The sequence below is a fragment of the Lepisma saccharinum genome, chromosome 20 (genome assembly GCF_977018435.1).
Source record: "Lepisma saccharinum chromosome 20, izLepSacc3.1, whole genome shotgun sequence".
NCBI classification, from domain to species: Eukaryota; Metazoa; Arthropoda; class Insecta; order Zygentoma; family Lepismatidae; genus Lepisma; species Lepisma saccharinum.
The window spans coordinates 42,983,736-43,055,824 of record NC_139248.1 but is presented as its reverse complement, the minus strand read 5'-3'; the positions used below and the strand labels follow the sequence as shown (position 1 = coordinate 43,055,824).

General features: G+C 37.7%; 1 protein-coding gene across 1 annotated transcript; it reads right to left on the bottom strand.

The window, feature by feature from the left end:
• Positions 1-11,791: 11,791 nt before the first annotated feature.
• On the bottom strand, positions 11,792-41,738 carry LOC146003248 (non-selective voltage-gated ion channel VDAC2-like). Its single transcript, XM_083141428.1, has 7 exons — positions 41,652-41,738; positions 34,592-34,793; positions 31,226-31,346; positions 28,141-28,259; positions 26,564-26,672; positions 22,793-23,001; positions 11,792-12,743 (listed from the first exon to the last, which is right to left on the bottom strand). Exons 2-7 carry the CDS (start codon positions 34,788-34,790, stop codon positions 12,652-12,654), a joined length of 849 nt encoding a protein of 282 aa, XP_082997554.1. The 5' UTR covers positions 34,791-34,793; positions 41,652-41,738; the 3' UTR covers positions 11,792-12,651.
• Between the last annotated feature and the right edge of the window lie 30,351 nt (positions 41,739-72,089).

Genomic DNA, 72,089 nt, shown 5'->3' with positions numbered 1-72,089 from the left:
GGAAGTTGATGGACGCCATATTGAAAAATGTTATTTCTTAAGACAGAGGAGTGAAATTCGGTTTGATGGTAGATTATGGGAATTACAGCATTACAAATCAACATGATTGTGGAAAACCGGAAGTTGGTGGACGGCATATTGAAAAACGTTACTTCTTAAGACAGAGGAGTGAAATTCGGCTTGATGGTAGCTTATAGGAATTAGACCATAACAAATCAAAATGGTTTCGGAAAACCAGAAGTTGATGGACACCATATTGGAAAATATTATTTCTTAATATAAGCCAGTGAAATTCGGCATGCTGGTAGCATGGGAATTAGAGCATGGCAAATCAACATGATTTTTGAAAACCAAAGGTTGATGGTCGGCATATTGAAAAACATTGGTTCCTAAGGTATAGGAGTGAGATTCGGTTTGATGGTAGAATTAGAGCATGGCAAATCAACATGATCTCGGAGAACAAAAAGTTGATCGGCGCCATATTGAAAAATGTTATTTCTTAAGATAGAGGAGTGAAATTCGGTTTGATGGTAGTTTATGGCAAATCAACATGATTCTGAAAAACCTGAGGTTGATGGAATTCATATTTAATTATTAATAAAGAAAACTAAATCGATACGAAAAAGTATTTCTTTTTCAACATGGTGTCTATCAACTTCCAGTTTTACAGCAGCATATGCATTGTCCATGTTCGAATTAGCAAGCGCAATAATCTAACTGAATTTCACTTCTTCATCTTAATAAAATGCATTTTTCATTATGCCGTCCATCGACTTTCGGTTTTATAATATCATATAAATTGACCATGTTCTAATTAACATAAGCAATCACCAAAGGAAAGAGGAATATTAAAGTAAATTTTTTTCGTTGACGTCCAGTTTTCCATAATCATGTTGATTTCCAATGCAGTAATATTCATAATATCACCAAACCGAATTTCAGTCCTCTATCTGAAGAAATAACATTTTTAAATGACATCCATCAACCTCTGGTTTTCAAGAATCATGTTGATTTGCCATGCTCTAATTCCCACAAGCTACCATCAAACCGAATTTCACTCCCTTATATTAAGAAATAAAATTTTTCAATATGGCGACCATCAACTTCCGGTTCTCCAGAATTATGGTTATTTGTCATGCTCTAATTCCCATAAGCTACCATCAAACCGAATTTCACTCGTATATATTAAGAAATAACATTTTTCAATATGGCGTCCATGAACTTCAGGTTTTCCGGAATAACGTTACTTTGCCATGCTCTAATTCCCATAAGCTACCATCAAGCCGAATTTCACTTCTCTATCTTAAGAACTAATGTTTTTCAATATGGTGTCCGCAAACTTCCGGTTTTCCACAATCATGTTGATTTGCCATGCTTTAGTTAGCATAAGCTACTGTCAAACAGAGTTTGAATTCTCTATCTTAAGAATTAACGTTTTTCAATATGGCGACCAGCAACCTCCGGTTTTCAAGAATCATATTATTTGCCATGCTCTAATTTCCATAAGCTACCATCAAACCGAATTTCACTCCCTTATATTAAGAAATAACATTTTTCAATATGGCGTCCATGAACTACCGGTTTTCCGGAATCACGTTGATTTGCCATGTTCTAATTCCCATAAGCTACCACCAAGCCGAGTTTCACTTCTCTATCTTAAGAAGTAACACTTTTCAATATAGCGTCCATCAACTTCTGGTTTTCCACAATCATGTTGATTTTTCGTGCTCTAATTAGCATAAGCTACCATCAAACTCAATTTCACTTCTCTACCTATTTTAAAAGTAATGGGGCCTACTGCGCATGCCTCCTAGTAACAGGTTGCCTGAAGGACGAATATCGACCTTCTGCGCAGGTCCTTGTAATTAGTATATTATACATGAGCTTGTTAAAACTAATTGTATCTATTGTTAATAGTTTGCCAGAGTGACGTCTTTGAAATTTTTGCATAGCTGATACCATTATTAACAAATGAATGAAAGATAAACTAGATAGTATTTATACATATTTTTCGGATAAATAATTATCCAGAAAGATCACGCATTAGTTTTTTCTAAAGTTATTATAATAATTTTTTAAACAACGAAGTGTATATTTATCGGTATTCCATTTGCTGCTGTGGAATTTTGATTGACAGTAAACTTAATTCGGATACCCTCAGTATGTTATGATACGTACTGTAAGTTACTGTTACAAATGTTATCCGCTTCATCCATTTCTATCCACATACCTGTATTTTAATAACAAGCGCTGGTCATAGTTCTTCAGTACCGGTTACCAACATGTGGTTACATTTCGTACCCGGTAGCTACCGTTCTGGTACAGTATGTGTGGGTACGATCGTGCTCGTTCCATCCGAAACCCGTTCCACTCAGTACCTGAAGCGAATGAGTCGTTGAGTAACGGTACACCTAATTTACCGAGGTTGTAGGTAGGTCCAATCTGTCTGGTATTGTGTGGAACACCAATGCCATTGTAACGCATATCGATAGTTCCGTTCGTAACTTGACAGCATTACAAGTTGGGTTACGTTATCCTGCCTAATAGTTTATTAACATTTGTTTCATATTTTACTATCCTCCTCCTTTAAATTTGACATGAGGCAGAAACACGTGAAAGTTGTTTCAAGTCAATTTTATGCTGTCTCCAATTGGGATGACAATGACATTACCACTATGGGCATTATGTATCTTGGCTGCTACAAAATTTAAATAGTTGCAAAATATGGCAGTACAAACCCACAAGTTCACAACTGTAACTGCAAAGTGAATTAGGCAAGCTTGAATTGGCAATAATAAAAGCAGCTTTTATTTGGGGGAAAAACTAGCTATGAGCTCAAACCTGGCAATCTTTAGGCAACCAGGCCAATTGCTTAACACTTTCTTGGTTGCATAGGCTGTTAAAAATTTTGTCTTTCCCAACTTGATTAACCTATCTGCTCTTTCCCACTGCTTTGCAAGTTGGAATAGAGTTTGAGGTCTGCAACTCATAATTCTCACTTTGTCCATTCCAAGTGATCTCCCCTGTATAGTAAATTTGATCTTTCCCGAGCATTAGTTCTCAAATTGACCACAGCCACTTTGAATTTTGTTCCTGCCAGTGCATATTTTAGTAAACACTTATAGCAGCATGAAAGTATTGCAAATACAAGGATAAAAGTGAATACAGTCTGCAGACATTCCTCACAATTATTATTTCAGAATTAGAGCACCTGGATTATGAAAATGACACATCTAAAGATATGGCAGGCAATAAATATTTTTTTTTAAAATGCATTTTTGGGTACACCCAATTTGTCAAGTTTGCTTTTAAGCCCACTTTATGCACAGAACGGCTATTCAAGGAGGATCTAAACCACTAGTTGCTTCCGCTGAGTATCTAACCTGGAACCCCCATTAATTTCAAAGTGACTACCTTACCACCTAGCCAGCTTCTCATAAAATTAAACAACATTGACAGAAGGGAGGGTACGCATGTTGCTGACTGACTGAGAATATGTGAAGCCCTACCTCCCATTACTTTCAGTTAATATTACTCAAGGTAAAATTTAATATTTTGGAAATTCATAATGTTGTGTTATGAATTATGCCCGGCTGTTGGCACCTCTTATCACCAAATGTTCTGGTGGGAAGAAGTCTTCCTCTAATGTCTTGTGAAAAAGTTAGCAATTCAAATATTTGATTTATTTATTTATTTTAAATTTCTAATCGCAAAGATGTGGATTAGTGATGAATATCAAGAAGGGACACACGAACAACATCCATGTCCAAACCAGGCATCATAACATGATGTGTTAACCACTCTGCCAGGAAGGCTGACTTGAATATTTAAATTCATAGCACACCACCACAGATAAAACTCCTCACAAAAAGAAAATCAGCATTCCTTGCAATATTGGGGATAGGGAATTTCAGAAAATTTAGGAAAGCAGATGTATCCTGCCACTAATCGAAAATGATGATCCCATCTAATAGTACGAACATTAGGGTGGTCCAAATTATTGTAGCAAAAACTGAAGTAGCTCAAAATGTTTCTCCACATACCTTATTTTTGTTCTCTAGTACTGACTTACTTGTGTGTAAAATTTTAATTTGATTGATGCATATTTGGAAGTTTGCCCAATTTTACACATTTTTCTTCCCTCTCAGGATAGATTCCCAAACTATTGTGGGAAAAATCGAAGTAATTCAAAACATTTTCCACATAGGATTTTTTGTCCTCTAGTCCCAACTTACTTGTATGCGAAATTTTGACTTAATTGATGGATTCTTGAAGCTCGCACTATTACAAACATGCTTATTTTTTGAGGATCCATTATGTCATCATCTCCTGCGAGACCAACACCAGCTAAATGCATTTGATGTTCAGAGTGAAAGTAAATTATATGCCACACGCTCTTGATGTTCTGCTCCTCACCGTTTTGTTTCTTGGAGGAAAAAGTGGAAATGGGTTGTTTCGAGTTCCTGGTGTAGCTCGCCATGCTCTGGCGAAGGTATCCAAGTGCTGCAGATATTCCTATTTCGGCACTCATCCCAGTTGGCCCATGAGAAATCAGGAAATAACTGACTTAGCTTTGTGAGCTTGGTCTACATCAAATAGTGGAATGAAGCTCCTCTTGGAATTCGAGCCCCCTTGAATGGTATATCATATCTGACTTATACGGATCGGATTGTTGCTACGAAGTTTTGCAAAGCATTTTGCAGATATCTGTGGTTTCTTTCGGAGAACCTGGTTCTACTTGTCTCTTTGACGATAGTGTGACATGGAAACAAATGAGAAAATTTCAGAATTTAAAATGTCCAAGATCTTCCATCCCAGGATAATGTTTGCAGATCACACATGAAGTGGACAATCTAAAGTTAGCAAATCTTGTGACGGAAAGAACCTCTTTATTCTTTAATATATTTATGGAGGAAGCTAAACAAAATCTGAAATCTTTCTGCAAAATATATCAAAAGGAATGGACAGAGAATATGTGAAGCCATTTTCACTGTAGGATCTCACAGATAAAAGTAGTGAATGACACTGCAAAACCAGTCATCAGCCTAATCCAAAATTACAATGAAACTCTGATAATATATGAAGAACTAAAACAGCTCTTCTTTGTAAAATAACAAATCACAAAAACAAGTTTCCAATTCCATTAAAAGCAAATTTAATGTTGTAGGTTTCTAAATGTACAGCTCTTAAATGAGAGATACAAGCAACTTAGATAACTTAAGAGTAAATATAACCCATAAATATTGTTTGTTTGGAGTGCTTTTTTTGTTACATGTCAAGGAATAAAAATAAAATAAAAATATCCTTGTGGAGAATGGAAACTCATACATCTGGATTTGTGGGCCACCCTAATGGACATGTAATTGTAAGTTTCACCTCAACCTTCAATAATAAGGTGCCAACTGTAGAAAAGAGAGAATTAGAAAAAAATTCCCAAAATTTTTGCATCTTCCCCAAAAATTACATTTTATGGTATTTTTCCTTCACAATGTGGGGGGCACGAGACTGCATGGTTATTACCTGCAAATTTCAACCTATTGGTATCCATAGGGCCAATACTAGAACAGAATTTTTGGAATTTATCGCATCAGCATTATTTATTCCAATTACAAGAAAATGTTTTCTCATTGATGGCTCTTTATTATTAAAGAGAAGTGGGTGAAAATTAGTGGATTGTTGTTACAATTTTAAAAGATTAGACCATTATTATGGGGCCACCTTTTTTGTGAATAAAATATAAAAATTTCGGTGAGGGCACATTTTGGGTTCAAAGCTATATATAAGACAACATTTCAGTGTTAAGTGGTGAATATAACTACATTTGATTTAAAAACCACACTTATTACACAAAATAAACATTTCCCTTCTAAGAGTAAATTTGTGTAGCTATCAGTGTGTTAAGTTTATTCCTGTGCAAACGGAGTCCATTTTTAGCTTCTCAAATATTTACAGCAGAATTAATTTTGTGATTTGTATAACTCTCAGGAAAATTCACACTCCACATCCAGAAAGTGCAATGTTGGTAAATAAACTATTTTTTTTTTTTTTGCATCATTTCATGACAAAACATATTAGGAAAATGTACCTCACAGCATTCAAAAGATGAAAAATAAATATCATAGTGTGTTATTTCACAAAAAACCAAATGTGCATGCCTCTACTGATAAGTGGCAATTAGGGGATCAGTGAGACATGACCACACACTGAAATTTCTGTATTTTTTTTCCTGCAAAAAAATGTTCCTAGTGACAACTGACATGTTGTCGAAGAGTGGTCTTTCATGGAGATTACCTGCAATTTCAAGTGATTTGCATCCATGGGGTTGGTGCTACAACAGAATTTTCACACTAGTATTGACACGTTACTTCTTTTTAGGGGAATTACAGAGATGCCAATCTCTCAAGAGATCTGTTAGTAATGAATTTTCTGGCAGAAATGGGGGAGGGGGGCAAATTAATTTCAATATACAAGGGTCGTTCAAAGTTGATCAAGACTTTTATTTCTAGACAGGAAATACCAAACTATGTCAGTTTTTCAAAGTGTTCCCCCTGAACAGATTGACATGTTTTGACAACATTCCAGGTGTTTTCTTCCGAACGGCCCCACGTACAGCACCATGAAGCAGTGTTGAGTTGTGGCACCCTTCTCAAAAAAATCTACATGGACAACACCTTTCATCTTACCGGAAGATGGCAGCACTGAATTTTTTTGGTGAAGGGGAACCTTTATGCTGCCACTCCATGCTGCTTAGTTTGGTCTCTGGGGTGAAGTAATGCAACCATGTTTCATCATACGTGATGATGGACTTTAGAAATGCATCTCCATTGTTTCGAAACCGATTCAGGTGCTGTTCACAGATCAACCTGCCTTCTGATCGAATGTCGGGGCACACATCTTGCACAAACCTTACGGAACATTAAATGCTTGTGAATGATTGTCTCCACACTGCCAACACTGATATTGCACTATGCGCTATGTTACGAACTGTTACTCGCCGGTCTTCAAGGATAACTTGCTCAACATACGTGACATTCACCGGAGTGACTGCAGTTGGGCAAACGTGTCCATGCGGTTCATTTGCTACCAACTCCTGCCCTTCACTGAACTGTTGACACCATTTGTACACTCATGCCCATGACGATTGCAGTGTACGTAAAAGTTCAGCAGGTTTCTCCTTCTTTACGAGAAATTTCATTATACAAGGAATCGTGGTCTGTACTGTTGAAGTAATCCAGCGCTACATTGATTCATTAATATTTTATGCACGAAAGTCTTGGTCAACCTTGAATGACCTTTGTATATCTAGTTTCTCACAAGTCTATATGCATATACAGTGGAACCCCAATTTTATATATTCCCCTCCATTACATTACATTCGATCCCCGGCCGGTTCCAATCCGTGAACTTTTCTAACGTTGGAAGCGGCCCCGGCGTCCACCCAGCGTCGAATAACATGGTACCTGGGGGAAACCCAGGGGGGGGGGGGGGGTAAAGGTGGTCAGGGGCATGATGCTGATCACATCATCCCCAGGATCAAGAAAGTGTGGGGCGTTACCCCTATACACCTTCATGGCGTGGTGCTATGCACAGGGGAGCACTTTACCTTTACCTTTTTTACCCATTACATACTCAATCTTGATGGTCCAAACAGAAAATGTTATAAAATTTGCTCGATTTTACATTTTCCGCCATTTTAAGTTTTTCAGCTTGGTTCCCTGAAAACATACAATCGAGGTTCCACTCTTTTTATTATTAATGTATAAAAGTAGTCCAAGCATTTCAAAATAATTCAACATACATACCTTGCATCACTGGTCCCATGCGACAGAGAGAGAAAGAGAGTGAGAGAGAGGGAAAGAAAGAGAGATCTCTCTCACCAGAGATCCTAGTTGCATGTTTGCAGAATCCAACTCTTTTGCAGTCAAGTTTCTTCTAAAGCAAAATTCTCCGTTACAGATCCCATAACTTTTTGTCCTGTGGCATTTGTTAAATTTGCGGCTCGGGAGTAAAACTTGATAACAAACACTCCGATCAAAATTGAGTTAAGATTGGATGCAGTTGCTGTACAATAGTGAATGAAGTTCCTTCAGTAACAACTGATAAGACAGAAACACAGGGAAACAACTAGGTACCCCATAAGCCACAATGTAATAGGCCAACTTTCTCTTGCATTTTTCTAGATTTCATACTTGTGTGGGTTGTCACTACTCATATTACCTATATCATGCCACGTTCTATCCATTCTAGGAGCAACATCATTTATTTCATCAAAACATTCAAAATGATACACTGCAAATTCTGAATCTACTTGGTTAGCTTCATCTGGAGCAAGACGAATTTAAAACGAAGACAGAATAAACTCAATGGATGAAAATGAAATGATTTTTCTCACTGACAAATAACCTACCTCTGCATGCTTGAGAAATTAATTGTTCAAAGGAAATTGCTTATCTGTTAGTCCATATTCATTTGTATCCTTTATGTATGCTCTTGCCTTGGCTCCTATAACTACATATGCCTATCATCTTTGTTTTCTTCTTCTCAAAAACCTACTTGTTATTGAAGATGAATTTGCTGAGCAGTACAAACTTAAGTGACAAATTAATCAGAAGTTCTACAAGTTTCCTGCACAAAAGGTGTACAACAGGTGTTTTTCTGAAGAAATCAATTAACAGAAGTGAACACAGGAAAAATGCTACCGAGGAACAACAAATACAATTTACAAAGAGGATCCTCGATTTGAGCCCCTTTGGATGGTGTTTGATGATTCTTCATAACTAAGACTAATGCTTATCATTCGGGAACTCTCAATTTTATGACGTTTGCTGCCACAAACTGTTTGGCATGATTTGAAAGTTTCTTTTTTTAGTTTGGAATTCTTTTCCAAAAAAAAACTCCACTAGAAAATGTCAACATTAACCTCCTTTATCTCTGAAGTAGTTTTTTGGGCAATCAAGTGAATCAAATGTCAAAAACAACCACGAGTAATAAGTTTTGGAGGCTGTAGTTTCCTGATGAATGCAACCACACCTTTCAAATGCCCTATCATTGTCGATGCATTTTCATGTGGAAGGCACACACTAGTACTACGAGGGATAATCGAAAAAAAAAAGGTTACAAAGCCTATTATGGCGTATGTGTTAGACATAGCTGGAAGATCAACACACCTGATGATGGAGGGCACTCAACACTAGTCCTCGATGTTATCACCTTTTTGTTCAAGCACTTGTCACAACTGTAGATGAGGTTTTACATACCGGTTACACAGAAATCTGCGTCAAGTTCTCGTAGCCACCATGAGGCAGCTCTTTTGACATCTTCACATGTCAGATAATGGTGGCCAGCCAACCAAATGGTAGTCTAGCTCTGCTGATATTGAGCGTAATATTCTTCTTCTGTCCTCACGAATACACTCATCCACAAGAGCACAGTTTACGTCAGTGGCTGAGGTACTGGGTCTACCGCTGTGTCGAGGATTGTCATTAACAATACGGGTCCGTCCTTATTTGAAGGCACGACACCACAACGCTACATGTTGCCTTGAAATTGCCCCTCCCCATACACCTCCACAATCTGCCTAGAATGTCAGCGGATGTAGTGTTTTTGGTCCACAGGAACCGCACCACGGCCCTCACTTCTACTCTTGACCAATTTTCTAGACGAGTCACCATTTTAAATGTCTGTTTCTCGGGTATACATGGTCAGAATCCGAAGTCCTCAAACCCGCAACAATACAAACATGTTATTAATTTACACAAATTTTCGTTACGTTACAGTGAATAAAACAAAAGTTATATGCTTTGTAACCTTTTTTTCCAATCATCCCTCGTACATGAATTTCCCTTTCTATTGAATTCAGAATATCATATATTTAGATTCCCTATCTCACTTATCTTTGGACTCCAATTTCATCAAGTATGAAACCACTACAGGATACAATGTAATGTCATTGAGTCCAAACTACAGTCAGTTGCTAGTAAAAATGGCCCTCCCTGTAAACCAGCAACTTTTGTCATTCTCAACTGTCATGACCACAATTTTCAACAATACTGTAGTTTTTGCCTCAGCACAACAGACAATAATATGCAGAAAATAATGTTCACCTAAAGTTGCAACTATGTATGCAACTTACTATTTACATCAAATGTTTTTTTTTCTTTTTTTTTTTTTTCAACAATTAGTCTCACTTATACAGTGGAACCCAGATTTTACATTTTCCCACATTATACATTCAGTCTTGATGGTCTTAACATAGCAAAATGCTATAAAATTTTCGTACATTTTATATTTTTCTGTGTTTTTTTACGTTTTTCCAGCTTAGTCCCCTGAAAAATGTAAAATCGAAGTTCCACTATATTTGCAAACTTAATAACACCTGAATACACATTTGCAAATGCAATGACTGTAAGCAAAAAGACACACAAAAAAGTATGATTTTTGCCAACATGTACTACATACCATGCGCTGGCCAAAGAAAGCTATCTGCCTAACACTTAGCCACCATGGCAATGAAATGCTACTTTTATGCCAGGGCCTCACATATGAAATGAATAGCATTACATGAAATTAAAAACATACAAATAGGCCTCGAAGAACGAATGAAATTAGCATTTCAGTAGCATAGTGTTAACTATCTGGCCTTTTAGCATTATCTGCATATGCTGTGCACAAGAAGTTGGGTACACAGTTGCCAGATCTTGCTACAAATCATGCAAGTCGAACTTCGAAAGCGATAATTTCAATGTATTGAAGGAAAGCTTCCGCTTTGTTCTAAACATCAACAAACAATTACTTTACACAATTCCCATCGTCATAACTCCATAATCTTGACAGGAAAATAATAATTATGGATAATCTGCAAATGTTGGCATCACTGGAATTATACATACATTTTTATTATTTTTTCCTGAGATTTTCAATTATTTTTAACCCAACTTTGCATGATTGTAGTACACTACTACATACTAGGGATGACAACAAAATCTGGATTTCAAATTATCTGATATCAGTTTTGGATGAAACTGATAATCCAGATATCTGGATAATCAGGACATCTGAATATCTGGCTAATTTGGATATCTGGATAGTACAAATCTGATGAAGGATTTGTTGAAAACTCATAGTGAATTTTCCTGCATTTTAAGTTTTTTACAGCTTGGTCCCCTGAAAAATGTAAAATCAAGGTTTCACTGTATTTGCAAACTTAATAACACCAGAAATACAAACATGACAAATAAAAGAATATGAGGATTGCTCGTAAAACGGACAAATGATAAAACTGTCCGGATAAACACATCGAATATCCAGACATTTCAGATAATCCAGATAATCTGGACAATTTGGAAATAAGAATATTTATCCTATACCTGGACAGAAAATTATCCAATATCCAGATAAAATTTTATCCAGGTTTGGGCATCCCTACTACATACAATGTCTTTCATTCACTTTATTGGTGCTTATAATTACTTGCTAAATATTTCTTTGGTAAAATTTTGAATTTCTTCTTCTATATTTCAATACTGGGAGGGAATATGAATAAAATTGTGGCTGTTTGAAAAGCATGCACCTGGAAAGCCCAGTCCTCAAAACATGAAGAAGAGTGTGGGAAATTTGTTACAAGTAAACATAATATGTTCTCATGCTTCGTTAAAAATAGATAATGACAATCAGATAAGATGCAGTTGCCTCATTAGGCATCCATATTCTTGGAGGTTAGTGATGATGTTTACCTCGAGGACAATTACACATCAAAGTACATGGGAATGATCATTTAAAACAAACACGCAGATTAAGCAGAAACAATATATTGCTGCCATAAATTAACCTTAGTCACACTTTATTTAGATTTTGTTTTCAAGGACTAGCTGACATTCTGTACAATAAACAGTTCTAATTGATTTACTAACAACGCTAGATAAAGTACGGTAACAAAAGGATTTCCACCAACAGCAACACCTTCCAAAATGATTTGCAACTGGATATATATATATATTTATATGTATATATGAGGAATGATAGGGGATGAGGGATATTACTTCAACAATTGGACATGTCTTTTTAAGAAAAAAAAAAGTGCATTTTTAGGTTCGCAAGTTCCTTCCCCTACATAAAAAAGATACCAATGTTTGCAAAGTTTACTTCGAATACTGTATTTTTAATTATTCCTTGTTCTTCATGCAGAACAGAAGCTCAAAGAAGGAATAATTTTCTTCATTACATCAAGCTAATAATTGCATGCTGCACATGTGATCTATAGATGTATTATTTAACATTATCCACCAGGTCTCTCTATTTACAGTTACACCACAAGAGCCTGGTTAACAGAAAAAAGTTGACTTTTAAGTGAAACAAAAGAAACAACCCTCTAAATGACAGGATACCCAAGCAGTAACATCTGGAATCCCATCAGAGGAACTCTTGCACACTTCCTAGCCCAAAGTGAGTGGCTACTACTTACACTGATCAGTAAACCTGACTCTAGAATGGAAACACTGCAATAGTATTCAAGTGCACTAGAAGTGGCACCAAGTATGCACTCTTTTAGAAAAAGTCACCGTATTGATAGCCTATACATCCTGTGCCTCCAGAAACACACGTAGACATTCCTTCCCCAAGCTTCACTGCAATTCACTCACATTATCCTTCTGTTTAAGCTTCTAGGTCAAGAGCTATACCAATCTTGTGACCACCCTGGTCAAAGTTTTTGCCATCAATCAATGCTGAAAGCGTCAATGTTACACCTGAAAATAAAAATTACAATTAGCCAAGGATTCAGCATCACCTTATACTTTGGAAGAATTTACACTGAAGCGACATGTCTTGAGGATTTCACCAATCGTACACAAGCTTGTGCAGTCTGTCATGCAGTTATCATGTGAAATGCTACTGATTGGCCCATTCCCATGGAACGTGTGCTGCTTGTCGCTTCAGTGTGAATTCTCCCTTAAATATATTCTTAGTTTCCTCTTAAAAGTGGACATAGCAATCTTACTTCCAAAGAAAACTAAATTGTCTTCCCATCATTGAAGAAACTTAAAATCTGATTTCACACCAAAAAGGTGGAAGTCATTCAGTGCCAGGACTGGGGTGTTGTCACGTGCCCGAATGGTGAGAACAGTTAGCAGATGTTTGATATAATGGCCGACAGATGGCAGCACGTGACAAATTCATTAGGAACATTGATTATTGAAACCATGAGCATGGGAACGGAATGGAAGTGCTTGTAAATATTGGAATTGATTATGTTTATCTTAATTTATGAACCGAGAATAATAATGAACTAGGTTTAAGGTTAGAAAAACAAATGATCGTCACATATAGCCTATATGATAATATGCAGAACTTAAAGAAGTCTTCAAGTGATTACGAGTTTGACTATCTCTACCGTTCGAGCAGGAATGAGATTTCTTGCAGGGCTTTTTGGTTGTTTCCCCGGTGTGGCCAAGTCATAGGCAGCCCCCAAGCACTTCCATGTAGGCTCACTTATTCCTGACCCCGATCAAGGTGAGTGCGGGATAGGTGGCACCCCTTGATTACCCCATTTCTCTGCTCATATTAGGCAGTGGCGCTGCAAACTAGGTAGCTGCCCTATGGAAGGCATATAGCTGTTTGAGGTAGTAACATGCAAACAAATGGTTGTAACCCAAGAATACATGTATGCAGATGAAGGGTTGTAATCCCAGAAGAATAAATGTATGCAGATAAAGGGTTGTAATCCCTGAAGAATAAATGTATGCAGATAAAGGGTTGTAATCCCAGAAGAATTAATGTATGCAGATAAAGGGTTGTAATCCCAGAAGAATAAATGTATGCAAATAAAGGGTTGTAATCCCAGAAGAATAAATGTATGCAAATAAAGGGTTGTAATCCCAAAAGTATATGCAGACAAAGGGTTGTAATCTGAGAAGAATACACGCATGCAGATGTAAGCAGAAAATTAACCGAAGAAGAAGCCAGTAGTCCAGAGAAGAAAAAACTCAAGAAGAAGAAGACTAGTAGTCCATAGAAGTAGGAGCTTGGGAATTCCGTACGAAAGAGGAAGCCGAGAAGTCCATAGAAGAAGACGCTGATTAATCCATAGAAGAAGAAGCCTGTGGAAATATATATATATATATATAAAATATATAAAAAACATGTTAACCTACATAAGAATTCCATAGAAAAAGAAAGTGGAAGAATGTTTAAAAGGCAAACATTTTAATCTGAAATTGTATAAAGAAAATTAATCCAGTATCTGAAATGTATTATGTCAAAGTTCATACCTTCTGTAGTGGGTTAAACGAGTTGTTTCCTTTACTTCCTTGTTATCATTCAGTTTTAGTTGCCCTGAGTATCTCATGCTTTACCCTGGCCTAAGCCAGACTGGTTCTACCCTCTCCGGGACTTGGTAGTGCAGTGATCAAACACTTCCCAGTTGAATCGTTGAAGAAGGTCCTGGGTTGACCCAGGAACATGCAGTCGGGCATTGTCATGAAGCAAGACAATGCCCGAAGACAGTATGCCTCTCAGTTTGTCTGGATGGCTCTGCGTAGTCTGCGCAATGTCTCACAGTATGCAACCGCACTGATTGTGGTTGCAGGCTTCATAAAATCAAGCAGTAACACACCTCGCACTTTGCAGGAGAGTCAACTGTAGCAGACATCTCTATGTGCCCGTCGCTCAGCTTCAACTGAAGCGTTGGCCTTGGCAGTGGTGGTGATAGTGGCAGGGGGGGATGCCAATCGCGCTGCGCGACATCCTGCTTCCTAGTGCTTCACGGGCCACCTGGCGGAGTCATCGGAGGTTAAAAAAAAAAAAAAAAACAGCCCTCATAGTATGAAGCTCTGTTACAACCATTCACAGTTACGTTGAGAATGGATTACTTCTTGGGGGGGGGATTATGTATAAGACAAGCAGTGCTGCCAGTTTACAGGAAAAAAAACATTCTGGCAAATCACTTCTAGTGTCTGTGAATATATTGCTTTCTGATTTAAGTGTATCATAACTTCATAACCTTCATAACAGTCACTTACAAGCTACTGCGAAGGCCTCCCCCCCCTCTCCATCTGCCTGCGAACTGAGGCCATTGTCAAACTTTCTACTCCATTAGTAAACTTGTTTGTGTAGTATGAATGCACAGATATTGATTTTTCATTTGCCCAGAAATATCTGTAAATTTTAGGCTGACAGAGGGCAAAAAACCCACTCCTCTAAACTGGTACAAGTGTATCTTTAAAATGACAAAAATGACGTTTTGAAGCTCACTTGATTAGTGTTCCAGCCTAGAAGTCGTTTTCTAAATAACAGTTGATACCTCATGTAAATTTGAGCTGCATGCAGTCTGTCCAATTTTTATTGGACTTTTAAGGTTTTCATTTGACTCCTAATATTTGTATAAATGAACCAAGAAGCCAGAAGTGAAATTGTATCTGTAGTTTCCAAAAATAATGATGTGTTAATTGCTGCCACATGGCGGTGGTAAACCACTTATCCTCTACAGGTTAATACAAAAATGTATTTAACTTATCTGGATTTCTTTTTCTTTATCAGAGACAAATACATTTTAATCCTGTCTTCATTGATGATGCAAGAGAAAAAAAAATAGACTACAGTGGAACCTCGATTTTATGTTTTTCAGGGGACCAAACTGTACACACTTAAAATGCGGGGAAAATGTAAAATCGGGGTAAATTTTACAACATTTTGCTATGTTGGGACCGTCAAGCTTGAATGTATAATGCGGGGAAAATGTAAAATCCGGGTTTCACTGTACTAGCTTAAGCAGCGGAACCCTAAATTTTTGTTCCTAGCTTTTAGTTTTCTGCTACATAAATTTAACTTTTCTTGTTGCAATGAAGCAAAAATTCTTCGTTACACACAGCTACAAAAAACAACGTACAATTGAGATTCCACTGTACATGGAGAAAATTTACAAGTTAATTATTTAAAGAACCTCTTGCCTACGTGACCTTTCTTTGTGAATTAATTAAGGCCATTATGCCAGTGTTCGTGTAGGACTTGACCGACATGACATCACCACAGATTATAGGGTTCATGCCACTGACATAAATCCTGAATAATATTGCCCTCAATGTTATCTGACAGTCATATAAAACTGACAGCGTAATCAAGGGCAGAACCTATTTTGATTCTAATGTTTATTGTCTGGCCACAATTCTGTGATTGATTAAAACGAAGATATTTTGAGAGGATGGTTTTCAGACAGTTTCTCATTCTCGCACATTATAATGGTACACTCACTTTCAACAACTCTGTTTATAGTAGGGCTGTCGATTTAATAACCAATTAACCAATGAACTTTAAATTTTGTATAAACAATGAAATGTGTTTAACTGATAACTGATTCTATTAAAATGTAACATGAGGACGAGGGAACAGAATTGCTCTGTGAAACTTGTGTAGGGAAATATCTCCATAGCATTTGATGAAATAGGCTCTTAAGCTCTGAATGACAAGTCATTACATAGCATGCCTTCTTGCATAACACAGCATGATTTGTAGTGATATAAATTACACAATTTATAACAAAATTTACTACGTTATCTTAAAAAAAATATATTATGTTAGCAGTTTTACTCGAACTTATAAACACTGTATAAAATTCAAATTAATTATATGCATCTGGTTAATCAATTTAAATTTTTACTCGATCAACAATGCTACTGTAGTTTAACAATGTCTTAACCAGTTATTAAGTCTACACAATCTCAGCCAGAACTATACCACTTTGCATGGTGATGCAGAACATTCCAATTCAAGGTGAAATGCCATGGAAAACATCCATTTACGTGAGTTTTACTATCGCTCAGAATTATTCCATGTATAACATGCACTATAGTTTCATTTGCAATATTTATTTTAGAAACGTGAATATTATACAGATCTAAACATGGTACATTTTATTTTTAAACATAAAACACAAGTTCGTTGGATTTTCATGGTACTTTTAGTTTAAACACAAATGTGTTGAAATTCACGAAAAAGGCCACAAGTTGCATTTAGTGTCAAATTGCATTATTTTACAATTTTGAATGCATGAATACACATTCATAAACACTTTTTTGCAACCTTTTTATAGGTGTTATTTTGTTTGTGAAATATGAAAATCCCTACTTGATGGTCGACACAAGGCTACAAATTGTAACCTTCCAAAAAAAACTTATTTCTTCCATAAAAGACAACACCAGTCTCAGTTGGTATTGCAGGAAACAAAAATTGGGGAGGAATACGAAAACTGTACAAATTACACTTCTGGTGATTGAGAACCATTGGTCACATGTAAAATCAATAGAAACAATTCCTTACTAACGATCCTTGTGTGATCGTTGTGAATTAATTAAGGTCACTGAAAGTGTGCATGCAGGACCACACAAAAGGTTCATGTCACTGACATAAATCCAGAATTATATTACCCTTGATGTTACCTGACAGTCGAACAAGCTGCCAGGGTAATCAAGGGCAGAAATGCTTTTGCTTCTCAATATTTATTGTTTAGCCACAGTTCAAGTTTGAGATATATTACATTTAACGGAGGATCCACAAAAATGATGATGTTTTAAGGGGTTGGTCTTCAGACCATTTCTCTTGCACATGTGATGGTACACTCACTGCCAACAATTCTGACAGCATTTGAAGCAGGTTGTCACATTATGAAATGTTCGATTGATTTCCTTTATTTTACTTTGCATTTTGTGCAACTCTTGGCTAATTTGTGAAGATGGGTTGAGTGATGACATGATGAAATTGATGAATGGACACTCACAATCCATGTCCAAGGACCCCTGGCATCGTAGCGCAATGTGCTAACACACTCCACCTTGGGGGGCGCCAAATTATAAGATGTGTTTTAACTAATTCGATTAAAATATATGAGGGGGAAGCAACATAATTGCTCTGTGAATCATATTTAACATTTATTCAGCATGGTGCAATTTCTTGACCTACTTGTTGATTTCCTTACTCTCTTCGTTGATAGACACTCTGTACATGTTCTGTGAATTAATGAAGGCCATTATGTTCGTGTAGGACTTGACCGACATGACATCACCACATAAAAGGTTCATGCCACTGACACAAATCCAGAATTATTTTGCCCTCAATGCTACCCGAAAGTCACGTAAAACTGCCAGGGTAATCAAGGGCAAAAACTCTCTTTTGTTTCTAAATATTTATTGTTTGGCCATATTTATAGTCATTTAAAGACAATCACATTGTAACAATTAAGTTTGGGATATGCATGGAGACCTTGATTTTTCACAAACTAGGTTAACACCGAAAAATGTTAATTGTTGCATAAAAGTGTTTATATGTGGGCAGTAACATGCTTTAAAAGCATTTTTCATCCATTCAAAATCACAAAATAACACGAATTGGAATGCAACTAAAAATTGAGGCCTTTCTTGTGAATATCAACACATTTGTAATTAAAAAACAAAATCTAGCATTCTCGAATTTTAGGTTTAAAAAATGAAGGGTATCATATTTATGCATATATATCATTCACATTTTCCATAATTTTATCCAAAAGAAATGTAAGATGCATGTTATACATGGACTATTTCAGAAAGCTAGAACCACATGTATGTGGAGGTTTCCAATGATTTTTCACCTTCTACTGGGACAATTTGCATCATCGAAGAAAGTGGGAGGGTAATTTTCCATTTAATGGCATGCAGTTATGTGGTAAGCGAACAATATTCTGGCTACTCAGGATGACGTTGGTACAGCAAGAAACTGCTACTGCTTGGTGGTGATGTTGGAAATCGAAAATTAAGGTACTCACGTTTTTCACGAAGCTGTTTTACATTATTTTCTATTAATGTTGTTTTTTCCTAAATCGCCGCTAGGTGTGCTGCTGTCGCCTGTATGTCTGCGTATAAGTTGTCTGCTGTTCACGTTAATTGCTGCAGTAATGGAAACCAGGCGTGGTGTGCCTGAGCACTATCTATGTTCAGTTCATGGTTGTAGTGCATGATGGCGTGTGTTTCTTTGATTTTTGTGTCTATGAGAGTGCGTGCTTTGTATTTGACATGTACTTTCTCAATTTTATGGTTGTGGAATTTTATATGCTTGGCAAGTCCGGTGGTGGGTTGTGCAGTTTTTGCATTTGATAGGTGCTGCTGAATTCTCCCACTGATGGGCCTCCATATACAGTCAAATCTCGATACGACCTTTCAGTTCCAAGGAAAAGGGTAGTTACTTCGAAGAGGTCGTTATTGGAATTTGCACCAATATTCAGCTTAAACGGACACAAAGATGCCTAGGAGATGGTAACACCATTTATCCTGGTAGTTATACAACCTGTTTTGCACCGACGTGTGTTGTGAGAAGGAAAATAGAACATGAAAACGTTTTAACAAAAAAAGGATTTAAAATAATGTTACTTTCTTTTAATTGAGCAGTCGTTGCTCTTTCTTACAATTCTAGTTCATGAGAAACCCATTTGCACTGAGACCTATGTTAAGGAAAACAATCTCTCGCTTATTGCACTTGACACCAGTCATACTGGCGCCAGCAAAAGTCGGGAGATAATCGGACAGAATGAATGTTGGATTTTATTTTTGCTTCAACCAACTTCATAGTCACCCCCTTCCCCATTCAAGGGAACAGTCCAAACTCCTTCCTCGACTTGCATTGTAATCCAGCATGAAAAAGGGAACAACTTGCGATCTGTTTTCAAGCAATGCGTATTGTAGGACACGTCATTAAACAGTGTCGCAGTCGATAATAATTCGGGTTTGGAATTGGATTTCACTTTAAACTGTATATGTAGTCCCGATTAGCCCATCAGCATAAAATGAACTCAAAACAAGCTTTATGAAACCAGCGCATTTTTAGATATCAAAATGGGAGATCGTTATTTACTCTCAGGTTAATCGACGATTTAATGTTGGATTTAGGAGTATTCTCGATGTCAACATCCTCTCCTCCAAACGTTTTCCCCTTGAATAATGTTTCTTTAAATCTGACTCAGTGTCCATTAATACGTTGAGCACTTTTTTTCTCCCACATGAATGGTTCTGAAGAAAAGCTACAATTATATTGAGTGCATTTCCTCCCAACACGCTCCGAGTGTTGAGGAAGTTTATTCTTGTCAGATGCAAAATAAAATTTACAGTTTTGCTTATCAGAAGGTGCAGAATATGAAGTTGTTTTAACTGATGTTTTTCTTCCCTGGAGATCGAATTTCCTTATCTTCAAATCAAAACAGCTTTGCCAGATTCAAAACAATGGCTTTTTGCTTCGCGCTGGATGAGTCATTGCTGTTATCGGCAAGGGACAGCTTTCAGACGATAGGCAAAAAACAATGGCGCCAGTTGCAGCATAAAAACAAGGAGACCAGCTGGAAGTTCGAGCAACAGGTGGTCGAAGAGAAAATCCTCAGCATTTTAAGATAATGCAACTGTCGAAGACGGAACTTTTATCAGCAGTGTGAAGAAGAAAGAAATGACCCTTGCTTTACGTTTTACTATGAAACAGCATTTACGGGCAATATTTCCTATGCAGTAAATAGCATTAAAAAAAATAGGACCTGAATTCGGCAATTATCACATTGCCGTGCACACCGGTGGCGAAGAATAAGCTGGGAGGGTGGGTGTTTTTTATTATTATTATTAAGAATGTATCCAGAACTGGTTGCCCTATTTTAGATTTCAAAGGAAAGGAAGAGCAGTCCACTTCCACCCTCGCCTGAAATCACCCCATGTGCACACACGAACAAGAAAATCGTGGCTGAAACAATCATTCATCGCTGTCCCCCTCCCCCTACACGTTTGCTGAGAGGAAGAAAGAGAGAAGTCACTCGGCCAACGGAACACTTTTTTGGCAAATATTACGACATTGGCACAGTTAGGAAAACGTATTAAGTGGGACACAGGAGTTATGATGCACGTAAGATCGAAGTAAACTTTTGCGGGCTTGGATGACAAATCATTAAGCGGGTTGACGATCTTTACTTGGCCTATGGGGCTTTGATTATCTCTGTTACGCTTTTTTATGAAGTTTTAAAGAACGCGTTTCGAATGAAAGTGGTTACTGGAAGTTGTCTGCTACAAGGCCAAGAGTTGCTCACTCACGGGGACCTGCTGAAATCTAGGTCAGATCTGGACAGACAGTCCAGACTTCCAGGCACCACGCATCTGTGAAGGTTGATTTAAAGTAACATTCAAGCACATTCAATCTTCTCTTCTCGCGTATCCAAGAGCAAGCGAAATCAGAATGGCAAAACAAGCCTAGCGTGTTGGGTAGAGGATGTCGGGTGCAGGCTAACATTGGCACGCTTGCGGGAGGGTAAGGTAGAGGTCAACTGCTATTGGACATCACTAAAGCTTGGTGTAGTGGTGTCTAATTTTAGATCAGACCCACTTGCGAGCGGTAGAGCGCCTGTGAAGGTAATGGGTGCGAATAAAACGAGTGCAAGAAATTTACTTTTCGGTCGATTTCCTTCAATTTTTCAACTTTTTTATGGTTCCCGGTAAAAGGGTTGTTACTTGAAGAGGGTCGTTATATCCGGGGTCGTAGAATTGAGAGTTGACTGTGTGTATATATATATTATTATTTGGCCAGTCATACATTTTAATCATTGTTTTCTTTTTCCTTATGCTTTCTTTCATCCAAAGCACCATAGAAATCAGAACATTAGTGTCGTTACCTTGAATGGAATACTGTTGCCATATTCACAAACTGCAGATTTAAGCTTTTCAATGACATATAACATGATAGGGTTCCGTAAACATGAAAAATCAATGCAAGTGTCACAAAATCATGGAATCATCCTGTACAGTTTCATGTTGGCTGTCTGAATTATTCCATGCATAATACATGCGGGCAAATATTTTGGAAAAAGTGTGCATTATACATGAGTAAATACGGTATTATTGTTATCATCCTACACATGCAATCAAGATGTAAATAAACCTTAACAATGGACATACTCCATTGTGGGGTCACCTCTTTGTGGTGAAGAGAACACGAAAATTGATATAAAAACTGAGCACATATAAAATGGTACTTTCGTGTTAAAACACATTACTAAATTTCACCTACGTGAAAAACTAGGAAGTAGGGATAGGCCAATACCGATAAAGTACAGATATAAAGTTTCAAATGCTCCGTGAAGAACATGAGTGCTTCATTGACGTCCTTAATAAACATGAGTTTCCAAGGATTGCAATGCAAAAAAAAAAAAGTTGCACACTTAGACATTTACTTTTTTAAAAATGTAGGGCATGGAGATTATTCATAAAAATTATAACAAAATGACAGAATTTTGCACTAAATAATTATATATTTATAGATATATTGGATCGATAAAATAATCGATAATTTTACCGATATACCTACATTGGCAGATACTGATAAATCTGTCCCATCCCTAATAGAAAGTAACAAACTAAGACAACACAGTGGAACATTGATTTTAAGTTTCTCGGAGGACCAAGGTCAAAAATCTTCAAATGCAGCAAAATTTAAAATCCAGGAAAATTATATAGTATTTAGCTCTATCATAACCATGAAGATTGAATGTATAATGCGGGACAATGTAAAATCCAGGACTGTAAAGTCATGGTTTCACTCTCTGGCTTCAACACTAAAGAAAGCTTCTGGTTTTAACCTGCTGGGAATGCTGTCAGTACATTTACCACCTCCAGGTGGCAGCAATTTATGTGCCACTTTTAAAAAACAATTGTTCGAAATGTTTAAGAGCACAGCAGCATGAAATACAAATTCCAATAATTGTAATAAGCTTGAATAGTCACTATGTAAAAATGTAAAAATTTAAATTACATACCTTCACGTAGTTTCTGTTCATATCCAAGCCCAACCTGGCTCGAGTTATTCACTTTGGCTCGAACATTTGCTGTATCATCTAATTGATATTTGCAACCAATTCCGAACCTAGTAGCACCAGGACCAGCACTCCATGCCAGCTGGATGCTTGTTTCTAACTCTGGATTCACTCGCTGGTAAATGGAACCTCCAAATTCTTGGCCATCATTACTGGAACACAAATAAAAACACATCAGCTTATTTGAGCAAAACATGGACATAACAACAAAGCACTGCTGTGAAATTTCTTGAGTAGAAATAGTTAAAATTTGCTAGTACAAGACCAAAAAATCATGAAAACAAGGCTAAAATTCCCAAGTACTAGAAATAAAAGAAAGTCTTATACGTTGGATAGATGTGAAATAATAATTTATTTGTATGAAAAACAGCACAAACCATATATATTCAGCTAAAAAACATATTACACACACAACAATGGCAATTAAGATCCAACATCCTAATGCACTGTGTCAAAAGCACGTGAAGAAAAATAAAATGTGCTAACTTATCCAACTACCATTTTATTAAATTAGATTAATTTCGATGACCACTGTCATCATCCACATCGGAACTTGTAGTAGTCTGTAGTGATGGGTTGTTTGTGAACGATCACCGTAATTCATTATTATTTAATAAACAGATACAGCAGTGAGCTCACGAGAAAATCCCCAAACAAGGGGAGATAGGGTGCAGGGGTAAAGGAAAGGACCGGTCAATTTGAAGATTTTATAGGTAGCAGAAAGTCTTCCGCTGAAGTCTAGTGTCCTCTTGGAAGTGCGTAGGGGTTAATTCGTCAATCACACAGAGTGTGTGTCTGCAGCAACAGCTTGCTGCCTATTTCCCCTTCAGTGTCCAGATTATTTTCGTATTGCTTGTCCTGTGCATTATATAGACTGTATTTCAAAGAATTTAAAAAATAATATACAGCAACGACTTTAGGGTTACCAGATGACAAACTTTAAAAAAAAAGAGGACATTTTTCGATTGCAAAAAGTTAACTTTCGACGAAGATGCTGCACTTCGAACACACGTTTTGTGCTTACTGGTGTTTTGGTGAGCTTATAGATCACACACCCCTGTAAAACAATTTTACACCATTTCCGCATTAACTAATAATAGGCATCATTGTAGGCAGTTGTCTGAATATAATATTTATTCACTATGCCCGTAATATTATAGTTTGAAACTTGATCTCTTACTTTAAAAGAAAAACATAAATTGACATTTTGACTGAGTTGTTTCTTCCAGGCCTAAATTCAGGAAACAGTTTTTTTAAGTCATCACTAAAAACACAAATGCACCACTCCACTTCCGTTGGGGATCATCTCCTGAGAGGTGAGCTGTATGCAGGTATATTAGCATGCTTCATATGTACAGTGGAACCTCGATTTTCCAAGCTGAAAAAATTTAAAATGCGGAAAAATGTAAAATCGAAGAAAATTTTATAACACATTGCTGTGTTGAGACCATCAAGATTGAATGTATAATATGAGAAAATCTAAAATCCAGAAACGTAAAATCGGGGTTCCACTATATATCAATATATCACTCCATTATAGAGCCAAAAGATTGATGTATCGATTTCGTTAACACACACAAAGTTTCTTGTTTAAGCTTTACAGGTAAGCTGGAGGTTTGATATCTGCTGCCACTGACCTTACGCAAACACATTGTACACTCCTGCTTGCATAAAGTGGCACATTTTATAAGGTTGGTAAGTTAAATTGTGTGACACTTCATCTGGACAGGACTGCACAAGTAAAAAATTCCTTTCTCCCTTTGTAAGCTTCAAAAGGAAATTTGTCACTGATTAAATCATTTGATTGGCTGTGAATGAACCAATGAAAATAGAGCTTTAAAATTTTCTGCAAACATTCCACTATAGTCAGCCAGGTATGTCGGCACTGGCTTAGAAAGAGACCTGCATAAATATTGTTCTCCTGCAAAAAAATCGGGCAAAAGCATGGCATTCCTTTCTAGGGTTCAATTGAACAACACGGACAATTGAAAAACATTTTACAGAGTACACAAAGGATAGAAAGGCAGGGGAAAATGGATGGGGAGAAAAAGGAGTGTATAGAATTAGTTGTGAATGCAATAAGGAAAATATTGGACAAACAAGAAGAAGTATGGAGATAAGATTGGGGAAACATGATAAGGACATTAGGGAGGGAGTTCCAAGAATGGGGTTGTCAGAACACATTATCGAAGAGCAACATAAAATTAAGAAAAGGGAGGTAGTTAGGCATGAAAGCAAACACAAATAAACAGAAAAGTACATGAGGCTGCAAATATATGCAAAAGTAGGAACAATAAATTAAATAGAGATGATGGAAACTTCGATGAAATGTGGAGTAGGATGTTCAAAAGGTAAGTGAATATAAAAAAAATAGGTTTTTATGTCACAATAGGCGTAATCCGCGCAGTTCAGGAGACTCGTGATTTTGAGTATGAAATGAAGTAATGCGGGGGGAGGAGGGGAGACTGGTGGGCGGAGTTTGGAATCTGGAAACTTCCTGCATTCTGCAAGGAAGCAAACCAGATACCTCACAGGCGAGCTTGGCATGTGTGCATTTTTTAATGTTTCACGTTTTAAAGCTTTTTATCTTTGACTTTCTACTCGTTTGGAGCTTTACAAAGAAAGGAATGTGGGCATGGGAGTTTTATCAGGAATGGTCAAGTTGTTAGGAAACCTTTTCTATCACAGTAACACCTATTACCTTACTCCTTGTTTCACTTCTATTTGATGCGGCTATGAAGCAATTTTGCTAGCCAAGGAGATAACCTGAGGAAGGGAGCAGTTTACTCCTGAAATGTAGTTTGGCATACTGTACATACTCACAAACCGTAAGCAAGCTATATTTTGGTATTTTTAAATACTTAATATTGGGTTCAAAAACATTTGCTTTACAGCAGACAGACTTCATTTGCTACCTCATTTATTGTTTTCAGCATGTCTCCTCTTCAATGCTTCATTATGCCCTTCGCTGTTAATATGTTATTAAACAAAGTACGATGATTCCCTTGAAATTGGTTTGTTACAAGATTTCACCATTCCATGATTGTTTTGTTCTTTCACCTAGAGTTAATTCTGAAGGCATTTCTTTCTTCCTCTAAAACAAAGTGTGTGTCGGATCACTTCAAATCTTGCACATGCCAGGAATAATGCACATATCATGTGCACACGTTTCTTAATTCCACGTGCATATGAACAAGAGCATGGAATAAATCAGTAGTTTGCATTCAAACAGTAAGTTGGCAATCAAACTACATGTGCTGCCATCTACAGGAAATGACTGAACTACATTCATTTGATGGGTAAGATGGCAGAAAATGCAAGAACATTTTCCTGGTGAATTTTTTTATGCCACATCGATCATTTTATTCCAAATTTGAGATTCATTTTCATGATAACCTTTAATTGTGAGTTGTTCCCAAAATTCTTGATTAGCATTAAAATGACAATTCTGAGAGTATTTTCCAGGCTAAAAATTATATTTCTTCACTGTTTCACCAGTGTCACAACTATTCCTTATATTACCTGTATTTGAACTTTTCACGAATTTGATAGTGACTTTTGAACTAGTGTGTATATGTATATTTAACAAGTCTTCATGCAATCAATAACAGTATTACATAACTTGTACATAAAACTTCCATGAACTCACACTTGGACAACTTTAAATATAAACACATGGCATTAAACTAAGAAAATTACCATTAAAAAACTTACACATTTGTGTGCAAAACAAAGTCCTCTGATTTATAGCCTACAGCAAAATTATTCTTTGTTATCTTTGAGCTTGCTGTGTCAAATGACATCTGGTAACCTGCTAACCAGCCTATAAGGGAAAGAAAAGATTAGCCTAAGACTTAAAACAAACGACATTAAGCAGATGAAGAAAGCATGGATGAAAATTTATCTCTGCAATTTATATAGCTACTTTATTTAACATGAATTATTGTATTATGAAGCTAAATAACTTATTTCTCTTACATCACTATGAATGTAAAAAACTACTTATTCAGAAGATTTCTCCCAAAAGCTATTGAAAATGTATTATGTTGCTTAACTGATACTGCATGTCTAGGATACAAGCGAAATACTCTAACCAATATGTGCTTATAATTAAAGAGGCTTAGCCTTTCTTGACAATTAATTTTGATGACGTTTCATAGGACAGATAGTGTGCTTTAGTATTTTCCTATAGATTTTCTGTAATTGTAGATATGTCACAATATGGTCGAAGGCCGGGAGCGCACAAACACAAGGCTGCATGCGCTTGTGGTTAAAAATTTATACCACGAGCACACAAAACCATGGTGATGTTCCCATGTTGATCAACTGGGCTGGGTCCTTATAAGTTGACATATTATGTGAATGGCTATATTCATAACACCCAATTCCATTTAAATAAAGTCAGTATCTCAAAGATTTTGGCCTCGTAAGATGGGCAATGTATCGCTGCAGAAGGAGGGAGACACCATCAGAACCCAGAGACATAATCGAGGCTAACCTAACCTAGCCATTACACATTAATAGATGTGGCAACGCAGCATTGGATGTTGTTCGCTCCTGAAACCTTTCATATACCACGAGCGCACACTTTCACATTTTTATGCGCTAGTGGACTGCACCCCTCAATATACAGTGGAACCAGAATTTTACATTCCTGGATTTCACATTTCCTCGTATTACACATTTAATCTTGATGGTCCGTACATAAAAAAAATGTTATAAAATTTTCCTCAATTACATTTTCTCCAAATTTTAAGATTTTTCACTTTGTTCCCATGAAAAGAGTAAAATCGAGGTTCAACTGTACTTGAATATACTCCATATAACTAAAATAATTTTGTATCTAATGGCAGCTTCACAAATTCAGATTCTCTGCTAACCCTCTGCCCTTCTTTGAATGGTCACATTTGCAGAGGATGTAATGAGTATGCTGCAGATGGCATATGGTATTTAAGCAGATTTTGATGTTAAATATTTCATACATATTTCACACATTGATAAAGTTTTGGCAAGTTTAATGACATATAGTGTTGGACAATTCTCATGTAAGAAAAACCTAATATGTTGGGAGCTGTTTTCTAATGATTTCAAATCTGATAACTTTATTAGATCTTGTAAATACGAAAACTTTATGCATTTTCTCTTAATCAAGCAAATTATAAGCATATTGAGATAAGAAGAAAAAAATATTGGCTGGTGCAGACACTTGTGGGTTGTAATGATCTTATTAACTTTCAATGGAGTTGTTACAACACAGAAGTGTCTGCTGCATCGCATCAACCCATGCTTACCATTGTAACCAAATACAGTAGAACCATTAATAACAGGACCACCACTCTCCAAATCAACATCAAGATTTATAGCTACTGCATCATGTGCAAAGGCAGACTTGATGCGACCTGACTTCTTCCTGAAAAGTTCAAAATGTCATTATAGCATTTTGATAAGAGCACAGTTTCCACTAATTATATAGGGAATTTTGATTTACAAAAAAAAAAAAAAACACTTTAATGTGATTATCAATTCCACACAATAATTACTTTCTTTACTATGCAGGAAGATGTAATGGAGAATAGTACATAAGGATTGATTGATTGAATTGCTTTATTTAATTTTACTTTGCTTTTTGTGCTACTTTTGGCTAATTTGCGGAGGTGAGGATGAGTGATGATATGATGAATGGACACTCACAAACATCCATGCCCAGGCCAGGATTCGAACCTGGGACCCCTGGTGTTGTAGTGCAATGTGCTAACTACTCTGCCACGGGGCCGAAAGGGAGAGTTCATGGAAAAAGAGCAATACTAGATATGATCAAGAAGAGAAATTCATTGGAATAGTTAATGGGAGAACAGTTAAAAGGAAAACAAGAACAAATGAGCTGATGAACAATACTGAATTAAGGGGGAACCTATGTTGACATGAAGAGTAAAACACAAGATCTGAAATCCTAGACATTGCAGTGAAAACATGCCCAACAGGCAGAATGTGATCAATTAGTACAATCTAAGGATGAAGTGCTGTGTGGTGGTTTGATAAGTAAACAGAAAAGACAATGCAACTTAATCTGACTTGTGTGTATTTATTTTTCAAAATAATCTCCTTTTAAATCAAAAGCCTGCAGCAAACATGCTATGCAGACTTATTCAGATGAGTTGGGTACAAACTGGATATACATAGTCTCTCTTTCTTAGTGAAATTAAACAAATAAAAAGGAATACTGAATATGTTTACGGTTTCGTTACTCACTCCATTCAGCCAACAAGAGATGAAAAGGGAGTAAATCTCAGATATCAGACATCATTGTTTTCTGCCACAACTTCACCACTCACTTGTACAACATCCAAACTAGCTAGGATTTGATGTGGTCACCTTTTAACCAAGGGGTCCATGGATTTGATACCACGTGGAGGCATGTTGCACAGTCCTCATTAGCCTATCTGTGCATAAAGTGGACTTAAACTAAACTAGCATTTGAACCAATGTGACGTATATCCCGTTTGTACCAAACTCAGCTGAATAAGTGTATCATGTCATTATAGATCTTTCACAGCTAGGCATGAGCCGATAATGACACCAATACCGATACTCTTACCAATTCACACCGATAACAATACTTAAAATTGCAAGTTTTAAATTTGTTCAAAATACTGATCATTATCAATATTGGTGTGTAAATATACTTCTCCAATTATATGCATGAATTTACCAAGAAATTTGCTGTAGAAAATTAAAAAATTACTTCAATATATTAAAATAGATGATATGTAATAAAAAAATACAGTTTTTCATGCAAAATAAAAATAAATTTTGAACTTTGCATAATTGCACAGGTAATTAGACTGCAAAAAGTCACACGGCATTTTTGCGGACCCTGTGAAAGACCAACATGCCGGAAAAGTATCAGCTGCTACCAGTTTTACATAGTTGTTCAAACTATCAATCTTTGATCATTCAAAATGATTATATGGATTTTTCGTATCATGTCTGAAGATATCACCTCATTCAGCCACTGGATGTTTAACATTTTATTAACATATAGTGGATGGGAATCTCTCCTGATGGGAACTTTTCAAACGTGCACATTTCAAACTTTCTGCAACGTACAAAAAAATTAAAAAATGATAGAAAGATAACTAATTGTCTTTTTTTCCCGTGAATGACAGAATATCAGTGGAGGTGAAATTTATACATTGTACCCACACAATGTAAGTTAAAGCAACAGGAAAATTAAAAAACAGACAAATACTGGTATTCGAAGTGACCTTGTGGCCACCAAAAAATTTGTAATGTCATTAGACAATGACAATTGAATAAAAAAAACTGTGGTATGTAGTATTATTAGATTTATACAATGATGCAATGTTGTGTTGAAAAGAAGCTGATAGTTCTTGGGGAACAAAATAATAACAATGGATAAGAAAAGCAGTGTTGCCAAAAAAAAATATGGAAAATTGCTTCTAGCCTTGGCCCTATGGATGCTACATATAACTTTGGCTTAAAAGTTGATGGAATAATCGATGCCCAGCATGACATCATCATATGCAAATTATTACTGTTTAAGAACAATTAAGTGTGGAAATTATAACCCTTGTCATCAAGCAGCAGAAAGCATCTATGGAAATGGTTAAGATATAAAAATAAATCTAATTAGGCTCCAACTCAGAGCCAGTGTTCATGTATATACAGTCACGGACATTGCCGTCTTGTAATGAATACATTGACTTTCAATGTAATCGTTACAAGCCAGCAGTGTCCGTGACTGTACATATGAGGGTGTTACACCCAAATGACAGAACAATGTAGTTAGTATTTGTTTGAAGATGCATTTTAAAAATAAGTAGACTTTGTATGAAGCCACGTTACAAAAACGTGATAATTTATACATTTTCCTCCCAATAAAGAAGTTCAATAAGAAATAAATTTCTGAACCCACAACTGAATTTCAGGAATACCGTCAGTGTGAGAAGGTGCATTAGCATTATACATTTATGATTATTCTCCCTGCCAGGAAGAACACAATTATTTTCATCATGACTTCATACAAATGTAGGAACATAAAAGTGGCATATACAAGATTGTACACTCATGTCAGTTTCATTTCCCATAAGGGAGAGCATAATACTTTGAGAAAAGAAAAAGGTAAATCCCTACAGTAAATAGTTTAACAGTTCATTCTAAGATTTTTTTGGTTGTTGTTGATTGTTCAGGAATGCATTTAAGAAGCACATGCTTGGAAACCTCCATGCACGAGAATCTTGACAGAAAGAAGGACTCCTGGCATACAAATGTTTATCCAAGTGTAATGGTGGAATTTGCTTACTTAAACATACTTACACATATCTGTCTCCACATACAAATTATTACTTTACTTACCCACTCTGAGGAGCAAATGTGCTGTCAAAACTCAACCTCAGACCCTTGGCTATTTGATCTTGCACGGAAATCTCAGTACCTAATGTGTTATCAGTATTCCACTTCTCCGTGAAGGTTAGGCCTTGAACAAGAAAAACAATCAATAAGAAGTTGAAAATAAGGCATCGCTTCATCATTAACTTCAGTGTACTTTAAATTAAATAGATTTACAAAGCTGGAATTATTAACCTTTAGCAAATGGGATGCTTTCAGTGCAGTAATATTCAAAAAAGAAAAAAAATGTTGCAGAGTTTGAAGTTTCTTTGTTTTTTTTTCAGCAAAAGACCACAGAGACTTGTGGGAAGTGGAATATTTTCAATGTTCCTCCCAAAGTCAAAATTTTATCGTGATAGCTGTACCCATTTTGCCCAGAATAAATCAAGCATAGATACACTACTACAGTTTGCAGTTGGTAAAGTTTCATTTGTAAATATAATCATATTTGAAAAGCCTGTGCTTTTACATTCAAATAAGACTTTTCTAAATGGCTTTCACCAAACCTACAATACTCGGAAAATGTATTTTTAATTAATATTTTGTAATTTTTGATACTAATGTTTTCAAATACTTTTCACATCATTGTTTTCAAAAATGCTAATTTCAGGTAATGAAAAATAGAAGAAAAAAAAGCACTACTGACTTCTTGTTTTGAGAAATTTAAAGTTTATATTGCCTCAAACTGGAAAGTTGCGTTGAAACTAGGCAAATACTTCTTGATGGAAAAGTGTAGAAGAAAAGGAGTGTTAGCCCTATGGACACTGGATGGATCAAATTTGCATGGAAGCTGACAAAAACACTCTTTGAGGACATGTAATCAGTCTCCAATTTTGAAATTTGAACGTCTCCAGCTGGACCACGAAATGTCGCACATTGTAAACAAGTTTTATTGTTTTCATTATTACATGCACCAGCAAAAATCTATGGTTGAAGCTTAGTACCCCATTCATAAGTTACATTCCATAATGATCTGAGGGGGGGGGGGGGAATCAACTGATTTCAAATTGAGATTGTTAAAAATAGTAACAATAAACATATTGCTTCATCATTTCAGTGTCATATCTCCATATATGTAAAAATGAACAAATAAAAGACAGAATTGAATTATCATCCATAGATTTCACTAACTAACTAACTAACTAACTCTCTAGCCTTCTTAAACCCGAAGGTTCATGGCTGCAGCAACACAGGCCTTCCATCTGTCCCTATCTTGAGCAAGATCTATATACTCTTTTCCATCCCTACCGATTTCCCTTAGGTCCATCTCGACGTTGTCCCTCCATCTTCGTCTTGGCCTTCCTACTGGTCTCTTACCATCAGGTTTCCCAACAAGAATCCTGAAAACTCCTCTTTCCTCTCCCATTCGTGCCACATGGCCTGCCCACCTAAGTCTTCTTGATTTAATTATTCTAATAATGTCTGGACATGAATACAAATTATGTAGTTCTAAATTATGTAACCTTCTCCACTCACCTGTATCCTCATCCCTTTTAGGTCCAAATATTTTCCTAAGGATCCTATTTTCAAATACTCTCAATTTATGTTCCTCTTTCAATGTAAGGGACCAAGTTTCACACCCATATAATACTACAGGCAAAATTACGGTTTTGTATATTTTAACTTTTAGATTCTTAGATATTAAACGAGAAGACAAAAGTTTATGAAGAGAGAAGTAACATGCATTTCCTGAATTAAGCCTACTTTTTATTTCCTCTTTAATATAATTTTCATTTGTTAATATTACTCCTAAGTATTTGAATTTGGAAACTGTTTCAAACGAGTTGTTATCAATAATTAGATTTTGATTATTACCTAACACTTGGTTTCGGCCTGTAAGCATATATTTAGTTTTCTCTTTGTTAACTTCCAAACCTATCTCTTTAGCAGTTTTGAAAAATATTTTAGCATTATTCTTAATTGTATTCACATCATCCCCCAGTAAGTCTACATCATCTGCATATGCTAACAACTGAGTCACACCATTTAATTTTAGTCCTTCTTTAGTTTCGTTTACCTTCCTTACAGCATATTCTAAGGCAAAATTAAAGAGCAATGGAGATAATGCATCTCCTTGTTTTAACCCATCATGAATTGTAAATTTGTCAGACATATTAATACCCACACGAATTTTACTTTCTGTTTCACTGGTGCATATTTTTATCATACTAACAAGCTTCTTAGGTATTCCAAACTCTACTAATATATTATATAATTTATCTCTTTTGACCGAATCATATGCTTTTTTGAAATCAATGAATAGCTGATGGACATTTTGATTATATTCCCACTTTTTTTCAAGTGTCTGTCTGATGTGAAAAATTTGATCTGTAGTTGATCTGTTGCGTTTAAATCCACATTGATAATCACCTATAATTTCATTAGCATATGGGGTTAGTCTTGTTAAAAGAATGTTAGATAATATTTTATATGTTGTTGAGAGTAGAGAAATTCCACGGTAATTATTGCAGTTCATTTTATCACCTTTTTTAAACACAGGAACAATTATGGATTCTTTCCACTGTTGAGGGATTTCTTCTTTATTCCATATTAAACAAATTAATTTATGAATTTGACAAATTAATGAATTTCCACCATATTTAATTAACTCAGCTGGTATTAAATCAATGCCAGGTGCTTTGTTATTCTTTAGCCTTTTAATAGCATCTTTAACTTCAGTCAAGTTAGGTTCTGGGACTAAAGGTTCTGCTGTGTGTACTTCATTCACTTCTGATTTATCTCCTACATGGACATTTAAAAGGTCATTAAAGTAGTTCTTCCATCTATTTAGAATATCGCTTGGGTCAGCTAGAAAATCACCGTCTTTATCTTTTATCAAGTTTACTTTAGGTTGCCACCCCTTTCTAAACTCATTTACACCTTTATATAAATCTCTGATATTTTTATTTTTGCTGTTTGTTTCAATTTCGTTAATTTTGCTTTTCAAGTAATCTCTTTTTTTACTTCTAAACGTGCGGTTAACTTCTCGCTTTATTCTATTATAATTGTTTAGATTTGTATCATCAGAGTTATTTAACCACCTAAGTCTAGCCTGATTTCTTATTTCTATTAGATTATGACATTCATTATCAAACCATGGCTTACTTTTTCTCGGTTTATGGTAGATTTCCATAAATTTCATAGATTTCAAGAAATGGCATATTAATTGCTGCCATGTGGGGGTGGGTTTGTACCCACTTGTCTGCTAAACATTAAGAGAGAACTAAAAAATACATCTCTCACACAAATATTAGACCTTACATGAAGTGACACTTCCACTATTATGTAATATATGCATTTCAAAAACCATCAGACTCAAGATGAAATACGTACCATAATCTTTCACTTTGTATTTGGTTTCCAAAGATCCAAAAACATTCTTTGTATCTTGGTTAGATGTACCACCTGAAGAAAATTCAACTCCTGAGGATGTTCTAGTTTTGCAGTCTAACTTCAAAAGACCAAAATGGTACCCTTTATTGAAAACATCTCGGGCTGCCTTGCCCAAATCAGAGTAGCTAGGAGGTGACATCTTCTGCAAAATAAACCAAATATGTTACTGATATACTTCATTAATATGAAATTTAAGTTAAGGTGTTTGTGTTATGATCAGAAAATGTATAAGGCTGATATACTTTCATGTGCATTTCCATATCTTGATTATAGATGTAGGAAGTTTCTATTTCTTCTATTGTTCTGAAGTAATGTAAGAATGACATCAACAGCCCTTAACACCTGCTTCACAACTCAAGGTAAGCTAATTCCCCATTATTTTCTGTATTACTTGCCAACTATGTGTGTTGTTTTCATGCGATTTATCTTAATATGAGAGTTTTTCGCTCAAGCAGCAAATAGTTTGCACAGACAATGCTAGATAGTGTATGTAATTGACAGGTTCTTCACTCGAGTGAGCTAAATAGGTTCTACTTATTAATCATAAAAATACAAGTCCAATAAATAATATTATTAGCCCACTATTATAATTTATTTATAAATAAGATGTCTGTGGTAGTTGGCTCTCAAATATGGATCGTGAAGTGAAACTTATACGGACATAGCCAACATTTCCATGTAAAATGTATTTTAGTATATCTTAGCGATATATGAAAATGAATAGACTATGGGCTGAAACTAGCAGGGTGGATTTTTACAAGTTTCTACGATTATTGTGGCAGAGCAGCCCGTGGCTAAACCTCGCCTGCTTAATAAAAAAAATATCATTAATTTATTATTGTATCCTGTACATTTGAGCGTAGCACACTCGAGCATTGGAGACTTAATCGAGTATGAAAAAGCGAAAGTGGTCCTATGCAGTACTCTACTGCTGTAGCTGTGACAATTTTGAACACTTGCGAGTGCTCAGCACTGGATATGAAAAAAATGGTGGGTTTTGACTTGGATGGAACAACACACCAGTGATTTTAAGGCTCGAATCAGAGAGAAGTATTTGACAGCTGTCTACATCCACTGCACCACCCACCACTTGAATCTCAACTTATTGAGTGAATTGCCTTCTCAACAGCTTCAGAATAATGAGGAGACATTTCATTCCTTGTTTCAAAAGAATATAGGTGTTTTGATGTCTGAAGAAAAGAAACACCTCCTTAGTGTCTCTTTGGATACTGAAGGCTCTTTCTTTCATGAGGACTTCTTACTACTCCTGTAACCTTATTAACCCTGTAAAACTCTTAGCATTTAAATAACAGAGAGCAATCCATTGGCACTATCACCAAGATGTTGGCACAGTAGACTGTCCGTGAATCAAGTGTGCAAGTTTCCGTAACTAATTTATAGAGAGATTCAGTTAGTTCTCAATTTGGCCCAAGTTCCTTTTGTTTTATTGCGATTTTATCATGCTACGAATGCATTTTTTACATGGTTCGATTTTGATATATGTCTGTTAACACATACTGCAGAGTTTTAGCGATTACTTAAGATTTTGTTCAATATAATGCTTCCGTGGTTAGGTTTGGTTCTCTTAGAATTAAAAAAAAAAAAGTCCCTAAATGCATTCTACTAAGGTTCAGATTTACTTCTACATTTATTCCCATGCTTGTACGATATTTACTGTTGCTTGTCGATGGAGAATATCTTGTCCATGGGAAGTGCGCATGCTTTCGTAAGGTAATTTTAGTTTTTTTTTTGTTTTTTTTTCAACATAAATAACTCTTTTCTAGTTTAAACAGCACTCATTACTTTAAAGAAGGTTCAAATTTCGTGTGACAATGATTTCCAAAATTCTATGATAATTAGTCTTTGTGCTAGGAGAAATCATAAAACAATCTGAACAGTTACCATCAATTTTATCAAAAAAGGTGCTGAAACTGGCCACCTTCGTTGTTCACACATTTGTTTACACCTCTGCATGAAGTTACCCATAACTCGTTGCAGTTCCCATTCATTAATATTGGTAATTTCTTCGTGGATGTTGTGTTTCAGCTCTTCCAGGCTGTGTGGATATGACTTGTATACAGCATTTTTTGGTAAAATTTTGATCTCCGCAAAACGTATTTCTTCAATTTTACAGGAGAAAGTACTTACCGAACTGAGTTTCTGTACACTTTTGAAAGGTCGTGGAAGTGGTTTTTTTTTTTTCCATAGCTTAATTTATTTCGCCGGTAAGTCATGTATTCTTCAAGATTAATGTCTTTCCGATGCACGAAAGCTGTTCCCTCTATGTCCTTCCACTACGTGAACCAAATGTTGCGTGCGTTCGATGATGCAACCCTCCGATCAGTGTTTCCAACCATACCATTGTTTTGCAAGAACATGACAATTTTAACTGTTTGCCTAACCTAACCTTGCTGTGCATTGTTCGTGGTGTTTTCGAACCCGGAAAAAAATACAAAATCAGTAACACGAAAGTAGGTATATTTTGATGAAGGTTGAAAACACTGCACACCCACTGATCATAGACAACACTAGTAAAGATTTGCCTGTCATATTATGTGTAACGCAACAAACAATAATTACTCGATACGTGGAAAATTGAAGTTATTTTCGTGAAAAAAATGAAATCCCACGTTCAAGAATCCTTAGCAATGCAGAATACGTAAGTACCAATGTGAAAAAGAAGAAAATAAAGGAATTTCAGACATTTGGCGGAGCTTGAAATTTTAATCATTTTTTAATCTACCCCAGAGATAAGGTGGCCGCGGTGGCTCAGTCGGTAACGCGTCTGACTACCATGCTCAAGGTCCCGGGTTCGATCCCCGGCCGGTTCAAATCCGGGAACTTTTCTAACGATGGAAGCAGCCCCGGCGTCCACCCAGCGTCGAATAACATGGGTACCTGGGGGAAACCCTGGGGGGTAAAGGCGGTCAGGGGCGTGATGCTGATCACATCACCTCCACTCACGACCGGATCAAGAAAGTGTGGGGCGTTACCCCCATACCCCCTATACGCCTTCATGGCGTGGTGCTAAGCACAGGGGAACACTTTACCTTTTACCTTTTTACCAGAGATAAAAATCACAGGGACTTTTATACTCGGGAAACTTGTTTCAAATCACCTTTGAACTTCACATGCCGATTGAGTTAACACATATGAATCATAAATAAATACACGCTCTGCAGTAGAAAACATTTACTGAGCCATAACACACTTTGCAGTTGAAGACACTAGAAAAAACACAATACGTAACAAGCACCCTATCACTTCACACTCGCCAGAATAATAAACAGGTCTCCCAATACAAAACAAGGACTCTTTATTACTTTTATCTCATGTCTACTTTCAGGACCTAAGTAAATAACTTATTTTTTTAAAAATAATTACTGAAACTGTTGTGCGCTTGCTTCATCGATACTCTAAGATGCTGACAAATGGTAGCAAGTGTCTCGCTGATAGCACAAACACCAATGTGGCAGTCTACACTACAATGGATTGCATTGTATTAAATGCTTTCAACAGTTGATCTTGAGAAATTTGGCCTCAAGAACGAATTTTTCCGAATATCATTAAACATTCAAAGCAGTTATAACAGTGTCGTTAACAGCACACAACTATAAACATAGAACCATATAAACCAAAAAAACATTAAGGCTTACAGCTGATCTGCTTGACCTACAGAAAGAATTTAGGAACGTAAATCCCCTTCTAAGTTCAAGTTACATGCAATAGTAGGAGCAGTAGCCTGTAGGCTTTATTTTACTAGCCTTTAATGAAGTAAATCACAACAATGCGATCCAGTGACTGAAAGTAATTAGATGTGGCTACCTTATACTGCAGTGCTAACTGAATTATCATGGTGGCTGTCATCCCTCGATCCTGCATTTCTCCCTCCCAATGTAATTATTTGTATTTGCCTGTCAGTCCCTCATGCAATGTGAAAATGTCCCACTATAGGAAAAACATTGAAGACCACTGATCTAGGACAACAGTAAAGGAATGGCTGATTGCAGAGACATGTCCATTGAAGTGTATGGGAGGATAAAAAAGCTCCTCCACTAAATGCAGTACATAATCATGGTGTTGTTGACCCTCCATACAGACACGAGAAAGTTGAAAAGATTGTTTCATGTCAACATTCATAGTTTTTAGCTTGCGGAAACTCACTATCAGTGAGTAATTAGCCATTTTATGTGCTATGATTTATGTCAGTGAAACACCTGTGCAGGTATCGTATTATCATCATCACGGTGCAACAACGAAGTGCATATTTTCAAGGCATGTATACAAATAAATTTTACCTTCTAGTTAGGATAGGAGTGTTAGGTTACATGGTGACAGTAATTATAAGTTATTTTTGATTTTCCGCGGGTTTAATGAAAACTGAGTTATAAAATTGTGAACGTGGTCCAAGATGCAAGGAATTGGACATGTTATTGTGACATTTTGTGGATAACTTTTGGTTTCCACATGTAATACCATTAACGCATAGTAAAATATTGAAATCTATAGACTGTTAAGAAAAAATTGGAAATGTTCGAAGGTATACGTTCAGTTACTAGCCATCTTAATCACTAAACAAGATAGTGTGTGTCAATACGTGAATCGAACCATGTTAAAAAGTACACCCAACGGCAAAAGAAATAGTAAGTAAATTGTCCATCACCATGGGCCCATCCTGAAATCCTCCACCCTCGATTTCGGTAGTGAAATTTATTTCTTTTATGAAGATTGTGTGTTGCAAATTGTTAAGAACAAAATTCTGGAGCGCAGAAACAAATATTTACGAGTGTACAGCTGTTTAAAGTTGCAAGGTGGAAGTCTACTTGCAGCCACCCGTACCGATGGATATATAACAGTTGCTTTTTCAGGCAGAAACCAAAAAAATTGCCCACCGATTCCAGGCTCCACCCCTGGGGTAATTGACCTACCGCTACACTGCCTTTTTTTTTTCCTCAATAGAGACCCTTTAAAGGCATGTTAGTACCTGCACAACACTATTTTTTGACAATTCACTCAAACGTAAGGACATTAAACATTAGCAATCCACAAGTCACTCAAAAAAAGAAAAAAAGAAAATGTGTAGACGTGTGCCTGTGACATGAATCCATGATGGAAACCCTGAAAACCGTAATTATGTTACGTAGGTAAGGAATTTTAATATTACAAAAACGTAAGTTTCGTAGCACGTAGATCTCTAAAAATTTCCTTCTGTGCTAGATAAAAACACCCTTTCTTAGAAGAAACTTCATTTTGTACGAAAAGACTTGAAATGTTTTATAAATCGAGGGTGGAGGATTTCCGGATGGAGCTCATCTGCTTTCTATCAACAGACATTCATTCCTTAAAACAAGACTGGGTGTGGAATAAAGAGTAATGAAAATAGTGATGGACTATTTGCCTAGTATTATATTTGCCGTTGGTAACAGTTCGTTATATCGGAGACACATTGAAATCGGATATTTTGTGTTTCGCATGGTTCGTACTTACCAATTGTGTATTGCGGAAGATAGTTCAAGGTGCCATTATGCTTTTTACACGAAAACAAACACAATTTTTCACATACAGAGTGATTTTTTTGATTCCTTTCATCGCTTCTGTAACACACAATATGACGGGCACATTTTGACTCACGTTCTGGTTATGCCATGTTTCCAACCTACTTCACCGAAAAATACCTACTATCGTGTTCGTCACATATGAAAATTTTACATTATGCACGGATAGCCCTACGAACCATTCCCAGATAGCCCCACGAACCATTATGCACGGTAGCTGACGGTTAGCCCCACGAACAATTTTCGATAAGGTTAGGTTAGGCAAGCATAGTGGGAAAAAAGGGGGGGTTGGAAACACAAACAGGGGCTTACTTCATCAAACATATGCAGCATGCAGTTCACGTAGCGAAAGCAATGGCAATTGTGCGTCGGCGAGATATTTCTATTGAAAAATACATGATTTCCCGGTCAAATATATTCCACGATGAAAGAAAATACCTCGACGAACGTTGGAAAGCTTGGAGAAACTCATTTCTGTAAGTAGTTTCTTCTGTAAAAATGAAGAAATGTGTCTCTGATATAACGAACTGTTACCTTGCCGTTGACTGTACATGTGTACAATAATTTGTTCTGAATTAAACAATCGGAACTTGAACCTCTTTTTGTCAGGATCAGTACAACATGCTTCCAAGCTATTCACAAAGCTTTGTCAAATGTATTCAAGAAGCAATATCAGTTGACACTGTTGCCTGGGGACAAAATATATTGTATTTTAATATTTGTTTCTTCGTCTTCAGATGTTGCTTATGAAGAAAAGGCGAAAACATTAAATAAAATTTAAAAGAACATCTAGGGCCACATGCGTAAATCCTCAGAGAACTTCCTACAAAACATTTTAACATAGTCATCTACTTCGGTTTTTCTTTAGACGTCTTCCTGGATGACGCAAAGATTAAAAAATCGCAGTAAAATGTACAATGCCTAACCTAGAGTCACGTGCTAACTCCTGAATTAACTCGTGTAGAATTGACATTTGTAACTAGTTCTGGAAACATTCTGCTTTACGTTATTTAAGCTGTACTAAATATTACAATAAACAAGGTACGGACATAAGAAAAGTTACTCCCCTTCTACATCGTGGTAAAACGAGAATACAAACATAATCGATTTTCCAGTCAATCCTTCCTCTACAAAATGCTATATAGTACAAATGGCAAAAATTGCTCAAGTCCAGTATTTTTCTAGGGTATGTTCATTGTCAGAGTAACTCTATTCTATTACAAGCAGTACTTCTGAACATTATATTTCATATACGACAATTTTTTATCCATTCGGGCACTGACCTAGCCATTCGACCTACTACTGATCATGGCGATTTCTGCTACGCACCGGCTTTTAATAGAAGTGTGTCGATTACTGACAACGCCATATTGTTTTTAGACGTGCATTACAATAACAAATTAACACAAATTGTAATTTTTCATTAATAAAAAGTATTTACTTACTGATTGTAATTAAAAATCCGTACTAGTTTCCAACGAAATGAAGCGACTATTTTTCACGACCATTAAGATGGAAGGGAGAGACAAACGTGCGCATGCGTGGCAATGTTGTCAGGCCATAAGATAATATAATATTTCAAACATACCAGAAAATCCACAATTTGTCACCCAACTATAATTTTGCTGACTGCAAAATCTAAGGCGAATTTAGAGTGGACAAACGATTCTTTGTCCTGTGTGCGGACGCATTTTGGAGAGGCCAAATACGATGTATGATCGTTTGCGAAATTAGATAATCGAGTTCTCTTTGAGGGCGCCAAAGACGAGTGCGTAGCATCGAGTTCACTTTATACAAATAATGTTTGTTAAAGAATTAGAATTAGAAATTCTTCATTCATTGGTGAAGTTCAGCCTGTGGCTACTCTACCACTTAACATTGCAGTAACCAGTGACACTTTCTAGACATATACTTGAGAAATTGTGAATGCTTTAAAATAATAAGTATATTAAAAACATCAGTCCATGGGTATTCTTTGATGGTTGGTTGATTTGGTGCTTTGAGTCCACTTTATGCACAGTAAGGCAAGTCGGGACTGGACCTACAGTTTAAAGTGCGATCCACCGGGTACAGAACCCGGGACCCCTTGATTAGGAGGCCACCACGCTACCACTGCGCCATCTGAGGCCGGTAGTCTTTGTGAATAATGCCGATTGGAGTATAAATGTTACGAAAGTTAATAGCATAACAAGCTCCACTATGTTTTAGCGAAACACAATATACTAATTAAAAAAAAAAAGAGTTGCCAGAATGACCTGGGAGTATTTGATGAGAAACTCTACTTTTCTGAGCACATCTCCGCAGCCAAGTGTTCCATTCGTATGCTGGGTCGCAGAAAGAAACATGTCTGCTCTCAGCACTTTATTAAAAAAATTTCGTTTCACATAAAATTGAATGCTGCTCTGTGATCTGGTCTATGCAGGAGCGGCGCGAGAGAGTTGCTTGTGCACCCCTTAACTTCCTTCCGCACCCCCTTCTCACCCCTTCTCACCCCCTTCGCGCCCATTTTTCAAAACCTATCTTCAACGGAAATCACTAAATCTCACCAATAGTGTTGTCCATGGGACGAGACGGGACAGGCTTTTAAAAATTCGAGACGAGACAAGATTGACTATGTGTCATGAGACAAACGAATATTTTCGAGACGAGACAGCATTTCCACGAGACTTCCACGAGACGAGACAGGCCAAAGTCTCGTCTCGTGGGCAACACTACTCACCAAAGAGTATTTCTCTGTGCTCTTACTATGTCATATTACGTCATATCTTCATAATTGAGCTACAAATGTTAAGTATTGAAGTGAGGCCGCAGTTATCGTATACAGCAGGCAAACATTGATCCTACTCTGGAACAGAAGTCACATACACTTCCCTGTTCTGCCGGCAGTCTCCATAATGATAAGAAGCTGTTGTCATACTGTACTCAGTATTGTTGTTAAGTGTCAAGTGGTCTGTTTGTGTTTTTCGATAGTTGCCTCTCTCGACGCCAGGGGTCCCGGGTTCGAATCCCGGCATGTGTATTTGTGGGTGTCCATTCATCAATTTCATCATTCATCTTCATCTTCGCAAATTAGCCAAAAGTGGTACCAAAAGCAAAGTAAAGTAAACTAAATCAATCAATCAATCAAATCAATCAATCAATAGTTGCCTCTCAGTGTGAGTTAGTTTGTGTTTTTTTCATCATTATCGATGAACGGTTTAATTGCCCGGCTACTAGTTCTTCCTATTTCCTCCAAGTAGCACTGGAACAAAAATTTCAGTTACTTTGAAGATATCACGTCGTGCTCGGAAAATTATTTAACGAGAGTTGTATCGTGACGGGTAGATTTCTTGTTAATATATTCTATTTGTTCTACGTAATATGTCTGGTAAACGACACATTTTCAAAGACTGTCAGGAAGAGGCCCAACGTTCGCAAAAAAATGTTAAGGTGCGTATACATGTGCGAACCGAACAGTTCGCGAACCGCTTGTGAACCTCTTGTTCTCACTATTGGGATGTGGTTTTTACAGCGCCGGGCGAACTGCTTGTGAACCGCTCGTGGCGATCCATCTCCTGTCGGTTTTCTGACGAACACAAAGGCGTTCGCAGTTCACACTGGGACGGTGTCGTGTAGTTCGTTGCTTTTGGTCTGCTCGCGAACCTCCAGATTTTCTATTGGTTTTGTTGCAGTTTTTGATGTAATTATGGAGTGGTCAGAGGAAAATGCACTAAAGCTTATTGGTATTTATGAAACCAGATCTTTACTCTGGGATCCTAAACATAAGGACCATTTAAAAAAAAAAACTTAAAAGAAGATGCCAGGAGGGAAATAGGTGCCGAGATGAATATTTGTGCGGACAAATGTGACTTCAAATCCATCATAAGCTCCGTACCAGTGCGTTTCTTATACAGGTTGGTGTGCCACCAACGTCGTTGTTTCCTCTTCTTGCACAAACTAGCCATCACTAAAGCCTCACCACTCATCACCAAAATCTCATACTTTTCCTCAGGCGAAGACATGATGACAAGATGAACACTGAACAAATGATTGTCTGTGGTTCGCGGTTTCCCATGGATCGTTGGAAGTTCGCTGGTAAAAATAATTTCAGCGAACGGTTCACAAGCGACTCGCAAACGGTTCGGTTCGCACATGTATACGCACCTTTACAGTTCGTTGTTGGGGAGACTGCGGCAGGAGGCGGTTTTAACAGAGACGAAGTTGCTGTGCAGTTCGCATTCTGTGCTGACATCGCAGCAGCTGACGTATATGGAAGGCAGGCTATGTACGTATTATGCTCGTATTATGTAAATGAAGGCGTATACGTAATAATATTGGTAAAACAAAGCAACGGAACATTTCGAGAGAAGTGAAGCAGTCCAAAAAAGTCCATGGGGGCCATGCCCACCCCCTCGACCTATGAAATATTTAAATGTGAACCTATAAAAAGCTACAAAAAACCCGACGTTTTTTCAAATATTTAAATTTTGTTCTTGCATAAATGAATGTGTTTGTTATGTAGAGAGGCAGCTTCTGGAAGTCTGCAGTCTGCTATATTGAGTAGTTTTAGTTTTATATTCATTGTGCAAGGCCGCCAGATTTACTGATTTAGTCAAGACAGTCCATTCCTTTTAATTCCTGTCCCGACTGATTGACATAAAAGAATGATGACATCTCGTTTCCCGTTGTTTAGACTTACTTCTAGTTAAATAAAAGTCCTTATGCACAACACCAAACGATGATGACACCGGTTTAATTGTATCAAAATTAACTCATAATCTAGCACAATATAAACACCTCATTTATACATTCACTCCATGTTCATTCATCCATATATAACCAAATCGTGTCCATGGTAACCCACACAGATTACAAACTTGGTTACCTTCTTTATAATTTGTATCTATCATCTTTCTCCCGGACTAAAAAAAAGAAAAGAAGAAAAAGAAAAAAATGAAAACAGCACTGACATATTTAATTACATAAACATCTATCGGGAGGTTTCCGATGTCGAGTAGGCCTCCTAAGTGTTCTGGGTGTAGCCGTACCATCGTTGGACGGAGCAGAAGTAGTGTTTCTTCCTTCTGCCTGAACAATAGGCGGAGATTGTTGCTGAACATTTGGGAAGATAAATCATCACTCCAGCTTATGTCTTCTTTGGAAGAGTTGTCCCATCTACGACGCATCCATCGAATGTGAACAATTTTCTGAGTTCCATCCAACATCCGAACTTCGTAGAGACAAGTAGCACCTATTCTGCGGTGTACCACTTCCGGTGAAAAGGCGGGTCTCACAAATATAGTGGATTGTACCCAGACTAAATCATCTTCCCTATACTCTTCGTCTGGTTGCCTTCCCGGCTTCCGAGCCTTCAGAAATGGAGCTTTATCACTTCCTATAATGTCACCGCAACTATCCTCCATTGACCACCAAGTTCTAGGTGTAAAAGTTAATACAGAAGCTGAAGGAAGAATTCTTTCTTCACCTGATCTTGAATTACGTAACAACAGCAACAGCTCCGAAATTTTTATATCAAGCTGCAAGGGAGTTAAGTGAGGATGTTGTTGAATTACCTTGTAAAGATGATTCTTGACCGTTCTGACGTATCTCTCTGCCTACCCATTACTTGGACTGTGGTACGGGGGACTAGTCAAATAATAATTCCCTTTATTACTATATCAATATCATCATGATATTGATATGAAAGCATTTGGCAAGAAAAATTTAGCTTTCTTATTACTTCTATAAAAAGAAATTACATACATTTTTCTTTATGGCAATTAGAAATTAAACTTTGTTATCTTCCTACATGTGGTTTATCTTCTCAATTTCAAATAAAATTATAAATTCTGTAAAAAGAGATCAAGAAATTAACTCATTTCCACCACAGTAAAACATTCAGAAACAATAAAGAAAAATGTTAGAAAATACTCATAAGTTCAGAGCCATCTATTGTTCACCATTGCAATCCATATCCCAACATAGTAGCAATTTTTTTTAAAAAACCTATTATATTTCAAATTATTCAATAATAAGTTATCATCAGACAATATTGTAAAAAAACTATTCAAATTTGTTAATATAAAACTTTGGAGAAATTATGTCAATTTGTATTCGATTCTGGAAAGAAAAAATATCAATAAAGAATGAGGTAAAAAAATTATCATGAGCACTACTGAAAAAAAGATGGTTGAAGCTGAAATCAAAAAATTGTAAGTATCTTATTTCTTTATCCCAGGTTGTGTTTTACCGAAGCAAAGTGACGTGTATTATTGTTGTATTACGCCTAGAGTGCTAAAAAACGTCATTATTACATTACATACTGAATTTGCATTATCATATAATTTAGACAATTATCAACTATAAGCAACAATCATACACAAATATACAGCTATTCAATACATGTAATAAGGGGGGAACCCCCAAAGTAAGCCCGCCTCCTCCCGCCTACATTCGAGGGTATGGTCTTATTGTCCTGGTTCCTAAAAATATACCAGGACGTCAGTTGCTCCGAATTTGACGGTTCCCCCGACTTTATTTCCTCTATTTATTACTATTTGCATTTTAAAATAGGTATAATAATAATTAATTGTAATGCTGTACAAGGAATATATACATGATATAATTGATGTATACAATACTTTATGTGATATTATTTCTGTTCTGGAATCCAGAACAGATGACATGAACCTCGTGAGTGACATTACATTACATAACAATATTAATAATATTATTTTAACAACATCGTGACTAGTCAAATATTGTATTCCGTACTGCTGACAGAAGTCTGGAACTGAAGACTACTAAATGCAGGTCCATTGTCAGACATCAATGTTTTAGGTAAGCCAATTACCGAACAAGACTGTAGTATCCACCTTATAGTTTCAGAAGAATCGAGAGAATGCACGGGCCAAACATCTAACGAACGACTGAAAGCGTCAACAATAATTAAGAATTTAGGACCAGCTAAGAAGAAATGATCCACGTGGAGTCTTTCTCCTACAGAAGATGCGCTTTTTCATTTATTGTTCGGTCCCTTCCGAACCTTAGGTTTGCAAGCCTGGCAGATATCTCATTTCTGCATGAAAATAAATAAGTCTTTAGACTTTTTGGCCACCAAAACTGTGGGGTGAGCATCTCTTTCATTGTATTTATTCCAGGATGATGTTTGTGGAATAACAGTAATATAGTATTTCTAAGAAAACACGGAATTACTGGTTTGCCCATCCACATCACACAATTGGATTCATAGGAAAGATACTGCCTTCTTTCATAAAAGGATGCCAAACCTTCCTGTGTCAGGCCTAACGTTAAGCGTTGAGGCCATCCATTCTGGATAAATGTAATTACTTGGTTGAGTAGAGGATCTTTATCCGTGTGATTTGCTATTTCCTCTACTGAGATTGGTTGTCTTCTCTCGTCCACTTGACAATATTGAACAGCATCAATATCAATTGAAGAGTCTCCCGGTAATGGTAGTCTACTTAACATATCCGCTACTGGAACTTTAGAGGAGGACATGATGTCGTACTTGAATGCTGACAACAATAGAGACCAATGAACACGTCTATTCGACGCAAGTTTTGACACAGCTTTGTCTGGAGAAAATATGTATTTTATTGCAGTGGCATCAGATATTATGTCAAATTTCTGACCTAGTAGAAATTTATAAAACTTCTTGATACCAAATACCACACCCATTGCCTCGCGTTCAACTTGAGCGTATTTCTTCTCTGTTTCATTAAGGTCGTACTAAAGGCAATTTTGTGGTAATTTTTTATAACAGATGGCAGCACCGTTTGCCATTGCAACCGAGGGCCATGTTGCCAGATCTCCACGTAATCAAGGTAGATACATACAGGTTGGTCGATTAAGGTACTCCTTGATGGGATATGACGTCACGTTGGTTAGCAGATTTTATTGAAAAATCTAAGTAGATGTGGAGCAACCTAATTGTTTATCATGAGATTTTAGTTGTATGTTCTTATTGATAAAGAATACAACAATTTATCAGCAGTGCAAGATAGTAATAGTCGTAATAGTAATATAAAATCCCTTGTATTGTATTATGTATTTCTTTTAATATTTCGAAAGCAGAAGAGAACGTACAAAGATAACTGTAGTTAATTCAAACACGAAATCCATAAAGTAAGGAGAGTAATTGAAATAATTGAAAATATTTTGCAATTACGTTTGAAGAGAATGCTGCGTTGACTGTAGAATTCACTTTATATGACAGAACTTGAACACATTTATATCTTTTATCGGTGACGTTACCAGATTTTCTTTATAAATTTGCAGAATTTCAGTGTACATTTTGTAAATATTTATAAATATTAGCGCTCTCTAACGATCCTCAATCCTTTATCCTTGAAGTGAATAAACATTGAATTCTGCACCCTTATTATTTACTGAGTTTTAATATAGCGATTTTGAAACAAAAATGTCAGAAGCATCCTGGATACACAATAGAAGACATATTTGTTATTTTTATAATAGTTCAATATTAAATACAGTTTTGTAGCGCACCTAATTTATTTGCATGTCTTATCACCACACAATGCCCTGTTTCATAGTTCCTTACGGATTTGGTCTATTTTGTTTTCTGTTCTGCAGCTGATGTAGAATTTTTGGAAGTATGAGTAACATTTTCAAGTAACAGTAACTGTAAACTACTTACGTTATGAAATTAGTAATTGTGTCTCAGCTATTTTTCCACCTAACTAGTAAGTTGTAGAATTACTTTACTGCATGGAAAGAAATAATATCTTGAACCAAATGTTCTCTTGAAAGAATGGGTAAATTGACGATTATTAAAGCCGACCCCGGTGGCGGAGTGGTTAGCACATCGCGCTACGACGCCAGGGCTCCCGGGTTCGAATCCCGGCCTAGGCATGGATGTTTGTGAGGGTGTCGTGTCGTTTGCGCCGAGTCATTTGCGCCGAGGCTTCTTATCGGTTCATTTCCGCCGTGATATATGTCAAGACCTTCCTTGGCTGGTTTTCCCACAATCCAGAGTGTCATCACCGCCGCGCGCACGTGTGTTTATGGCCACATGGTGCATAGTGCATAAAGTGGACTTAAAATATAAAATCAAACGTATGTTTATGACGATGCACAGCTGTGTTTACACTGAAATGTTAAACCTATCCAGAGAGTCAAATATGACTTTTCTTTACATAGGATTACTTGTATCAATTTTATTCCACAACACAAAATACATAAATCAGCATCAGCCTATTAACTATTAATCATTTATCGTTAATCGTAAAAAAAAACATTGTAAAGACAGTATTGTTAAAATATTGAAAGCATTCTACAAGTACTACGTAAATGTACACTTTGGAAGCAACATAAATGTGCCAGTCTATTACACTTAATTATTATACACTACATAAAATCGTCAAAAACATTATAAATACAGTGTAACTTTTTGCAAACATTATATAAGTAATAGCTACGTATATATAAATACAATATTTCGATACACTTGCACAACAACAATACTAACGTTATTTGAATTCTTTCCACGCGTTGTTTCTATCATTTCCATATTCTCAGCCATCTTGCCGTCTCTCTCAAGTCTCAGTTTTACATAAATACTAATTTCCCAATGTAGATCCCTCATATATACTTTCATCTTACATTCATTTACCAATCACCTTCCTTTTCAATCGAAGATAAACACAGCTGGAGCTGGGCAACGTCATAAACACACATCCGCGCGGCGGTAATGACACTCCGGATTGTGGGAAAACCCACCAAGGAAGGTCTTGACATATGTCGCGGCGGAAATGAACCGATAAGAAGGCTCGGCGCAAATGACTCGGCGCAAGCGACACGGACTAGTTTGTGAGTGTTCATTCATAAATTTCATCACATCATCACTCATCCCCATCTTCATAAATTAGCCAAAACTGGCACAAAAAGCGAAGTATAATAAAGAAAATCAATCAATCAATTGATGATTATTAAAATCTTGAGACCATGAGAACAATCCTGTATTTTTTTCGTCAAGAGCCAGGATGTATCCCAAGTTTTTTTGTATTAGAACACTTACCATGTAAGATTACATACATAATCTCCAACAATCCTCATGGACACACAGTAATTTTATAGTTCAACAAAATTTCTAAAAAATATTTGGTTTGCTCAACAAAATGAAATGAAATGTTAATCGTCATTGCTTTGTAACAGAAGTTTACTCTGAATTTTATTGCCTTAATGTTTGTACATGAAATGTAAGAAATAAGTTACAATTTCATGAAACTTAATGCTAAGCAATTGGTGGTCATCAGTGGTGAAAAGGACATCGCACTTGCAACTCATGTTCCAAACAACGTCTTACGAGATGAAACAAATCTAGAGTAAAGTAACTGTAATAATAACTATGTTAGGTACTTTCTAAAGAACAGTAATAACAGTAATTATAAGTGAATTACTTTCTCAAGTGATTAACTCGGAGTTAAACAATGCTGATATATTATCGAGTTCAGCAACATATTGGTACAAATTGCGACGGAAGTTGAGCCCCACCCTTGACAAAGTGATAACGTAATCGCCTTTTAATACAGGAGTCCCAGGTTCGATAGATGGGTGTACAGTGATCGTCAATAAAAATGGGACAACTAGATCCTGAAAGTTTCCCTTCTCTGCAATGCGTCTTGTGTGTTGTCTAAATCTACGGCAATGAGTGAATTTTAATAGCAAACTTTCAGTGGCAGGTTCTGTCACTGCCGTTGAGTTAGGCAACACACATCACGCATTGCGGGTATTTCAGGATATAGGTGTCCCATTTTTATTGCCGGTGACTGTATATAGTGGTTTGAATCCCACTTTAAACTGTAGGTCCAGACCCAATTAGCCTTTCTGTGCATAAGGTAGACTTAAAAAAACGTATTTCGAGGGAAGATACAATACAGTAAAAAATACCATTAGAATAGAAGTCCAATAGCTTACACATCATTGTTTACAGGGACTACTAAAACTAGATTTTCGGGATCTATAGAATCATATTTACGTTGTTTGAATGCATATTCATTATTTGTCTTTATCATACCCTGCAAAACATTATTGCGTTCTCTGAGAGCAATGTTGGCGATTGGGTTCCAAAACTGGGAGGGGGCGATGACACTTAAATTTTCCTTGGTAGATAAGGTTTTGTATAGTATTGAGGCAAAAGTGGGGCCCATCTGCCCCTCCCCCTAATTGCCGCCACTGTCTGAGAGATACGCTCGTTTTTTGCAAATCATCATCGCATTCAGGAAGCAATGAATGTCCTAAGATTTTGGGAAAATACCTCTTAAAATTTCAACTTGCAAGAATATTAATGAATGCGTGCCAAGTAAGTCACACCCCTCGCATTGTTTTTTCTTCTTCTCCTGTTTCCCCTAATATACAATATTGATAACCACTCGCTATCAGATATTATTAAGGCTTGAAACATAATTTCTTGAGCATATTTTGGACTCTTGATTTCTAGTAAATCATCACCATTCAATCAAGTGTCTACACTAGCAAGCAAAAATGTATGTAAACTCTTCCATGTAAAGTTCAAACAGTCCACTTTGTTGATTTATATTCCATAGAAGCTTATACACCAACTGTCATTGTCGGTCAAACATATTGTAGTAGTTATGGTACCGCCTTGAGTCCGATAAATCAATTGATTGGAAAAGATCGATCAAAGATCAATTGATGACGCAGCAGTTTTTTTTTTTTTTTTTTTTTTTTTTTTTTTTTTTTTTTTTTTTTTTTGGATGACGTCATAAAAGGGGCGGGGCTTATTTTGTAAGGATGATTTTGATTGGTTGTGACGTCATAATAGGGCGGGGCTTATTTTGTAAGGAGTGTTTTGATTGGTTGAAGGAATTCGGGTTTTTCCCGCGGGAGTTTCCGGCGTCTGAAAACAGATGGCGTTGATGAATCAGAAAGTCTGGGGTGGGGAGGAGGAAAAGTACGCGGTGACGGTTGGTTTTCTCGGAATTGGAGTACTTGTAAGGAGTGTTTTGATTGGTTGAAGGAATTCGGGTTTTTCCCGCGGGAGTTTCCGGCGTCTGAAAACAGATGGCGTTGATGAGTCAGAAAGTCTGGGGTGGGGAGGAGGAAAAATACGCGGTGACGGTTGGTTTTCTCGGAATTGGAGTACGTGTTTTCGGGGTCTGAAAACAGATGGCGTTGATGAGTCACGGGTTTTTCCAGTGACGGTTGGTCGGTAGTTTCCGGTGTCTGAAAACAGATGGCGTTGATGAGTCAGAAAGTCTGGGGTGGGGAGGAGGAAAAGTAGGCGACGCGGTGACGGTTGGTTTTCTCGGAATTGGAGTACGTGTTTTCGGGGTCTGAAAACAGATGGCGTTGATGAGTCAGAAATTCTCGGAATTTGGGTGTTTCCGTTGTTTGAAGAGAGATGGCGTTCATGAGTCATTGTTGGGAGGAGGTGTTTTTCTCGGACGACCGTTGATGAGTTTGAAATTCTAGGAATTGGGTGTGGTCTGAAACATGCCCGAACATGTTATAGATTGATAAGTCATTCTGGGGAGGAGATGTTTTTCTCGGGCGGCCGTTGATGAATTTGAGTGATGGAGAAACGGCAAAAAGAGAAAAAGGAGAGAGAGCGTCTAGATGTAAAGAAAATAAATAGAGTAAAAAAAGTAGGTTTCACGGAGGGGGTGACTGTGCATAGCGTACCAGGGCAGGAAGAAGATAGGAGAGGCACGTGGGCGTTGGATGCTCTGCGCAAAACAATGCGCGCCGAATATAATTCGAAAATACGTCACGGAGACAGTACTATATAAAAAAGAAAAATTGTGTACGTACCGCAGAACTGTTGATCGAAGCCTACCGACCGGAGATCATAACCGAGACTGGCACATCTGTTGCGAGAGTGAAGAAAATTGAAAAGGTAAGAGACAAATATTTAGTTTTAATGTTCTACCTAGAACAATGCAAATCGCTGGTCAAATACTATTATCACCTTCACACAGTGAGAATCGTAAACATAAATACATCTTTCTTTTGAAGCAGACAGCTTGAAAGGTGTGAAAATAAAAACGGTACCTGTGTCATCAACAGTTTAATGCAGAAGAGGATGACGTTTAACAGTGATCGATGGTGGGGGGGTCGGCTCCCGGTCCTCTTCCGCTAGGGGTGGGAGAAGGGGCGTATAGCGTCCATCCTCCTCTTCTTCAACCACATCTTCTTCCTGCTCTGACAAAACAGGAGAAACAGTAGAAGAAATAGAAGGAGAAACAGGAGGCACCAGTTGGCGCTGCCGATTGGCTATATCGTCATTTCGGTTACGCATTCTGAAAAACAAAATATAAGAATTAGAATATATTCCGTTCCATGTAGATATCGGCTAGAAAGAAAAGTTATCAGATATGTAGCATATATAATCGGAAAAACAGCATGCTATAATAAACGATGTTATCAGAAATAAACTGAAAAATAATTACCTAGCTCTATACCGACGGAGATTGGCGTGGAGCCTTTCCCTGTTCCGGGTACGTCGAGCCCGGAAAATAGCGGAGGCACGCTGTTGGGCCTCCTCAATTCTATTCTCTTCCTCCAGGTACCGCTCAATGTACCTCGTAGCCTCTGCGAAATGCGCAGCGCCTTCAGTGCCTGCCTGATGTCGATAATATGCATTTCGCAATGCCTCCCCGTGATGGAGTATGTGTTCCTGAAAATATGTGTGAATTAATATATGAAAGTGATTAATTTGTGCAAAACATAATGAACATATTTTCTGTCTAATTTCAGATGTCGACACTCCCTCTCGGATTCAATTTGATGTATGGCGATATTAAGGAGACAACAGCAGGTCCGACAGAACGAAGGAACTTATGGAGCAAAACACATGCAAGACAGGTTGAAAAACACATCGGCAATTATGTGAATTTCTGTGAAGAAAATGGACTGGCGGAAGAGTTATTGGCAAAATTAGAAGAGACATGTAAAGATATCGAGGTATCGGTGGACTGTTTGGTCAAAATATTTACTTACATTGTTGACAAGAAACGAGATGCGCCAGTGTTTGGCGATTTTGTAGAGAATATACAAAGAGCGCAATATGTACCTTCCCATCTATCTTTAAGAATATGTTTCGAATTGATGGAGGTGTTTAAAGGTGTGAGAAATGAGAAGGGTGAAAATAAGAAGACAGGGGGAACAGGGGAAAATATACATGAACGAATGATGGAGATGTTGAAAAAAAGAAAACTGAACGAGTAACAAACACATACTAATACACTAACATCTACCAGTAGTGTAACAAAATATGTAAAAATATCTAATAACCTGTAGTACGAGTTGAAATAAAAAGTTTGTATATGTAGAAAACTTGTAAGTTTCTGTAGAAGTTCAATGTGTTAATAAAAGATTTTGTACAGAACAATATTGTTTTTGTATATAAATAGTATTATATTAGAATGCCTAACACAGGATATTCGAATCCTGGAATTGCCAATGTTTGCATAAAGAAAACCAGGATTCGAAACCCACTCAGGTATGGTTGCGAATGTCGCCGGAGACCCTGGATTCGAATCCTACAATTAACTAAGGTTCCCTAAAAACATGTTTGATTCTGCTCAGGTATGGTTGTGAAATGTAAAAGGGTACTTACAACATGTAATAAATCTTGGCCATCCATGTTGCTGCCCAGATGAAAAGGAGATGAACTGGAGGGAAGGATGCCTGCAGAAGGAATTATATCCACTTCCTTATAGACACACACATCTGCAATTATTTTTTGCAACGTACGTTAGAAGTCTGCATATGAGATCACGACGTTTTTGTGAGGCACAGCAGTTCCTTGATAATTTTCACAGAAGTTCCTTGTTTCGTGTCAGCACATGTTCTTCGAACAAGACTTCCTTATAGAGACGGACATCTGGTATCATTTTCTGCAACGCGGCCCAGATGAAAAGGAGATGAACTGGAGGGAAGGATGCCTGCAGAAGAAATTCTATCCACTTCCTTATAGAGACACACATCTGCAATTATTTTTTGCAACGTACGTTAGAAGTCTGCATATGAGATCACGACGTTTTTGTGAGGCACAACAGTTCCTTGTTCCGTGTCAGCACATGTTCTACGAACAAGACTTCCTGATAGAGACGGACATCTGGTATCATTTTTTGCAACGCGGTTTCCTAATTTCTTTATTTGCAATCGTAGACCCCCCTTCCGACCACTCTAACGAAAGGTCTCGACGTGCAGATTACGAATATATAATCAGATTCGCTCTACGTCAATTAGGGGAGGAGCTAGAGCGATTTGAATATTTCGATTTTTTTTACCTTTTTTTCTGCGAAAATTTAAAATCGCTGTAGCTCGGCTCCTAATTGAGCTAGGACGGTGATCGATAGCTTGTCGGAGTCGGAGTGAAGTCCTCTTTCCTGTGAACCAGGTTTCATTGTTCTAGGACCGGTGGTTTCCTACTTTCTTTATTTCAATCGTAGACCCACCTTCCGACCACTCTAACGAAAGGTCTCGACGTGCAGATTACGAATATATAATCAGATTCGCTCTACGTCAATTAGGGGAGGAGCTAGAGCGATTTGAATATTTCGATTTTTTTTACCTTTTTTTCTGCGAAAATTTAAAATCGCTGTAGCTCGGCTCCTAATTGAGCTAGGAGGGTGATCGATAGCTTGTCGGAGTCGGAGTGAAGTCCTCTTTCCTGTGAACCAGGTTTCATTGTTCTAGGACCGGTGGTTTCCTACTTTCTTTATTTTTAATCGTAGACCCACCTTCCGACCACTCTAACGAAAGGTCTCGACGTGCAGATTACGAATATATAATCAGATTCGCTCTACGTCAATTAGGGGAGGAGCTAGAGCGATTTGAATATTTCGATTTTTTTTACCTTTTTTTCTGCGAAAATTTAAAATCGCTGTAGCTCGGCTCCTAATTGAGCTAGGAGGGTGATCGATAGCTTGTCGGAGTCGGAGTGAAGTCCTCTTTCCTGTGAACCAGGTTTCATTGTTCTAGGACCGGTGGTTTCCTACTTTCTTTATTTTTAATCGTAGACCCACCTTCCGACCACTCTAACGAAAGGTCTCGACGTGCAGATTACGAATATATAATCAGATTCGCTCTACGTCAATTAGGGGAGGAGCTAGAGCGATTTGAAAATTTCGATGTTTGCAACTCATATGAGTCAGGAAGACATCTGCGTTGAATAACAGAATGTGTCACTGCTAAAAACCATCTTGTAAAGACGGTTAATTGATTCCGAGAATTTACATGAGCCTTCGTATCAGTCAGAAAAACATCTGCTGAAGACGTTTGACGATTTCTGAGAATTTTACATGAGTTGTCATATCTGCCAGGAAAACATCTGGTGAAGACGGTTAACTAGCCGCAGTAGAACCGTTATGAACGGGAATAACTGCTTTGTCATGCTTGCGTATATAAAGAAAGGCGTTCTCTCCACAACACAGTGTTCGTGAAACAGTCATCGTACGGTCATGGATGTACAGTTATCCGCTGACGATCTGTTAGCACGTTATCGTGATGGATATTACACAACACATGGACAGTTGCGGGAAGTGTTGACGATCATCGCGCAAAAAATCATCGCGGGAGAAAGTATCTCCCTAGTAGAGGAGTATGACCGTCTACTACAGACCGTGACATCATTCGTACCCGATCTTACCGGAGAAGGATGGAGAGATATTTCCGAAGAGTCGCCAGGCCCGTCATCGACACCTGATCCTGTATCCAGAGTTGCCGAGGAGAAGCAGATAGCCGTCACATCACCAGGAACTTCCAGAAGCACCGCATCCGGATCAGACCCGGAACCTTTACCAGGACCGTCATGGAGACCGGATCCTTTACCCTCAGCAGAACCGTCATCCCAAAGTGCTTCTGTATCAGATAGAAGAGGTAAGAAAAGAAAACGTGATACAGTGCCTCGTGAACAAATAGGGAACATAATATTACACAACATTCAAGAACGTGAATATCCCAAATTCCGTTCCAAAGGACGTCGTGTGGAATTCAGTTTCTCGCACCCTCCAGAAAATGTCGATCCTCACACATGGATCCGTGAAGGTGTCGAAAATCTTCTCACCTATGTTAAGAAAAACACCAAAGATGAAGACAAGATAGGTTTAACTCTGTCTAACATATCTGACCCCACCGTGAAAGATATTTATGTCGGGTGGCACAGATGTGATCAGTTACACAGTGATATGGTGTGGAACATTATGTATAAAATATTGCAGAGTGCGAAAACATTCACGGCTACAGATCGGTTAATTTTACGAGCCGACCATGTCGATATACCTGTCGGAGGTGGTGGAGGTAAACGAACATATTGTTTACCTAATTACATGTTAAGCACGCAAAAAAGGAGTATCGTCGGTGTGCCGAATAGGAAAAAACCACTCTGTTTAGCTGAAGCTTTGGTAATAGGAAAAGCTCATGCCGATAATGATCCGTCCTATTCACAGTATCGAAAAAATAGAAATCTTCTCAAACCTGTTTTCGAACTTATGCGCAAAGCAGATGTAGATCTCACAGACAATGCGTGTGCAGGAAGTGGAATTCCTGAACTGAGAAAATTTCAGCAAGTTCTTACAGAATATAAAATTGTTGTATACAACAATCTTCGTGATGTGAAAGATGTTTTGTTTGAAGGACAGGTTGAAAATGCTTCCAAATATATATACCTTCTGTATGATAACACTCGACAGCATTATGATGTGATAGTAAACCGTGTTGGAGCATTTGCGGCAAAACAAGAATGTCGTGGGTGTAACGAACTCATATTTCGAACAGCTCATAACCATCTGTGTAAACAATTATGTTCTATGTGCCGTTCAACTCCACCGTGTGTGCCTGAACAGGGTGTTCGCAGAATATGTCAGACATGTCACAGAATTTTCAAAAATGAGAACTGCTTCACAAATCATGTTTCTACACCATTCCGAAATGGTACAGTCTGTAGTGAAATCCAGCAGTGTCCTCGATGTTTCAGAATTATTCTAACACACAATACATATGAAAAAGTACATAAATGTAACATGAAATACTGTACTGTATGCAACTGCGTGAAACCTATAAATCATTTCTGCTACATGGCTATACCAAAACCTAAACAGAATTCAAAATTTCTATATATTTTTTACGATTTTGAATGTTACACAGATATTCCTCACTACGAGAAAGAGAGAACTTTTCTTCATGTTCCTAATCTTATTGTGGTGCAGACGGCCTGTCACGCATGTTACAAGAAAGAGGATCTAACGGTTCCATGTTCTGTTTGTGGAACAAGAGAGTTTATATTCTGGGATGACCCTGTAGACACATTCCTGTCCTACCTGGAATTGCAACATAAATTTTCCAACATAACCATTTGTGCACACAATGCCCGAGTTTACGATTGTACGTTTCTATTACGAAGAATGCTGGAAAGAGAAATGAAACCTCGTGTGATCTTAGACGGTACCAAAATCATCAGTATGTCATACCAAAATCTTCATTTTGTGGACAGTCTCAACTACGTTCAGACAAATCTTGCCGGATTTTCCAAACTTTTCGGTTTGCCTGTTCAGAAAGGCTATTATCCGCATCTGTGGAACACCTACAAGAACAGAAATTACATAGGGTTGATGCCTCCTCCTTCTGCATACGGCTATGAATATATGAAAACAGTTGAAGATCAGCACCGTTTTATGTCTTGGTATGATATTGAATGCAGCAAAAATGTACCATTCAACAACAAAAACCAACTACTCCAATACTGCATCAAGGATGTTACGCTGTTGAGACAAGGATGTCTGAAGCTGAGACAGAATTTCCTAGACATATGCAAGATCGACATTTTCAAGGATTGCCTCACAATAGCATCTGCCTGTTCACTAATTTACAGGCATAAATTTATGCCGGCTAACACTATAGGAATAATACCTAAAGGAGGTTACCATCATGCTGATCAGATGTCCAAGTTTGCATTGAAATGGTTAACCTACGTGGAAGAACAAAATGATGTAATACTTCTTCACGGCGGACGTACTCGTGAAAAATATGTCATAGGAGGGCGTTACAGAGCGGACGGCTATCACGAGGAGACGCAGACGGTGTACGAGGCGCTTGGATGCTACTGGCATGGTTGCCAACGCTGCATATCAATTAACAGGGGTATGTATCCGAAAGGTGACGAAGAAGATGAAACCGTTCAGGATAGTAGCAGTGACAAAATTAGTGACATGTTAAACACTGCAGCCTTCAGATACGAGACAACGTGTCGTAAACTTGAGGCTCTACGTTCTGAAGGATACCATGTTGTCACAATGTGGGAATGCGATTTCAAAAAAATATTGCAAGCAGATCCTGAACTCGATAGACATCTATCGACACATCCTATCGTTTGCTGCATTCCTTTAAATCCACGAGACGCCTTATATGGAGGAAGAGTTGAAACAGTCAGGACGTATTACAAAATCAAGGAAAATGAAAAATTACAGTACTATGATTTTACAAGTTTGTACCCTTATGTGAACAAATACTGTGCCTATCCTGTCGGACATCCTACCATATTTCTAGGAACTTCTATTCCTTCGGTAAATGAGGTTTTGAACATGGAGGGGCTCATAAAATGTACTGTTCTACCACCAAAAGCCCTTTTACATCCTGTTTTACCTACAAAAATGCATGGAAAACTGATGTTTGTCTTGTGTAACGAATGTGCTATCAGATTAAAATGTGAAGGTACATGCAGCCATTCCGATGAACAACGCACACTTTCGGGGACTTGGGTCATTGCCGAGGTGCGTAAAGCTTACAGTTTAGGCTACAGAGTACTGTCAGTGTCGGAAGTGTGGAAGTATGAAACATCGATGTACGACCCTGTCACAAAAACTGGAGGACTTTTTGCTGGTTATGTCAACACCTTCTTGAAAATAAAACAGGAAGCGAGCGGCTGGCCTTCATGGTGTCAGAACGTTGAGGATAAAAAGAAGTACATACAGAAATATTTCGATAAGGAGGGTATTCTATTGGAAGAAAACAGTATCGAAGTCAATCCTGGTAAACGTACTCTGGCTAAACTCTGCCTTAATTCTTTATGGGGCAAGTTCTGTCAACGGGACAACCTTTCCCAGACAACCATCATCAAGGAATCGAAAGATTTTCTCGATAAAATGACTGATCCAAATATAATGATTGGAGGAGTGGTATTCATCAATCAAGACACCGTTTTAGTGAACTGGAAATATGTTGAAGAAGCTGTCAGTCTGAACAGGAAAGTAAATGTTCCTATCGGAGCCTTCACAACATGCCATGCTCGTCTGAAACTGTATGAACTTCTCGAAAAATTGGATGACAGGATATGTTATTGTGATACAGATTCTGTAATTTACGTAGATAGTCCTGAAATGGAATATCATCCCCAGACAGGTGACGCACTAGGAGAACTCACCGATGCATTGGCAGATTTCGGACCCGAGGCAGTTTGTGAACAGTTTGTTTCAACGGGACCGAAAAGTTACAGCATGAAAATAACAAAACCGTTCTCCGAACCGCAGTATATCTGTAAAGTGAAAGGAATCACATTGAATACCTCCACATCGGAATTGGTTAATTTTGATACCATGTGCGACATGATAAACAATGAGCAATCTGAAGTTATGGTCGAAAATATTTTCAGGATCAGAAGAACAAAACAGTTTCAAGTAATCAGTACATATGAAAAAAAGTTGTTTCAGCCGGTACTGTTGAAACGACGTTTCGACGATGAACATTTATCGTATCCCTTCGGATACTGTGCTGACTAAAATATGTCTGTAGCGGTCCAGAGTTCGAACCCTTCTTCGGACAGTCAGTGTATAAAATGTGTTTACAATGTGCCAGATCTTCATTTTTCTTCAAATCTCCAGTATAAAACATGTTTCCTAAACTTTCCCATCCTTTCACCATGATGGTCTGCGGAGCATCAGGAAGTGGAAAAACTACTTTTGTGACAAATATGGTCGACTCCATCGTTCATCTTGTCGAAGGACCCATCAAGAAAATCGTATGGTGTTACGATCAGGAAAACAGTATTCCGCAAAATCTTCGAGATGTGCAATATCATAAAGGGATCGTCGATTGGCAGTCGTGGAACGGAAAAACCCCTACTCTCATAATCCTGGATGATCTTATGATGGTTGCTCAAGGAGAAAAAGTCGCCGACCTTTTCACAAAAGGCAGTCATCACAAAAACATTTCGGTGGTGTTCATAACACAGAATCTTTTTCATCAAGGGAAAAATTGCAGAGACATTTCGTTGAACGTGAAGCATTTCGTTATTTTTAAAAATCCTCGAGATATGAACCAATTCACTGTGTTTGCACGACAACTTCATCCTCACCACATGAAGGAACTCGAAAAAGTATATATAGATGCTACCACTCAACCTTTCAGTTATTTGTATATTGATCTTTCACAGTCAACACCGGATCCTTTACGTTATCAGACAGACATTTTTAACCAGAATTACTCAACTGCATATCTTCCTCAGGAATGTTTAAAACATCGAGATGAGGAGAACGAGGAAGACACGTACCAAATCACGTTCTAACAGGAATAGACATTCGTCTTCTTTCAAGAAACATTCACCTTTCTTGCACGTGTTGAAAAATTCACCGACCAAAATCCGTAAATCATTATTGAAAAGTGCTCCGAAAAAGACAATTCGTTTCATCAGCGAATGCTGCCTGAACGTTTTAAAAGGAAACGTGAAAATTAAACCGTCAACAAAACGTCGTCTGACACCTTACAAGTCGGTCTTACGCAATCTCGTGAAACCGAAAGTGAACATCGAAAAACGAAGAAAACTACTTGTGCAAAAAGGTGGATTTCTACCCTTACTTCTAGGTTCTTTGTTATCGGGTCTTCTCGGTACTCTCATTCCTCATTGAGAAATGACATCTTCCTACAAGAAGATGATCGTCCTTTCACCGGAACAGTTAGCACGTATTCGCGGTTCCGACTCGTCTGTAACTCAGAAATTATCCGTTCTGGATAAAAAAATGAATGATATTCTAAAAATGAAAAATATATCAGACGATCAGAAATGGCGTCTTTACAGAAAGGAACTGGACGAGTATTTATGGCTGAGTCGAAAATCCAAAGAACCATTACAAATTCCTATTGTTCAAGATAACGACGGTTCTTCTACTATTTCGCCAGGATCGACGTTCTTTCCTCCGAACCTGGCTGAGACGTTACCCCGTAATACACGTCATCAGTTACAAAATATCATCGACGAGTACCAATCTACGGCTCAACATTTGATAGACGAACGTCAGGAAAAAACACTTCCTGATCCGAAGACGTTGAACTTCTCAGCGTCGTCAACGGAAAGCCCTGGACCGTCTCATCGACAGAAACAGAAAAAGAAGAAGAAGAAAGCGGCTGTCCGTGTTTCCAGAAAAACTACACCGTTTCTGAGAACACCTGACGCATACAAGCTGGTTCCTCTGAGAAAAAGCCGTAGACAGAGAGATCAGTCATGGGAGTCCCTAAGTTAAAACACGATAAAATCCTCACCAAAATATATTACGATCCCCGACACCGTGCTTCATTCTCATCTGTAGATCGTTTATGGAACGCGGTGCGGGATAAAAATATATCCCGCAATACGGTGAAAAAATGGTTGATGCACCAGGAAACGTACACACTCCACAAACCTGCAAGGAAAAGGTTCCCCCGAAATCATTACAATGTGTGGAACATAGACATGCTTTGGGAAGCTGATCTCAACGACATGACATCGATACAAAAACATAACGATGGATACAGATATCTTCTGACAGTGATCGATGTATTCTCAAAATATGCCTTTGCATTACCACTAAAAAATAAAACAAGCAATTCGGTAACCGAAGCTTTCAAAAATATTTTCGGACAAAGCAGACGAAAACCTGTCACACTACAGACCGACCAAGGAACGGAGTTCACAAATTCTACATTCCAGAAGTTTTTAAAAAATGAAAATGTAAATTTTTCGATCGCTTCAAATTATCCTGTGAAAGCAAGTGTAGTGGAACGTTTCAACAGAACATTGAAAGAACGAATGTGGAAATATTTCACATCAAAACAAACAAGACGTTACGTAGACATTTTACCGCAACTTCTCGAAGGTTACAATACAACTATCCACAGTTCCATAGGAATGGCACCTCGAGATGTGAACGAGTCTAACGTTTACATCGTGTGGAAACGTCTCAACAAACCTGACAAACATATTTCACAACCGTCTTCAGATCTGAATGTTGGTGATTTCGTACGAATCTCCGTCGTCAAAGGACATTTCGAGAAGGGATACGAACAATCGTGGTCACGAGAACTTTTCAAAATCCACTCCCTTGTTCAGCGATCACCTGTACCTGTATACATATTAGACGATTTAAACGAAGAACCTGTAAAAGGCACATTTTACAAACATGAACTGCAAAAAGTTTATTCGGATCCTGACGAAGAGTATAAAATTGATAAGATTTTGAACAGCCGGGGAAAAGGTAAAAATTTGGAATACCTGGTTCGCTGGCTCGGATATCCACCTAGTTTCGATTCGTGGATCAAGGCATCTTCCGTAAAACAGTTATCAGAAAAATAATTTCCAAAACATATTTATATCAAAATATATCGTCACCACGATCCAGTGAGTTCTTTGTGTTCGGCGAGAATGGACGATAATTTCTATGTTTACCTACCGTCATCTGCATCGGAGAAGTATTTTCCGAACAACACGCTGACCCATTTCAACGTAAAACTTGCAAAACGGATCGATCTGTCTCCAGAATTGTGGGAAGTCGGATTAGCAGAACTGCATTATTCAACTCTATACGACAATGTTTTGGAAACAGATTACGGAACGGTAACCTTTCCTGTTCGGACGTATGCAAGTGCTGAGGATCTGATCTCTACCATCGAAGAATCCCTCCCCAACGACCTGGAAATACGGAGAAACGTTCTTAAGCAATTCTGGCATTTTCTGTTGGAAGCGCAATGGGACGCGTCGGGATCTTCTGTTTCTACGGATAATACACTCTATATTAACGAGCAGCCATTTTATTTTCCTGCAGCAACATATACAATAGAGGAGTTCATTCAGTTCCTGAAAACAAACCCTGCTAATGCCGTTGTTCCTACTCATCTCAGATTTTTCTTTAAACAGGCTGTGAACAAACATCTGTCCGTGATAGGGGTTCCCGATCCTGAATCGGAAGGTGTTCCAACAAATACTGTTACACCCATAGACGAAACTGATGACTACGCTAAATTTCGATATGACGTATTGAAATCTATTTATTCTACGCACGCAGTGTCCAATAACGTCGTGGATAAAAACCCCTACATATTCATTTATTCCGATCTCGTGAAACAGCAATTGGTCGGAGGAGAAATGCTACGTCTTTTACGTCTTGCCCGAAAACAGTATTCGGAAACAGAATCATCTTGCACAGTACCCGTAGCCCATCATACATTTAATCCGATTCATTACGTTTCTCTGGATAAAGGTTCTTTCGAAACAATAGAAATTGCGATGTATGATAGACAAGGATATTTTCTGCCTTTGAGAAACGGCTCCGTACCTACAATAGCTGTTTTACATTTTCGTAGGAAAGCAAAGTCCTTTTAAAAAACAGTAAGGAATCATTTTGCTCAGTCTATGTCGAAAAGCTGATGAATCACCATGAATTCGCAGACCGAATATTACAGTAATCAGATCCGTGGGGGAATTGGACCCATCTATCGTTCAACTAGAATTCAGAAAGGGAGAGGATTGGGGTCTCTCTTTGCAGGACTCTTTAGAATGGTGAAACCTCTACTCTGGAGTGGTGCAAAAGCGATCGGAAAAGAAGCTTTGAAAACAGGCGCTAACATTATCACCGACATTGCAACAAGCCAGCAAACTCCGAGAACTATCGTTCGTCAACGTGTACGTGAAGCGGGTCAAAATCTTCAAAGTAAAGCACAACGGAAAATCGACTCTCTGGTAGGTTCCGGTATAAGAACAAAACCTGCAACAAAAATTGCTCAGTCGATGTTAAAACGTTCAGCCACCCGTATTAGAACATCTACGATCCGTAAAAAAAGCGCATCCAAAAAGCGGAGAAAAACATCCACAAAATCTAGGACAACACGCAAAAGGAAAATTAAACAGAAGGCGGCAGGAAAAGATATTTTCGGATAATAATGGAGAATAACACTTGCATGATCTCGCAGTTCGATCTTTTCAGTAAAAAACCTATTCAGCAAAATGTCGAAAAAACTTACACGGTCGCCTACAAGCCTATCGCTTCCATCGATAATCAGAACATACTTCAGTTTGCCGTTCCGCCGGCAGGAACAGATTTTATAGATCTTTCATCTGCCTATCTTCGTCTGCTAACGCAGATGGTCAATCAAGATGGGTCTCCCATGAGTGCTTCCGAACCTTCCAACGCCCTCACAAAAAACTGCGGGGTCGTAAATTATCCTCTCCATTCACTTTTTTCACAAGTTACAGTAGCTCTCAACGGTATCGCTGTAACAGTTGCCGATAACAATTACGCATATAAATCAATCTTCGAAGCAGAAATCAATTACGGCAGCGATGCTGCGAACACGCATCTCACAAATGCCTTGTGGTACTTGGACACACCTGGACATCAAGATCAAATCACCACCGACAACAAAGGTTTTACCGCCAGAAAAGACTTTTTCCAGCACGTTCCGACAACCGGAAATCCTACGGAAGTGTCTGCCGTAGTCGAACTTATGGGAAAACTGCACATAGATTTTTTCCACCAGCCTAAATACCTGGTCAACGGCGTTGAAGTACGTATCGATCTAGCCAGGTCACGTGATGCTTTTTACATCTGGGGAGATCAGACTTCACCAACCACCAGAATAAAAATTTTAAAGGCTGTTCTCGAAATAAATCACATCATTCCTACTCCTACCACCAGTCTGGCCATAGACAGAGCACTCTCTTACGCTCCAGCCCATTATCCGTTCACCAGAAGCGTCATCAAAGCTTATTCTTACGTTGCCGGAACGCAGCAGATTTCGATCGATAATGCTTTTCAAGGTGCTTTTCCGAATGTTGTTCTTTTTGCTATGGTATCCACCGCCAGCTTTCTCGGAGACTCTAAGAAAAATCCGTTCGACTTTAGAAGTTTCAATCTATCTTCTTTCCATCTTGTGAAAAATGGAGAACTCGTACCTTACGAACCCTTGCGGGTCACCACAGGAGGGAACGGCGGATTGATAACACGTGCCTATCAAACTCTATTTTCCGGTACAGGCATTCACCACGCCAATTACGGACACCAGATCACAAGGAAAATGTTCGAGAACGGATCCTTTTTCCTGATTTTCGACATAACGCCTGACTCTTCAGGAAACGACACGCACACCAGTCTCCAGGAACAAGGTATCATCGGAGCCGAGATGCAATTTTCTCCCCAGCTGTCGGAAAATATAACATGTCTTCTGTATGCTGAATTCGAATGTGCAGTAGATATAACAAAAGACAGAAGTGTTATCCTCCATCAGTGAGACCGACTTGTATATAAATATGTGTGCTCGTGTTTCTGGCTCGCAGTGTTATCGAGACAGTTCTGACGTAGACATTATACTACCTGTGATGGAAAAACCTACCAAAGTGATAACCCGTACTATTAAGCATAGTAGTGTTTCTTCGAAAGTGACAACTTCAAAACCTGTGAACATACGATCGTTTCCCGAACTACTTGACAGCAGCCCTGGGAGCATAGAAATGACCAAAGACAGAAATATTATTATAAACATATGAAAACATATGTAACGTGAGATGGGAAAACTCATCGAACTGATAACCTGTGATGATATTTATAATAGTGATTCTTTGGAAGTACTGTCTGCCAAACCTGTTGACACGCAAACGTCCCCCCAAATATTAGAAGAATATCATCTTGAGAGTATAGAGATAACAGAACGCTGTACTCTCATTTTCCGTTTTCGAAAACATAGGCAGCATGAATACGTCGCAGATCAAGGAGATTCTATCTCGAAACTGTTCCACCAAGAACATTTTCTACGGTGTTTACTCGAGAGATCTTTTACCTCGGACGTTTCCTACCCCTGCCTTGATAATCGCAAACACCGACACTTCCAACTTCCAGGGTACACACTGGGTGGCCTTCTATTTTGGCAAAAACAATATGGCTGAATATTTCGATTCATACGGATTTCATCCATTCTATCCAGAATTCGTAACTTTCCTGAACCGTCATTCCTCGGTCTGGACTTACAACAACATTCCCTTACAGGGGGTGTTGGCCACGACGTGCGGACATTACTGTTGCGTGTATGCTTATTACAAAGCACGCCATGTTACGACCAACGATTTCATTCAAGCATTTCCGTCCGGTGTCAGTAAAGATGGATATATCCTACACCGTTTTCGTCAGATCTTCAAATGTTTACCCCATTCCAAGTGCCCGAGAGGGGATCAATCGTGTTGTTCCATCCACACGATCCGGTGTCGTGTTATGCAAAAAGCTATATAAATGTGTGCTGCTGTAGCTTTCTCTCAGTGCCGTCGAGACAGCTCTAGTGAAAACATCATGGAGCCTACTAAGGATTCTACAATGGAAAAACACGATAAACTAGTGAAACGCATGACCCATCAGGATGATGCTTCCAAACGTAAAACTCGCAAACGTGTGCAGCCCCTCAAAATCGAAACTGTCCCTATCAAGAACGAACCGATGGACGAGGGGATTGATGTGACTATAGACTGTGATTTCATGAAACGTCGTAGGGAGATCGGCTTTTCCCCAGATACAATCGAATGTCCTGGACTTCACAACGTAGAGGCGTGTTTAGATCTCTATCTTGCTAACACATATTTTCTGAACAAGGAAAAAAACAAGTTCGTAGCAATAGGATTCGAAAAGCGATCCCCTTTCAATTTGGTGTGGGAGTTTTCGCAACAGGGGAGATCACCCGTACGCATCGATTCTAAGCAGATTAGAGAACTGTGGGCTTTGAAATCTGACTTACTGAATTACGTCGAAACAGGTCGTCGATTCAATTACTTGGTTACGGGAAATATCACCGTCAGTGGTGTAAATTTTTTCGGGAAACGTTGTATCTCGATGTATCAGCATCATTCATCCGATGCTTTTATTTTCACAGCCTCTGAACTACACTTATTTTTGTGTAACCTTTTTTGGCCTCTGCAGAAATTAAAGAACGAACGTTATCATAAATTGCAACCCGAAATGGAGGCTTTTGTATATTGTATCAAGAACAATATGGTTTCAGAAAAAAAAGAAGTGCCCAATTTAATGAACTATTTTTATATTCTTTGGTACAACGAACTGATGATTGAAATATATCTTGAGAACAATCATGGACAGACATTGACATTGTAAATAAGTTCTGTTACTTTCATGTATCTGATGTTGTAAATAGCCATTGTAAATTAACCATTGTTCTTTTATGTATTGTACATCAACCACTGTTATTTTATGTATTGTAATATAACCCTTCAGGTATTGTAAACCTTTTTCATATTCAATTGTGTTGTTCTATGTATTTAAACCTATATCCATATTATCGATTGTAAATAAAACATTTGTATATTTTACAAAACTCTTTTATTTCTTGTACTTATTACAATAGAAACTGTACATCTTCCAGACATTTTCAACTGCACAGGTTTTTTTTACATTTTCACATTTGCTATGTTCTCTGCATCTTCCTGAAGTGTTTTTCACACTATTCAATTTTGGACATTCAAGTTCTTCGATGTTACGTACGGATATTTTACCCTTACCCTTTTTTCCAAGTACTTTTTCAAACCATTTCACTTTCTCCGTACCTTTGACGTACACTATTTGATTCACGAGCACAACATATAACAGATCTCCTAATTTCTCATACGGTAGCCATCCATCTCCCCAGTTGAGACCGTGTTTGTTGGCACGGAGCCAGTAATTCACTCGGTGATACTTTTCACTCAAAAAGTGTACACCATATGGAGATTTCACTAAACAGTCAAATGCATTGTCAAAAGGAAATTTTAAAATTCCGACTTCTTTCCACACAAATTCTCCTCCTGCTCCTCGAAGACCTTGAACGTCCAAAAAACAGACATCCATTTTGTACATCAGGTGAAAACTGTCAACGTATCTTCAATGCTACCCCGGCATACGGCGCACTTGTCCAATTGGGAAGCACAGGATCCGCAGGAAACAAAATGTCGACACGGGAGAATTACAACACTGCTAGGATTCTGAAAACATATTTTGCACACAGAATCCGCACTAGGTTTATCGGACGTTTTCTCAGGAGTCTCTATACTGTCGCAATACTTGCAGCTCTTGGAGTTACGATGTAACGCCGCAACACTCTGTATAAAAGGACACTGGGGCACCAACATGTAATGTCCTAGAATCGGACAATCTTTGGATGTCCAATCGCAAAGTCCGTACGAACAATGAAAACATAATACTCTGTCGCTAAAGCCTGAATAGTAAAATCCTGCAGTCACTAATTCTTCCGGAGTCTGACGTAATCCTATAGGCCACTTTCTGTATGTTCTATATCTCGAATTCACTGATAAATAATTGATAACATACGGCTCGGCGTGAGTCCAGCAGACGTGGTAAGTAAACACTCTCATACGTCATAAAAGGTGAAGTAATCGGATACTGTAGGTGACGGTGTCCCAGGTATCGGCGATAAAGGAACAGCCAGAGGATCGTCGGGGAACAGACGTCTGCGTACACCGAAACCTTCTGCAGGAACCACAGGGAAACAGGGGTGTCCTTCTAATTTACGTAACAAAGGACGATCACAGCCAGAACACCACAAGGAATTTCTGTCAGCCAGCAATGAAAGCCACTGTTTCACTCTCTCCTTCAAAGCTTCGCCGATCTTGTCCTCTTCCTTCCTGCGACGTAGTTCGCACATACACCCGTGACTTGGAAATCCTGTTCTCTCGTCCGCTCTTCTTTTCCTCTCTTCTATCTCCTTCAACGTCTCGCAGTGATGATGGACTCCTTTTCCTAATCCGTTGAACAGGTAACATCCACACCAGGGAGATTCAGGTATCGCTACATACATAAACGGGAAATAGCTCAGCACCCGATGCAGGGTCGTTCGGTCGTTGTCCAGGTCGCCGCAAGATCGAACAAGTTCCCAGAACTCCTCGTAGCTGACCTCGTAGAAATTCACACCATTATCAGACAGTCTTGTACCGCACACATCCATCCTCGCATGACACTATTCTCATGTATCCCTTCTATTTATACCTTCTTTTTTCCTACGTCACGATTTCCGTTAAACACACTTCAAATAGTCCTCTAGAAGACCGAGCCTAAAGCGTGTTCGAACATGTTCCTTTCAGACAGAAAACAGACACACCCAATTCCTGGAATTTCCCAGAATGACTCATCAACGCCATCTCTCCTCAAACACCGGATACACGTATTCAATTCCGAGAATTTCAAACTCATCAACGCCATCTGTTTTCAAACACCGGAAACACTTACTCCAATTTATATATGACGTCACACGCCAAAATAGCGTAACAAAAACAAAATGGTGTCACAGCAATTAAAACAATTAATAATAATAATATTTAAATTAATTTAATAATAATATAATATTTAAATTAATTTAATAATATAATCTGGTCACGTGACTTCCATTCTGTGACGTCACAGTCACGTAAAAAAAAAAAAAAAACTGCTGCGTCATCAATTGATCTTTGATCGATCTTTTCCAATCAATTGATTTATCGGACTCAAGGCGGTACCATAACTACTATTCTCCTTTTGTACAAATTTCAAGAGTACTCTTTGCTATTGGTAGAAGACACTTCGATTAGATTCTCAAATGCTCATCTGCAAAAGGAACAAATAAAAATACTGTTAACATCGTATATGAGACTATGAACTTACAAAACATGTTTAAAAAATATTGATATTACATTGTTACAACCTTAGACAAGTTAAGTTAATAATGGAACTTACATATGTTGTGTAAATGGATTTGAAAATAATGGATCTAATCGGCACTATAATGCTTAACGATATCGTCCTGTTATTAAAGGGCAGTTTGGTCCACGATATGAGCTCACTTCAATGATCTAACTTTATAATGAATGTTAAATATGATGAGCCTAAAACAGAAATTTGCAATTTAATTGTAAGAAATATTTTTATAGTAGAGTGATGATTGCAACGCTATATGGAGTGAGGTTCCTCTAGGTTCGAATCCTGGTTTCATGTATGTATTTATATCATTATCTTTGTTCCAATCATCCATTTTATCAAATCATTATTCATCCTCATTGTCCCAAGGAGCAGAAGTTGGAGGTAATACGAACAGAAATACATTTTGAAATGGAAATTCAGTTCCTACTATATTTTTATTTGAATTATTATAGTAGACCAGCCAAGAAGCATAAAAGCTTAAGGGGGTTCTAAAGTCATGCTAAAGCATAGACCCACATTTCTAAGGGTAACCGTACAACTAATATAGATTCGGCAAGGAAGACATTTTCCGATATAAAAGATTGTTTTATTCACTAGAACATGTGAACCTTATAATTTTGGTACGATTGAAGGGATTTAAGTAAATAACAGAAAATATAAGGTCTCCGTCATGTTCAAACTGCTTCGTACAGATGGCGCTGAAGTGGTAGTTTTGTTAATACCGGTGCATTTTCTTTCTTTTATGACTAGTATGGAAGATTTCGTGGTGAAAAAAAGATCACATGTTCTTCCCGCAAGCATCTGAAATACTATGTGAAAAATGAAAACATTTCGTACCTTCAGAGAGTAGTGCTTATCATTAAAACTTTTGAAGTGGCGTTTCTTCGCAATATGCTCCGTGGTGCAGATTTTAGCCAACACTGTTGCCAAGAT

What these genes read in the sequence shown, in the direction of transcription:
- LOC146003248 (XM_083141428.1), bottom strand. Translation starts at nt 34,790, where the DNA reads ATGTCACCTCCTAGCTACTCTGATTTGGGCAAGGCAGCCCGAGATGTT. An exon ending in ATACAAAGTGAAAGATTATG is followed by an intron (nt 31,347 to 34,591) that starts GTACGTATTTCA and finishes TTCTTGTTCAAG; the next exon opens with GCCTAACCTTCACGGAGAAG. An exon ending in TGAACAGAAACTACGTGAAG is followed by an intron (nt 12,744 to 22,792) that starts GTATGTAATTTA and finishes TTTTATTTTCAG; the next exon opens with GTGTAACATTGACGCTTTCA.